The sequence below is a fragment of the Callospermophilus lateralis genome, chromosome 7 (assembly GCF_048772815.1).
Source record: "Callospermophilus lateralis isolate mCalLat2 chromosome 7, mCalLat2.hap1, whole genome shotgun sequence".
In the NCBI taxonomy this organism is placed as follows: Eukaryota; Metazoa; Chordata; class Mammalia; order Rodentia; family Sciuridae; genus Callospermophilus; species Callospermophilus lateralis.
In genome coordinates, this window is record NC_135311.1 from 60810493 (window position 1) to 60882581 (window position 72089).

Sequence of the window (72089 nt, forward strand, 5' to 3'; positions counted from 1 at the left end):
ACAGCCTCCAGAACTATGAGAGAATAAATTTTTCTTCCTTATAAATAACTCAATCTCAGTTATTCTGTTATAGCAGCGCAGAACAAACTAAGATAGTAACTTAACTCAAATATGTGAAATTTATTGTAATCAAAATAAAAAGATAGAATTCTTACTTTTTTTAGGTCAAAAAGAAAATTGGAATGGATTAGAATCCAGTCATCAGCACAGTACCAATCTCCCCTTTCCTTATCAGTGAGCTGCAGATGTTCATGTCACCTAAGCAAGCTAGCTGCATACCTCACGACAGCTTCTTGTGGTACACAGCATATAGGTTGGTAATATTTCTTTAATAGTTCTGAAAATTTCTGTCTTGTAATTGGCAAATTCAATTTATTCATATTAAAGGAATTATTGAGAAAAAAACAATTCCTCCTGCTATTCTGCTATTTATATCATTTTGTTTCACAAATTCTCCAATACTTACTTCTTTTATGTTTGGTTCATTTTTTTTTCCTAGTGTACCATATTGATTCCTTTCTCTTTTTCTTTTCTGTATATTTTTAAAGTTTCCATGAGGATTACCATTAAATGCTAAATCTGCAATAATAGAGTTTTAATTGATTCTAAGCTTCCACAGCATTCAAAATCCCTGTTCTTAAACTTTTTGTACCTCATGTTGTTATTATTCCAAGTTACGTATTTATATATTCTACCCAAATTAACATAGATTTATAATCCATTGTCTTTGTCGGAGATCTTTATTTCTTCATATAGTTTCTAGTTACCTTTATAGTTTCCTTTAATTTTGGCTTAAAGTACACCTTTTGACCTTCCTCATAGTGCATGTTCATTAGCCATGAACTCTCTTAGCTTTTATCTGGGAATGTCTTAAGTCCTCTTTTATTTTTGAAGGATAGTTTCATCAGATATAGAATTCATGGTTAACATTTTTCCTTTTAGCACTAGAAATGTGTCATCCCACTGCTTTCTGATCTCTAAGGTTTCTAATGAAAAATCAGCTGTTAATCTTATTAAGGATTCCTTGTATGAAATGAATCATATTTCTCTTGCTGCTTCAAAAAGATTCTCTTTATCTTTGGCTTTTAATAGTTTTCTGCCATGTGCTTAGTTAAATTTAGATTTGTCTCTATTCCTTCAATGGGGCTAAAAGTAAGACGACTGACTTTCCTTAGCTGGTTTATCACTACATCTGTATGAGTTTCTTCCCATTCTGTTCTTTTCTCAGAATGGGCCTTAATATTTGCTCCTTACAATTTTTTCTCTAGACCTATAGAGTATAAAGGTTGCTGAAATTAGTGTTAGCAAATAAATAGCAACAATAACAAAAAAGTATGATTCCTTTTGGTGTTAATCCTGCAGTGGTTCCCTATGAGGACTAATGAGTTAATTCTTGCAAACCCCTCAAAAGTACTAGGATATTGCATATTACTGAGAAGAAGTAAGAGCCGTATGTTAAAAATTAATTGGAAGAAACCACTTGCAGATTGTAATAACGAAACATCCCAAGTTCCAAGGGCACTGGGGACTTCAAGTAAACAAGCCCTCATTAATTTGGCTAATTAGTCACTTGCTGTATTTGCTGGTTTATAAGCGGCACCCTTTTAAGCAGAAAATTGAGCTGTAAAGTGCTAAGAGCTGTATGTGTGGTAAAGATGGCATTGGATTTCAAAGTATATCTCACACATTTGAAAATACATTTAGGATATTTGGGCACTTCAGATTCATCCACATACCTAGATGGACAGAGGCAAGCCTGGGAAAAAGAGACTTGCTCCGTTAGGTAAGAGGAAAGATTAAGGAGAAAGTGATAGAAATCATTATTAAATGTTCTTCCCTCCAAAGGAAGGATCACAATTCTTTCAGACAAGACCTCACACATAGGTAGTACCTTGTGATTAATCAGTGGAGGACAAGAGAAAGGGAAGAGACAATTTATTCCCATGACAGGAAATATGAAGCTCCACGTATCCCAACATGGGGGAACCTTTTTCATAATGAGAGGGAAGAAATTATATATCTTCCAAAACCTACTGAACTATTCTGCCACCCAGACAGAAACTCAGTATAGTGAGCCCAATGCAATGTCTTCCAGGTAGTCCTTTGCTTCGTTAGAGGCTAAAAAATCATGAGAAAGTCTTATTTTTCATTTCCTGTTTGTATCAATTTATAGTAGCACCATTGCATCCCATGGCTGCCTAATTGGCAGCTGGACACTCCCTGGTTCAAACAGTACCATGTTTATAAGGCAGTTCCCAGGGTGAGTCAAACCTACAGATGGCAAATATTATCCATCATGTGTTCAATTTTATTAATTTCAATTATTGAAATTTTATCTTGACCTTGTTCGAAAACTCTGGTGATCCATTAATTCAAATTCAATTAAAAAATTTATTGAACACACATACAAAAGTACTAAATTACACAGTAATGAGAATAAAGGCATATTAGATTTTTTTTTCTATTTTAAAAGGTTTAAGAGTTTTCCTCTGCAATGACTAATTCATCTTCAAGACAAGAATATGTTATGGGTGGTAGAATCCAATGGTTAAATTCCTGATATCTAAACACCTGAAATAGATTCTGAATTCTGGATTCACTTAGGAGTCTATAATTCCAAATGCACTAATTAAATAAGTTTTCATATGACACTTAACACTTTCCACCACTGTGTTTGTCCTTGAACAGCTCTCTGCCTGCTTTCCAAACACAGTTCAAATGGACCAGAGTTGCAGAGAAATTGTGGGCATAAACAGGGCTTATTTGGTGCAAAGAGGAAATGTAAATATCTTTATTAGCAAGCAAAGAGTTAGAATATATTTTTGACTGTTGCTAATGAGTAGAAGAAGCAAGCTGCTTTTATCATGCAGTGGTGCAAATTAGATATTTATGGGTTTCCTGTGGTGTTCAAGGTGTTGTTCCTTTCCAGTATTTTAGGAAAGAAAGCTTTGTATTCTAAAAATAGCTTCATTGATGATTCTCCCTTGGGCGCAAAATTATTCAGATCTGGACACAGTACATTTTATCTGAAGAGCCTGAATTCCTAGGTAGTGTCAAGGGTACTTCTAGACTTTGCAGGAGTTTTAGTGAGGTTTTAGTTTTTTTTCCCCCTAACAATTTAATTGAAATATAATTCATGCAATATATAATGCACCCATATCAAGTAACCAATTCCATTGTTTTCTGTATAGGAACAGATATGTGCAACCAGTTCCACAATCAATTTTAGGACATTTTTATCACCTCAAAAATAAAGCTTCCATTTTTTGGTTGTCACCCCTTATCTTTCTATCCTCCATTTCCTACGCAACTATAGTAACCAGCATTCAAGGAAGGGATCCTGCCTGGATCCTAGCTGGCCAAATTTGGCCACCAGCAGAAGAAACAAGCAAAGAATTAAAGGAAGACCAGGGAAATTTAAACTGGAGAGACGTTAGATGGCTTCCCTGCAGGTACCACAGAAGAGGTTACAATTTATAGAAACAAAAGCCAGGTGATATACATATGTAGATTTAGCTTGACTGTCCAGAAATATGTCACAGGCCCAGGTTTTTGGCTCAGTGCAGGCTAAAAACTAAATATTTCCCTGTTCTGAATATTTAATATTTGGCCCTTTATGACTGGCTTCTTTCCTTAGCATAATGTTTTCAGGGTTCATCCATATTGTAGCATGTGTCAAAACTTCATTCCTTCTTATGGCTAATTTCTTTGCTGGATATGCCACATTTTGCTTATTCATTTATCAGTTGATGGGCATTTGGATTGTTTTCACATTTTGCTATCAATTTTTGACCCCAAAGGCTGGGTCCTTTTTCCTTCTCGGAATTGTGGAACCAATAACCGAGCACCACTGAGCAGCATAGGAGAACTTCATTCTTGGCCAAGAAGGGAGAAGATCCCCAGCACAGCAAAACAAACAACAACCACCACCAAGAAAAGCTGGAAAGGACAGGCATACAATGTATTTCCAAGTTTCCAAATCCTAAGAACCAAATCCTAAGGCAATAATTCTTAGTGTTGCCAAAAGTCCTTTACTAAGAACTGGTCTAGAACATTCTTCCAATTTCCATGATGCTTCTCTCTGCCCATGCTGCAGATCATCTGCATTCATCTATTCAGTCTGTGCTTCAGAGTTTGTTTCAGAAATTGGTAGTGTTTGCTTATGCATGTTTTTTCAAACCTTATAGTTGTGCAGATTGTGCCTGTAGAAGAAGCACTCAGCAGGAAGAGAGCTTGGCAGGATTGCTAATCTTCCCTGTGCTGACCATGCCAGGAACTAAGAGGTGTCTTTTTGTTCCGTAAACGCAGAAGCAGCACCATTTTGCAGTGCATGGTATATGAGCTAACAACAGCCCTCTTCTCAAGTTACCAATTAAAGAACTCAGTCTTCTTCAATTAATTTCTACAGAGGACTGCTCCCCTCCAAAGCTCTAAATAAAGGAATCAGCTCTAGGAGCTGGCTTTGCCTCTCTAATCTCAGCGCTTCTGGGTCAGGATGCAAGGCATCTGTGTCATGTGTGCTCTCTCCTCTTAATCAGTGTTCAGCATCCTATGGAGGACACATCTTTGAAAACTTTTGGTGAAAAGCTCACTTCTTAATTGGAGTTTAAATTGAGAACTACTCTCCAGGATAACAATTGGGCTGTTACACCATTCACTCACTCCATTGGTAGCAAATGGTATTTATTACAGTTAAATTATGTAATATTCAGACTCCTGTGAATTTTGAATGCTTTATAGCTGAAATTCAGCATCTAAAGAGGAAGCCCATTTGATCTATGAATTTTGCCCCTATTTCCTTTTCTTTGAAATGAACATTATGCATTTCATCATGTTGGGGTAAGGAATAAAATAACTATATAATACCCAACTGAATACTAAGAAGGAAAGAAACCACTTGCTGTTTTAAAAAAATAACTCTCTTAGACTTTAATGAAATTTTAAGTTTAAAGGAACTCCACACTATTTAAGTACATACGAAGTTCTATAAGGAAATTTTCAGAGAAGCCAACAACTCCATTACCATTAAAAGTAAGTTTGTTGTTATAAGAAGATTTCTTTTAAATGCACTGAAATGTAAAAATTTTACTTCAAACTTAAGTCCAAGTCTCCATGAAGGGAGGAGGAGACAGCTGTTGAAAGGATTAATAATGAGAGATGACAGAACTGTTTTATATCTCTCATTCTTTCTGTTTCCCCCTTCTTCTTGAAAGCAAAGATACTATAACAAATAAAAGTTTAATAAGTAAAAAATACATGTTAAATGAAAAACCATGATTAACTTATTAAGAACCATTAAGTATATAATTACAAGGATTCTATTACATTAAGATACCAATTTCTTTAAAGCCAGAAATAATACCTACTGAAACTTTAATTATTTAAATGAGAAGAGAAAGAGGCATGTTATCTTCTCTGACAAAGATTAAAATCAATTTAATTGCTTCTCTGCTGCCTTGACATGATTCTTGCTGTGAGTCAAGCAAGCAAAAAAGGGAAATTAATACCGCAGCTGTTAATCAAGTGATATCCGTGCACTCCATTTGATTACATCAGGGAGAAAGCCATTGCTACTTGGCTGACTCGTGTGTCCCTGCCCCTCTTTCTGTTGTAGCTGGGTTAGCTCTGAGAGATGCTGAGGCTGGGCTTAATTTTTGGAGCCTGAGATGGCGCTAGGTGAGCCCCGGCCTCAGGAAATTGCAGGTTGCTGTGTTTGAGCCCGAGTAAAGGCAGTTCTATCAAGATAGAGTTTTGTTCCAAATTAAATTCACCCTTTGGTGCCTGATTCAACTGTCCATAGGGTAAAGTACAAAGAAACACAAGGGCACTGGCAGGGCTAGAGAATGAGAAAGAAGACCTGAGTGTGGCTAAGATTGATGCTTTTTTGCCCGTAGAGCATAACAATATATTTCTCAGGGTAGACAGCAGTGGTTTCTAGAGGTCAAATACTGACTCCAGCACTGGAATTAAAACACACATTTGAAAGCAAGCTAGAGTAGCAGGCTATGCATACCTGGCCCCCCTCCCCACCCCTCGATTTAAAAGCAGGGCTTTTGTTAAACGTCAGCACTGAGAGAACATCCAGCAGCATCTCCACTTGGCAAACTAATGTATCAGATTGTAAGAAAATGGTACTGTGAAATATTTATGAGTCTGGAAATACAAACCAGTACCTGCCTCATCATCTCTTATCAGCCCTTGTTAACTTTACAGATGATGAGAGACACTGGAATAACTGGGGTTGTCAAAACTAATAGATCTCAGGCACTTTGCACCCACGGAGTTGAGTTTTATCAAGGTCCCTCTTTTTTTTTTTTTTTTTTTGCCTCAGAACTTTTAACCCTCCCTCTTCCTGTTTGCCTTCTCTTGTCAGAGACAGAGATGAATAATAACAATTCACAAGTATATAGATTCTGGAGAAGAAAATTCTCCTGAGAACCCTATCTGTTCCCTAGATAGGAAAAACAAAACAAAAAACCTTGAAGGAAGCGTTGAGAAATTTGGTTCATAGGGGAAAAAAATTGTCTTTGGACTATTTAATATCCCTACCAATGACATGAAGGATCATGGGGGAAAATGCCCACCCAGACCAGTTGGAAAGAAATCCTGAGCATAACAGGATATGGAGAAAGGCAAAATAGACAAAACACACTGCTCTCCAAAGCTAACTCAACATTCTTTTTACATTTCAGAAAAATAGTCGCTGGCTCGGGTTAGCCCACAGGATGGGTTAAGACGACCATCAGATCTTATTTTATCCAAGTCCAGTTCACCTATCCTCAGGACCCGCAGATGACTTTGCCTGGCTCTTTTTCATCAAATACAACTCATCCTACTATATTGGATCACCTTGCTGTTAGCCTGGCACTGTCCCTCCCCATTTCAATTTGACCAAATTGAAACAGATGCCCAGAGGCCGTGGAGATCAAGACTGGTATAACAAAATTTGGAGCCAGTTTCCCAGCTTAAATCAATATTTAACGGTAAGCCTGCTTTTATTTATTTATTTTTTGGCAGGCTTTTACTGGCAAATATCACTTTAAACTGAAAGCCAGAAGCCTTAATTATAAAGGATGCCATTCAGGCTATATTTTGAAAAACAATAACTCATTTGACAAGACAACCTGGTAGTTTAAGGAATTGCACTCCCTCAGAATAAGGCAAGGAGGAGGGTGTTATTGTTTTCTATATCCTTCAAGGATGGATTTAATTATCTCATCTTCAAGCATGCAGAGACAATTCAAATAGGGGAGAGGGAGACAGGAGTGAGATCCATATACTCTCTAGTTAAATCAGGCAGAAGTCCGGGGCCCACCCCCAAGCTCAGAGGCACACTCTAAGCTGGTACAGGACCCTGAACACAGCAGGCAGGAAGGGCAAGTCAAATCTGCCCATACCTCAGTGCAGTGACAAGAATCTTAAAGGTGGAGGAAGATCACTCAAAGAATTTGCACAGATAGACCCCTAGCTAGAACAAGGACCAGCATGGTTGCTATTCCTTGGTGACTATCTTGTCTCACTACTCCCCAACATGTGTGGTATATCTTCTCTTTATGAGTCAAATACACAAACACTGGGGAATAAATGACATCAGGTCAGACATATAAGCCCCATTGCCAGGCTCAGTAAGATCAAACTAGAGATTTTATTTCTTTAGTATAATTTTTGGAAGGATTTGCAGGAACCGAAGTTCATTTTTTTTTTTTTTTTTTTTTTTTGCCTAACCTATGTCGAATAGTCACAGCAAAATGAGAACAGGTGATATATGTAAGTTGTTACTAAAAACAAAACAATCACATAAGCAAATTTACAGAATAAACCCATTCCTAACTTAGTACTATTCCAGAGTTAATAACTGTTCATTCATCGCAAGGAACGGATTTCACAACCAACGTGCACTCAGAAATTAGCAAGCAGTCGCATATGTTCTGTAACCACAAACTCTACCAGCCTGTCTTGTAAGGCTGCCATTCACCTTCAAGAGGACTTTGCAATTTTCAAAAGAGGGAGGCTGTCATTTGCTTGAATCCATAGACTTTAGGGTGGGGGTTGGAGAAGACACACTAATACAGCTAAGCAAGAAACAGAAGGGACTCGAGGCAATCATAACAGAGAAAAGAAAGCAGTCCAGTCCCCACTTGGGCATGGAGCCTGTCCCCTCCCCCGCCCTCACTTGCCAGAACACATAAACAGGAGTGGTGTCCTCTCTATGTGTTGTCCTATTCCACACATTGTTATGCTGTTTTGCAAAACAAGGCTAGCTTCTAGGTGCCATTCTCTTACCTCCATGGAGTAAAAACCCCTTAAGACCTCCCCTTAAAGCCTCACGGCCCCCATCCCTCCCATCACCCCCACCAGGGCCTTCCAAGAGACATAATTTAACTTGCCTTCTGCTTCTCCTCCAGCTTCTGGGCAAAATAAAGTGACTTCCATGGGATCTCTTCCAGACAGTCCTGTGGGATCTCACACCCACCTCTATGAACAAACCGAGGGGGAACCCATCTACTTCCACACAAACATGGTTGTAGGGCTTTAATTTCACTTCGCCTTCTCTTTGCAGCTTGCCCGTCTCTCCCATGTCTGCCACCCGCAGCAGGAGATTAAAAGAACAGAGGAGGTAGGAGCTCTTGTGAGAACCACGGGGATTTTGGCAGAACCTTTATGGGAACCATATGGCAGCAACTTTGCAGTACATGAAACGTTTCTAAAGGGGAAGACACTATTATTCCCAAAGAATGTTTCTCATCCATCTCAAGTGGAGTGAGCCCCACTGCCAAAAAATGGGAATGACATTTTCTGGAAAGCATACAAATTGTAGATTATATCTGACCACAATGTATCTAACAGTAGCAGGTTGGCATTGTACCCCACCATATATTTTAGTAATTCACAAAAGGGAACAGACAACATTGGTATTTGGGAGTTTTCCTTAGCTATTAACAACCTCTCTCTAATACATTTTACCCATGTTTGCAATGAAGGGACTAGACAAAATAAATGGTTTTAATTTTTTTTTTAACTTTGTCATCTTATTCAGAAATCAGTAGTTTAAAAAAAAAAAAAAAGATAACGATAACAATAGAGCAGATCTGGTTGGAACATGCATGGGTAGAAAGTCCGTGTTCTCTTTCTAAGCCTGGTCCTCACTTCTTTCCTCTTCCTTTTCATTCTTTCCTTTCCTTTTCTTTTCCTTTATTTTGTTTGCTTTTCCTTTTAAACCATTCTTTCCAAGACTATTGTTCTTTGTTAATTTTAAACAAGTACAATAAGAAGAGACATCTGTCCCCCACCCCCAGTTCAACCCGAGCTGTGACTCGCCCTGTTGCTCAGAAAGACAAGCTAGGAGTTCATTGGATTAGACAAAGGGAAATGAAGGGAAGGACAGGGAGATGAGACTAGGAAAGAGAGCAGAATGAATCAGACATGACTGTCCTGTCCTATGTTCGTATGTGAATACCTGACCAATGAACTCCACATCATGTACAAGAATGGGATCCTATCATCCCAGCAGCTTGGGAGGCTGAGGCAGGACAATTGTGATTTCAAAGCCAGCCTCAGCAACTTAGGGAGGCACTAAGCAACTCAGTGAGACCCTGTCTTTAAATAAAATACACAAAAAATTCTGAGGATGTGGCTCAGTGGTTGAGTGCCTCTGGGGGTTCAATCCCCAGTACAAAAAAAAAAAAAAAAAACTCTACTCTCATGTATATCTAAAAGAACAATTTTTTAAAAAAATTATTTTTAAAGATAAGCTAGGCAGTTTGCATTGCTTTCAACATGTCCATGACTTTCCAGACAACTGCACAGTTCACACAGACCTCCTACATACCCATCCAGAAGGACTCAGCTAATGACACTGCTGAAGAAGGTCCCATAATACAGCCTCCTGACCAGATAGTGGAGAGTCTGTGGAGGAGAATGAGATGCAGCCAAGGAGCATAGACGTGAGAGGACTGAAGAAGGGGACCTTCAGGCAGGACAGAGTCCTGAGGACAATCTTTTTCTTTCTTCTAGTTCTGGAGCTCTATAAACAAACATGCTTCCCTGCACAATGGGAGTCACAAAGAGAAGCTCCAGGAGAAACATACTCACACCCTGCACAGATTTGCACGGTAAGATTTAGGGGAAAAGAGAGAGAGAGAGAGAGAGAGAGAGAGAGAGAGAGAGAGAGAGAGAGAGAGAGAGATAGCTGTATAGTGGTTAAATTATTGGTGGTTGAGGCAGCAAATCTCTATCTTGAATCCTAACCTTTCAGCCACTCCACAAAAAATAGATGTTAAGGTTTGGCAGGAAGGGGATTGGGGACAAATTAGTTTAAGAAAAAGTGGACAATTGAGTTCAGAAACACTAAACCAGACTGATGGAAGAAGATATCTGAATATGGCTTGGGACATTACCTTTCCCAAACCACTGGTGACTTCAGAATGCCGTGATGAAAGTGGATTGAAACCCTTATAGCACACTGATGCCTACAAATGGTGTGGATTATTTGAATACATTGAAACTTCAGTCCACTTTTGATATAATAAGTATGGATGGTTTATTTCCTTGGTTGTCTTGGTTTTCTCTCTTCTGACTTTTGTAGAACTCAAAAAGTCCTTAGCGAAAGAACCCTTGAGACACTTTTATAAAAATGTTCCAAGAACCCAAATCTTGGTCTCTTGGAGGAATGAGAACAGTCGCCTAAAAGAAAGAACATGAATACATCCTTTAAAAGTGGCCACTGAAGACACCTAAGTGTTTGCTAACAGTCATGGAGAATGCATTCTAGAATAAGAGGCAAGAACTAATATTATTCACTTTCTCTGGACACAAGTCAGAATGCTTTTAAGAAAAAAGCATTCCTCATACACTAGGAGGAGACAAAAAAGTTCATCCGACAGGAAACATATACTGTGGAATGAGTTCCAGTCTCCTACTACCACTGTCTTTTGAAATAGTATTAGTTTCCTTTTTGAAGACCACCATGCTGGGATGGATCTGAAATATCTGAAGCTATCGCTTCTTGCTGGTTGAACGACCTTTTGATACTCCACTTAACTTTTCAGAGATCTTCATCTGAAAATGAAATAATGATGATGAGGAGGATGACAACACTGTATAACCCACTTTGCAAACCCACTTTGCAGGAGTAGGAAGGGACTAATGTTTGTTTAAGTACTAGTCAAAGAGCCTAGTTCTGGCATCTACATAAGTCCTGAGGCTGGTGGTGTTGGGGTCAGATGAAAACATACTTTGTTCTTTGGTTTTAAATATCTGTTTAACATTATCTATGGGACGTGTTTAGGACTAAGCTGGGAAAAAGCACTTTGGGCTATTGGTCACCAAATTTCACTTTCCCTGATCTTTCTTAGTAATTTACCTCTTGCCAGTCATTGTAACTTAAGAATCTACTTGGAGTATCTTGTCACCCTTTCCTCCAAAGCAACTTATTTGTGTTTTCCTTAAAAGAAGTTCTGGAAATACCTCTTTTTTCCATCTTTTCATATTTCTAGATACAGTCAAAACTGGAATTATTGGCTCTCCAGGAATGACCCAGCTGATCTCCCAGTTTCAACTGAGTTTGGTTAGGGTTTCCTTCCTGCCAGGTTCCCAACTGAGCTGGCAATCTTCCACCTTAATTTGGTTCTGGATGTGCTATCCTACCAGATGAGCTAAATAACAGCAGATTGATAGGAAGTCTGTTTGGTGGGATGGATGGAGGAGCAGTTAATAAATCAGAAAGACAAAATTAAGTGTCAGGGTGAAAAACTTTATGTTTTGGTGTTGAAACTAGGTGACTGGAATCAAGCAGAAGCAGGTCACAGATGAAGGATGTGTGTTGTGCTACCTGAGTCTTGGGAGGTTGTAATAAATGTCTCTGCAATGTCTTGGGCTTATCTACACCATATCAGTGATTCTGAAGTGAATCACTGAATTAGGGTGACTAAAAGTTGAAAAACCCGCCTTCTGGGTTGTTGTGAGAACTAAGTCATGCATGTAAAGTTTCTTGTAATTATGAAGCCACTGAGCAATATGTCTCTTAAGCACAGTTTCCTCAACACTCTTAGTCCTCTCCTAGAATACATTTAAGTCCAGAGAAAGGTATTAATCACATCAGTAGGGATAATAGGATTAAGAATCAGACACACTGAGTTCAGATCCTAACTTCATCTCTTATTAAGCTCTATAAGCTCATTCAATTCCTTAATTCTGAGCCTTGGTTTTCTAGTTTTTCATATAGGGATAGTAAGAATAGCTTGACAGAATGTCACAAGGTTGAAGACAGTATTCACAAAGGGCTTGGCCCCTAGTAGAAAATCCATAAGTGGCATTTCTTACTATTATTATTTTTAGTTTTGAATTGTTAAGCGGGTGAAGAGGGGGATGCTCTTTAAAGCAGACTACATTCTTTAAAAGAATTACGTTATCTTTAACATAAAGGATGGAGAATTCATCAGACCAAAGGAAGAGACCTCCAAGTTAAATCCATAGATATATGCATTTTTTAAGTATTCTGGTGATGGCAAGAAAACCCCAGGGCCATAAAGTAGCTTCAGCTTCCTCAAGCCAGTGTTCCCTTGGTGGAGGGGCAGAGGGGGGAAGAGAGGCTAAAATGTTCAGAGAATTCCATCAATTTTTGGAATTTTGTTATTGTTTGTTAGGTTGGTTGGTTGATTGGTTTGCCTGGGCTTTATTTTTATTTTTTCCTAGTAGAAAAAAATCCTATTGACTTGAAATTTTGTATTTTAAAGTTTTAAATTGAGTGTTAGTGTCTTCAAAGATTAGAAAAGAATATTCGAACATTCCAGATTGTGTGAGAAACTGTGGGAGTACTTCACATGTCTGTGGAATGAAAACGAAAAATTTCTCGGCAAAGACTCCCTCCTGAGAGACTGAAACATGCTGACAAGTCTGGTTGAAGTGAACAGACCCTTTCAGTCTAGACACGCAGAAGCGCTGGGGAACAGGTTTAGGTGGCTTTTCAATTGGAGGTAGCCACAGTGTGCTCTGTGGAGATGCTGAAGTGCACATAAGCTCAAGTTCTGAAAATGCACAAATAAACCAGCAATTCAACAGGTTTTGGTGGCATGCAGATCCACTTCTGCCAGGCGCTATGCACCAAGGATTCATAGAGGCCATCAGTACAGATGTGGCTAGGCACAGTTTCCTGATGTGCAGTTCACACTCTGCAAACATTCACGACAGCAGCCTTCCTATCCTCTCAATATTTCACTTGTTCGACATATCTCCATTAAATGTCTATTTGAGTGCCACAGATGTATCACTGTTCTCATACTCCTCATTCAGAACAAATATTTGAGAAAATTAATGTATAATTTTCCTGCCCCATGCAGCCCTGTATGCCTTGTCTACAATAACTGGAAAAATACGCCTCTTAGAGAGATTTCACTTCTCCAGAAAAAGAAAGCACATTGTGCTAAGGAAGATATCTACAGTTTCCTAAGAACTCCCATCATTTTCTATTGCATTTGGGAACCCGTGGTTATTATTCATTCCTCTACTTGCAGCAGTGAGAGAGATGCCTCCCCAAACTCTTGCTCTCAAAACCTAGAGTACTGTATCCCAGGAATGGATTAAAGTAGTAGCTGGAAGCACACCCAAGCTGAGGATTTACAGATGTTCAATAAAACCTGCAGACAGCCCACCAAACTCCCTGCACAGAGCTGAAGGGCACACGTCCAGCTCGGTTGGAAATGGGTCCATCGTGAGGAAAGAAACGAGAATCCTAGCTGCTCCAGATGCACGTTCGTTACAAAGGGTGCTGAAGAGCTCCAGTGCATCTTTCAAGAATAGTAACATTTCAATCCATCGCAGGCTGTTTTTGAACTTCAGAATTCTCACTTCGCCATTAAAAACATTCGGTTTACTCAGAGCACGTAACAAATATCTTACTGCCAAGAAATGGTAAGATGCACAAGCTGAGGCAAGTTTGGTGTGAGGCAGTGAACACAAATATCCCGAAAAGTCACTGAGTAGCCTATAGGAGTGCTCGGCACCAAGCAGGCATCCCGTCTTATTATCCTCCTCTTGATTGCCCTATTTGGACACATTCGTAAAAACCATTACTCACCCCACCCTTTATTCCCCAAATACAGCAGATGGTTTCAGCGCAGTGTTTCAAATCAGATGTTAGGCAGAGAGACCAAGCCGGAGCCTGGAGCATCTGGATTTTCAACAAGCAGAACACAGAGCATGTGAGAGATTTGGAGAGAAGTGAGGGGCGCGATCATTCAGGGATTTACCAGGCCATTTTTCGCCAGAAGGAAAATAGCCCCCCAAATTGTGTGATTATTCTTTCTTGAAACAGTGGGAAGGAAAGGTGCAGGCTCACAGAGCAGAATAAATGTACTAGCTGATTTTTCAGGAGCTAGAAATTTCAGGTACTAATTCCTTGCTTCAACACATACACAGACAAAATTCTATCACCATTTTTCTGCCTAATTTTTTTAAAATAAGGTGTTACAAATAAATTATAAAGTATAATAAAAATTAGGGAAAAGAAGAGTAATTTGGCTCATTGTAATATTACGTTTCTCAAAGACTTAAGTGGGCTAAGGTTCATACAACACAAAAGGACACACTTCTATGTGTTGGAAAATCATACCGTCTTTATTTTTAAGGGTTGTCAAATGCAAAGTTCATTAAACTGTGAGGAAAAGACACAAGGCATGGAGACAACTTGTTTTTGTCAATAACTGAAAAAAGATTGAGGAGCCGGAGTGATTTCATAGTGTCGTGTTGGATATTTGTCAGCCTCATTGCAATGCCAGCTTGTTGGTAAGAATAACTTGCTGTGGGAACTTGGGCAAGCCATCTGATCCCTTCCGTGGCTTCAGACATTATTAGCTCTTAGGCCCCTTCTTGTTCTAATATTCTACAGATAAACAAAATCTTGCCTAATTAAGTAATATATGTAAAATACTTTGCAATGTCCTGCACATAGCTCTGAATAAGTAATGATTGTTATTTATTAATAATATAAACTTCTCAAATCTGGCACCATGGTTACAGCAATCATTCCTTGAACACTGGCTGCTTTAAAGAAAAAGCAGCGCTGCAAGCTGAGACCTAGAACTTGACCCACATGGGGTCTGTAGAGAAGCAGAGGAGACTAACACTCATATCCATGCCTCAGTGCCAGCAAGGAGGGCGACTGACCCATTATTGTACATCTTCTGGCAATGTTTTCTGGTTCCACTAATGGTTTCCCTTAAGGATTGTCTGGAATAGGAACATGAACCCATAAACCTTTACTTTTCCCCATTTCTGAAACCCTTTTTTCTGATTCAACTGAAAATTTTGATTTTCTTGGCTATTAAGGTTATCTTAAAAATACTATGCATTTGATTCCACATTCTGAGAGGTAATGGCTACTTGAAATAAACCAGTGGAAATTATAACCTCAAGCTTGAACATGGAAGTTTCTTCTCCCTGCTCCTTTTACTATATTTCCCTTAGTAAATGGTTCTTGTTTCATGGAGTGTCCGTGTTGGAAAACTAAGAGCCATTTTAGGCTTCCCTTTTCTGATTTTTTCATTATCTTTTCTTCTTCAATCCTTCATACTTTAATCATTAGCTAAACAATTCCTTGCCCATTTATGTATATTTGATGAACTTTTTATTAAATCAACACTAGTAATGTTGAGTATGATTCTTACAATGTACTGTACACTCTTCTAAACATTTCATATATATTCATGATAACTCTATCTTAGTCATTTTGTGCTGCTATCATAGATTGACCAAGAGTGCGTAATTTGTAAAGAATTTTTTTTAAAAATTGGTTTCCTTCTCAGTTGTAAAGGCTGAGAAGTTGAAGTTTAAAGGGCTGGCATTGGACATGTGCCTTCTTGTGTCATCCTCTCACTAGAGAAGAGATATCTCTGGAAGAGTGTCCTGAGGAGTTCCCAAAGAGGAACTCAAATCAGGACCAGTGGGGTTCTTGATGACTCACATGGAAAAGAATTTTGGCTCATGTCAATAGAGGCGTGCAGATTTATTTAGAAAAGCAAGGAACATACATTCAAGGTAGAATGTGGGTCATCTTGAGAGTTGCGAGAATCATTTTTAAGTTTCCTGGCTCTTCTTTTAAAGGAAACTTGGTGAGGGGTGGGTATAGAAAGATACCTGAGGATGACATTGGTCCAGTGATTATGAGATTGTTCATGGTGGTCTGGTTATTCTCAGGATCCTTAGGCTGACGTGGTCTCCATTATCTGATCCAATAGATAATGTTGAAAAGTCCCCTAAATTATAGGTTTCTTAAAATATCATCCCTCTCTTGCCTTAATCTATTTATTGGTGAGCTAATTAATAGGGCACAAGGTAATTATCCTAAGTGACTGAATTTATGGTATCTTTAAGATTTCTGATTTCCAGAAATTTAGGAGTGACAGGCCTAAAAAAGTATGTGAAATTTAAACTAAAATTAGAGTTCCTTTATGTCTCCTTTCTACTTACGTTTAATTTATTCTGCTCTATTTATATCTCATGGTGGAAGGCAAAAGAGCAAGAAAGCAAGAGGATGTTAGCTTGTCCTTTTTGGTGGGGACAACAATCCCACTCCTGCTACAATGGCAACTAAATTCCCACATGAATTTCAAATCACAGCAAATTCCAACATCTCATTTAACAGATTGGGAAAGTGAGGCACAGAGATTAAGTGACTTGCTCAGAGTCATACAGCTAGTTTATGGTATAACTATTTCTCAAACCTAGGCAGTTTGACTTCAGAGTCTATGCACTCAACCAATATCCTTTACTCTCTCTTTCTACCTGGAAACATTTAAGTTTAATCCTATTATGGTTTGCATGTGAGATGTCCCCCAAAAGCTCACATGTGAGACAATGCAAGAAGGTTCAGAGGAAAAATAATTGGGTTATGAGAGTCTTAACCTAATCAGTGAATTAATCCCCTGATAGGGAATAACTGAGTGGAAACGGAAGGCCCACAGGGTGTGTGGCTGGGAGAGGTAGGAATTACAGGTGTGGCTTTGGGATATATATATATATATATTGCTGAGTGAAGTCTCTTCTGCTTCTGATCGTCATGTGAACTGCTTTCTTCCACCACAATCTTCTTGAGATGATGTTCCGCCTCATCTGGAGCCCAGAAGGTTGGAGCCATCTGTCCACAGACTAAGACCTCTGAAACCATGAGTGCCCAAATAAACTCTTTCTCCTCTACAATTGTTCTGGTTGAGTCTTTTAGTCACAATAGTGAAAAAGTTGACTAAAACAAATCCCACCACCAGAGTCAAGCTATACTCATTCCAAGTGGAATAAAGCAGACAGAATATTGCATGTGCTTAGCTATTGTGTTTTTTTTCTTGGTTTGTCCTATAGGTATTGGTTTTTGAACTTGTCTCACTTTCTGGATTTAATAGTGTGCCTGCTTGGTTTAGATGATGGGAACAGAACACTAGAGAAGTAAGAAATGACTCTCCTTATCCTCTCTGCAGTCTCATGGCACCCCAGTTCCCTGCATGTTCATAAGTCAGCCGAATGGGGAACAACCAGAGGGAAGAATTGAGGGGTAAATTGAAAGCAGCATAGCAGGACAGGGCTCCTTTAAAATTGGAAGATTTCAAGAAGCACTCAGTCTTTCCAACCTGTTCTCTTTAAATTGATTATTTCCTTCCCAGCTTTATCTCATGCTGTAAGTAGAAATTGCCCCCCAAGCCCTAGGCCAGTGCACCCACAGAACCAGACTTGCCACGCATACACATTATTCTTGGCCCCCACTTTGGTTCTTCTCTATATATTCCTAATGGTGCTATCAATACCAGGCAATTTTCTGGAATAGCTGTCTTCCTGGAATTGATCAAGAATAAATTCCTCATCTTGCTTCATCAACATACTGTGTGTGTATGTGTGTGTGTGTGTGTGTGTGTGTGAGAGAGAGAGAGAGAGAGAGAGAGAGAGAGAGAGAGAATTAAATTCTTGATGCAGCAGGTAATTGACTCTGATCAGTTGAGACCTCAGAGTCAAACCTCTGTCTGGGGTCCCCAGTGAAAATAGACGGAGAAGAATGTAGAGGTGATTAAGTAACTATCGTGAAGAATTAGAAGTCCATAAGCAGGGTGTTAGGTGTTCGAAGATATGTTTTAGGAAGGATAATTTCATTGTTCATGGGAGGGAATGGGAATAGAGCCCTCCATTTGCCAACTCTGTCCCTAGTCCTTCCGAGCCAACAGGAACAGTGGGAATGGGAAAAGACCAAGCCAACATATATTTTGGAGTAGAATTGGCCTCAGTGCCTAATTAGATGAAAAGAAAGTTGGAGAAAGAAAGATGAAGAGGATCTTGAAATAGTCTGCAATTACAAATTCAAAGGTCTCCTCGGGCCATGTTGACACAGAGACCCAGAGAACAGCAATATCACTGGGGTAGAATGGTAAATGAGGGAAATAGCCTTGCCTTCCTGCAGCTTACAGTGTAGCAAAGAAACAATAAAAAAGCAAGCTGATACAACCTGTCAAGTTCTGCAGAAGAAACCAATACATAGACCACAGCAGACAGGAAGAAAGCAAGTCTCATTAGAGGTAGGAAAAATACAGCAGAGTCTTACATCTCAGAAGCCAAAGAAGCAAAAATTTGCACAAGAAAGGGATGGCAAATATAAGATGAGGGGGTTATATGATTTATTCCTTGGTTCCTGTTAAAAGCTCCTCTGGAGAATCTGTAACGAGGTTGGGATACAAAATCATGGTCAGCTGTTCAGGAGTGAATGAAGCTTGAGGAAGCTGTGCAAAACCATGCAGACTACCATTTCTAAAAGTATGAAAAATGAGAGTAATGGGAGGTTAGCTTGGAAAAGAAGTTTTAAGAAGTCTTTTTCTAATATAGGTAAAGTGTAACTTCCTCTTTGTGGAATAAGAGAAGTCTTTGTAGGCAGAGGTTAAAGAATCAGGAAAGGATCAACATGGCTCAAGAGGAGAGAGGAGAAAGGAATGGCAGAGGTGGAGGAGAAGACCTTGAAGAGAGAAGTAAAGCAGGCTCCATCCAGAAGAGAGAGCATGTGGTTTGGGGCTAGAAAGGGAACATAACTAGGTGCCCTTTCTAAATACTGAACAAAGTCAGAAAGCAGCTCAGGATGAGCTTTCCTCTCCAGGGGACTGCATCAGTGGGCACCACCCTTACCTTCAGAAAGAGCTGTGCACAGGAGAAAATCCTGAAATAGTCTGCGATTACAAATTCAATACACAAACGGTATTTGCAAAGTCACACCAGCATTTATCTCAAGAAATCAATAAAAAGTATTAAGTGGCTCTGATTTTCCTTTTACCATCAGAAAACAGGAAAAATCTAGTAAGCTGTTTGGATAGACATCACTTAAATCAATTACCTACAAATAATTGAATTTATTTCCAAGTACAACAAAATAGGAAAATCATTTTAAGTGCTTCTTTTAAATGGATGTGTTTCCAAAGCATGCAATGCATTAGCAAGAGGGAAAGAAAAGTGAAGACTATAACTTACTATGTTCCAAGTTTCTTAGTATAAGATACCTCCTCTCATTTAATTCTAACACCCTATAAGGTAGATATTACCACCACTTGTTTTGATGGAATCGGATCTCAAATATGTTAAGGAACTGTTCTCCTGAATGTTCACTCTTTGGTATAATTACCTAGAATGGTCATGTTTAGAGACTTGACACTATACTCTAGAGCCTGATATGGCACCTCTGCTACCAAAACAGCTCTAGGCACTAAACAATACCATCTCCAGGATCTATTATCAGAAGGACCTTGGCATTTCATCATTTTGCTCACAGCCATTTACAGTAGACATGGTCTCAGCTATCTTTCTTGCCCACAATTCTCTCTCTGGCAACTGCCTTACTCAGCCCATGCTGAAGAGGTAGACCTAGTAGGTTTGATGGCATCCCTCTGTCTGCTAGTGAAAACTTCATGGATATGTCAGGGTTAAGCAGGTGGGGACTTCTGATCCGAAGCCAAGGACCAATCAGCAATTGTCCAAAAGAATCTAAGACAAAGAGAATGCAACCCTTTGCAATGGAGTATTAACTAAAGACCATGCAGGTATGGGTTTGAAGCTGGTATTGGAAGTATAGGCACAAATAAGCTCTACTGTGGGCTATTACAGCAGGAAGTATAAACAGGGAAGGCACAGGTGCCCTGCAAAGAGGAGACTGGGACAGAACCAAAGTGAGAATCCACATGGTCCTGGGGAAGTTAACCATTCCCATTCCTGACTCCTGTGTTTTGGGGGCTCACCTGTACTTAATCTTGGGTCCTCCTTGTTTATGACATTGTCTAATGTAGCCTTACATTAAACCTTACTTTTCAAGAAGTTATCTGCAGCTTCTAAGAAAACTTGTTGACTAATCATTCATTAAACACAAAATAATGTATTAGCAATATAATAACATTCAGTCCTGTACATTTTAAGTGCTGTGCATTAATTCATTTGATCACACAAGAAGATGTTAATTTTATTCTCATTTCACAGGAAAAGAAATGCTCATACAGAAAAGTTAACACATAAATGTCTTCAAAACCCATTGTAAATTCATTTCTTCGCCTAAGTGAGACCCTACTCTCATCCCATAATAAACTCTACTTTGCCTGTGGTACAACTTAGAGTTAACTCAGGTCTTAAATTCAAGAGAGTTTTCTAGCCCGTTTAATTGGCAGGTTGGGAATAATTCATTTCTTTTTTTCAACTGTAGAAACAAGTTGAAAATAGCTACAGAAAACAAAATTTATTCCTGAACCAAAAATTAAAACTTAATAATGTGCAAGCAAATTGCATTGAGCTTTTATCACATTTTGCCCTTGCTGAACATTTTTGGCTCCAGCAGCTGCTCCATGAAATGTAACTGTCACTACAGTGAATAAATAAGCAACTATTGCTGTAATACAGCTGCCCCTTGTAATAGCATTAGAGTAAAGCCTTTAGTGGAACCACAGCCCGGAAGAGAGCTGTATTCCTGCTGAATACGAATGGAATTTCATGTAATCCACAGCAATCCCCCTGAGATTGCAATACTTGTGGAAGGGCAAATGAGCTTTGTAGTGGACATATACTATTGGGCTTACCTAGCAATCTTGACTCCTTCTGGGAATTTTTCTGAACCTAACTTCACTCTGATTCCTGTGGGGGAAGCTGTCTCCTCTGACAACAGCCAATTGGTTGAAGGCAGACCAATCAGAGACTTCCTTGGGGATTTCACACATGGGACCAACAAAGAGAACCTGTGTCCAGGAATGGAAGATTTAAAATGTACAACTCCAGAGCTGTTAGTGGGCTCTGTTCTCAGAAGACAGTAGCCTGCAAAGAGAGAACATCTCAGAGAAAAAAAAAAATTTAATCCCTCATTACAGTAGCTCTTGGGCTCAGCCCATCATTGTCCTTCCATATTTGATTACTCATTTCTTTCTTGGATTGCTTAGACCAATAAACCTCTTTTGTCTAAGGTTTAAGTTTCTGTCACATTTAAATGTCCTAAAACAATCTTATATTTTACTCTCAATTTTTTTGGTGATTTTAAAGAGAGAAACAGGCATTCCATTTTGCATGGACCTTGTTCTTCTCCTCCCATTGTCTTTCCTTTGACCAACAATCCCTTAGTACCCAGATTAGCCTTCCAACTCCATGATTTTTGCAAATGCCTTAGAATTAGAGCCACCACATTTCAGAACATTGCAAATGCCATTTCTGCATGTGACTCATAATCCCTGGATTTGTACAATACATAGTCATATTTAGCCACCCTGCTTATTAAGGATTTTTGATGGTGAAAAGAACTTGGCTGGCTTCCTTACTTAGCAATGTTCACATACAATGTATGGAAGCCAACATGGTAGGGTTGGCCCCCAAACAAACGAGTGCTATGTATAAGAACAGAAAGGCATGTTCCATGACCATAGAGCCACTGACACTGTAGCAGGGAACAACCCTCTCAAATATGAGGTGCCAGTGTCAAAGAAGAGCTGACAAAGCTTATGTAAGAATGAAGTGCATTGGAGGCTGGAGAAAGTGTTAGCAGAGACTTCAATGGAAGTCTCTTCAATGCAAGTTCTTATCTCTGTGACAGTAATACCAAGGAGAAATAAAGGACTCTTGGTCTTTATTCTATGATTCTGTTCATTAGTAGTAGCCTATAGAATATTCCAGTCACATCCTAATTTCAGGAGCCTCCAACTGCAGCATTCACCATACAAGCATAGTCTGTCCAAGTGGAAGGGAAATGGGCTCAGAACTTCAACCATCACAGGGGTCTTTTGAAGAAGCCTTTGTGTTTTGAAAAACTTAAATTACTCTTTTACCAGAGGGCATCATTGTTGAAATCTGTCATGCCAGGAAATAGAATTGCACTCTCCCTTTCTTTCTTCAGAACTCTTTTTAAAGGAAGATGCCCCATTCCAGTTCCAGTCAATGGTTCTTACGTTGAGAAAGAAAAAAAAAAATATCTCTAGTCTTGTATGCTGTGTATGGCCACTAACCAGCTACATCTTTGCTATCCGAGAGTAGCCAGCAAACACAGAATCTCATCTCTGCCCCAAGCATACTGCCTTGTAACAAAAAGGTCCAGGAATTCACAAGCAAATTACAGCTGATAAGGCACTGTCTTAGCATATTTATTTAAAGTTCAGATTGCTAGGCAATGCCTCTAAAGATTCAGATTCTTCAAGTCTGAAGATGGGCTCAGGAATCTACACTTATACCAGGCACATGTAACAATTTTTATTCAGGAGGTTGCTGCATCATATCTTGAAAAACACTGGGATAGTTGACTATAAAGCTAGTAGATAGTTGATTAAAATTTCTCTTAATACTTATTAAAGCAATTTTTTATTCTTCCGGAGTCTTGAGGTAGTAAGGGAAGAAAACACAGAAAGGGATAATTTTATCTAGATAATTTCATTCTATCATGGGAAGTTAATGGTCAAAGAAAAATAATTAACTTCTCACCTCCTTCTCTCCACCATTGAACATGTTCTCCTTCTGAGTAAAGCAGGAAGAAGAAACAGGGAGCCAGGCATGGGAAGAAGTGATACAGAGGAGGGGCAGCAGAGTGCAGGAAAAAAATGGGAAGCAGAAGAGAAGCAACACAGATCATCACCACAAGCCCCTCATCATGGCTGTCATTGAAGATTACAATTCAATTAATATAAACTAACAGATTCAATTTGAAGGAACCTTAAAACTCTCCTGAGAGAATTAGAGGATGATTTGAATAGGTAGGAAGCATATGTTATTCTTGGTTAAGAAAACAACATTATAACTTATTCTAAAAATATTTTTTAAGTAAACAAAATGATACTTGAGTTCATCTGGAAAAAATAAATATTTGAGAACATTCGAAGGAGATCTAAAAGATAATAATTTTGCCAGATATGGTAATGCAGTATAAAGTTTTAACAATTAAAAATTTGCTACTATATATAATCAAACCCTAAATAAATATGGATATTTGGCATATTATATGGTAACTAATGATGCATTCATTGGTATATTTATTGAGCCACTACTAAATATTTTCTAAATATTTATTGAATAGTGGCTCAATTAGTACAATGAATTGATGCCAACAGAAAAATAAATTGCAGATGGGACAAAAATTAAAAGAAAGCACAAAGATATTAAAATAATACATAGGTGAATTGTATTAATATTATTATTATCCAAGAATGAGAGGGGTCTTTCTAAATATGAAGAGAAACACAGTAAACAGAAAGAAAGAGATTGACAAATTTAATTACATAAAACCTAAAAAGTTCTTCTTGACAAAAGTTAAAATAGAAATCTCAAAACTGGAGAAAAAATGGCAACAGATAAAAATGACTTAAATAAATATGAAAAAGAGAATAACCCAACAGAAAAATGGGGAGAGGACATGAGCTAGCAATTCATAGTAAAAGGAACTATACATGGGGCCTGAGATGTGGTTCAGTGGTAGGGGACTTGCCTAGCATGTGTGAGGTCCTGGGTTTGATCCCCATCACCTTAAAAAAAGAACTATAAATGACTAGAAAATATATGAAAAATTGTTTAATACATAAAAGTCTTTAAATTATATTAATAATGATAAAAATTCATGATCATAAATACAGTTAAGACAAAAATAGCATATCATTTTTTACAAATTGACAATAACTTTAATAGTTCCCTAATACTTCATCTTGAATCCATACATTGCTGGTGAGGTTACAAACTAACCAAAAGAAAAAACTTTGGCCGCGGGGTGGGGGCAGGGGGTGTCAATTTGGCAATATTCACTTAAGTGAGAAATGTTGTGCCCTTTGACGATTGGATTCCACATGTTGGGAATCCTACAAAAGTGCTTATGTGTTTAAAGGTAAATGTAGAAGGATATTTATGAGGCTAAAAATCTGTAGACAACTTTAATAGAGAATTACGTTTTATAGCCCACTCATACCATAGACTATTATGAGAAAGAATAAGGTGGATCTATATGTACCCTAGAAGGATGACTAAGACACATTAAATGGACAGGGGCAGCTAATTTGGGAGCAGGATAATATCATCCTGGATCAAAAGCATGACATTTACTCTCCTACTAACAAACTAGAGGACCTTAAACGGGGTACTTAACCTTTCTCTGCCTCAGTTTCCACATACTTACTATGGGAGTGATCACAGTATATACTACATGGGATTGCTGGGAAGACTGAATAAAGTTGTCTCCTGAAGAACTTGGCACAGCCCCTGACTCATAATAAGCACTGTATGCAGTCACTCTTCACAGTGGTTATCTCTGGGAAGTGGAGCAGAGCCTGGAACTTGCCCAGGACTTTTATCTTCTATGTTGCCATGCTGTTTGATTTTCAACTCAAGCATATTATTCCTTTTATAATAAAAAGTTCTCAGTTTAAACTTAAAAAATCACATACAATTGATTTTAAAAGACTCCTCCATGCGTATTTCAATATTCGACACATTCTCAAAGTTTAATTCCCCTTAAAACAAATAGGATAGTCTTTCCTCAAATAATAAAACTAAGCAGCAGCTTTCCAGCATCTGCAAATCTCACACTACCCACCCAGACAGGAGGCTTGAGTTTGCCTGGTGAAGGATAGCAGCAGTGAGTCAGGAGGCTTTAGTTGACTTATTTGTTGTTATAATAAACCATTATTCATTCATTCTCCAAAGTAGATAAGACAGACTGACCTTGGCAGCATTCTTTGGGAGTGAGAAGACTAGAAGCCAAATATCTAATCATCAGAATCAAAATCTGATTTCTGGATCATCAGAAAAATCGGCCTCTTCTGCTGCCAAATGATCTTCCCGCTGACCACATTTTCAGTCAATCAGAATATAATCCTATCACAGGCAGCGAGCGAGCATGAGGATTGCATTTTGTTTCATAGCTGGTCTGAACATGATTACTGCTTTCATCACACCGCCATATCATCAAGTCAATAAGGATTTTCTATACTGACTTTTCATGTTGCACAGACTGTATAGAGGAACTTGAGTAATTCCAATTTGCTGCACAAAACCCACCTCTGCAGAGAATAGATTAGTACCTGTTCACCTTGGCTTGTTCAGGATAAACCATGGAACTACTCACCAGCCTATGAGTACATTTCTCTTAGAGCAAATAGAAGAAAAACTCATCAACTCTAATTCTACTTAAAAATAGATTCCTCTTTTTCAAATGAACTTTAAAGACACTTCTTTACTCAAGCCATGGATGCTGTGAAAATTACATTATCCCCTGCCATTCTTTGCACATACTATGTAGGGGATTGGCTGGTCCTAAGAATTTCATGAGACTTTAGGAGGCTCCAAGGAAGTTCTCATACATTTTCTGGCTAGGACAGGATCCATTAACAAGCATGTGGCCTAAGGGTAGCTCTGTTTCCTATTCTTTTTAGATTTAAAGAAACACAATTTGAAGGTAGAAGGAGAAGAAGAGAGAGATGAGTAAAACTACAGTTATGTGACATAACAGCATAAGGGACACCAATGTTAGAACAACCTTATGCAAACAACTGGGGTGTTGGGAAAGTGTTTCTTTCTAGAGTTTCAACTGCATCTGTCTCTGGGAATTAAGAGTATCCTTGGAAAGTTTGTGTGTGTATGTGTGTTTCCAAGTTTTTGAATTTTCAGAAAAATATGGAAGTATGTTTATAGCTCACCCTTATGGGACAACATTATAAATGACCTAGACTTTGTGTCCAGGCCCACTCTGGATTACTCTACATGGATCAGAGTGTGCCTCTGGATACAAAGCTAGGAATGACAGATGAGGGGAGCCTTCTGGGGGATGCCAGTTCAGACTAAGTCATATTTAAAAATTGAGGTTGGGGAATAAGATCTACCTCTGTGGATAGAGGATACATAGAGTCACATTTGATGGAGATTAGAAGAAGACACACCATTGTTGAAAGGGCTAAGTTAGAAGCAGAATGCAAAAATAGTAACTAAGGTATCTATAAGAGAATCCCCATTTAAAGTATACCTTCTCAGATGGGTTTTCCATGAAATGTGGGAAAAGTCATAGCTAAAGCAAAGGATAAATACCCCCCCACACACACACACCCTCATTTTCCTTTTAGTTAATGATATGTACAACCATGGGAGAGGATACAATGGAAATAAGAGATGAACAGGCAAGGAAAGTGTGTCTCACTCACTTGATAGTTTTGTGAAGGGACTGTACCCTACGGAGGTATTGTGGGGACCACGAGCAGGAATTCCAAGCAGGAGCAGCTGCAAGGAGGATGGGCAGGAGGGCTGAGAGGAGTACATCATGAAAGGGTGAATAGCTGGGAGCTGGTGAGACAATCCTCTTCTTTCCTAACTCTTCAGAGCAAGAAAACCCTATCCGGGGAAGGGAAGGGAGTGAGCATTCAAGGCTCTGACCCCAGGTCCTCATTTGGAACATAAATTTCAGTTGCTATCTATTTTGGCCCTCTCAGGTCAGTGTGGCTATTCCCTTTGTACATAGTTCTTCTCTGATATGAACCCAAATATGGAAACTCATTACTTCCCAGAGGAGAAAAGCCCTGTGCAGATCTCCAGCATTGGCTGGCCACTGCCAGATGGAGGCCGCCAGGGGAGAAGTTGGGAGTTGGGGTAGCCTGGGGAGGCTTTGTTCTTCAAGTGTGTCTTTTCTTTGGCTTCAAGCAGGAATAGGGCCGATAATTTATGCTTTTATTTGTGGAGTGTGTGTGTATATGTGTGTATAAGGACACATGTGAGTATGAGCTTCCTCTGCTGTTTCTTCCCCTCCTAAGGATAGAAAGAGGGCTGGGGTTATGGCTCAGTGGTAGAGCCCTTGCCTAGCTCATGTGAGGCACTGGGTTCAATTCTCAGCACCATAAAAATAACATAAAGGTATGAACTTAGTCCAGGCGTTTCTGTGGTTTGAGGCCCCTGCGGCTGACTTTAACATACATATATTTCATTATTTACTTTTATGATTTAGATATGAGGCTCCCCCAGAATTTCATGTGTAAGACAATGCAAGGAAGTTTAGAGGTGAAATGATTGGGTTTTGAAAACCTTACCCTAATCAGTGCATTAATCCACTGATAGGGATTATCTGTGGGCAGATAGAGTGTTGCTGGAGAAGGTGGGTCACTGGAGGTGTGCCTTTGGGGGAAATCATGTGCACCAAATAAACTTTTCCTCTTCTAAAATTGTTCTTGTCAGGTCTTTTGGTCACTGCAGTGAAAAGGCTGACTAAAACATTTACTAGTGGTGCAATTAGCCCTGCTGTGACTAAAAAGTCCATATTTCCTATGAATGGGTCCATCACCCCCCACACACCCCACGTATTAACGGAGGGAAAGTAACCATGCATTTAGCTTGTCAACATTTGAATGATCCAGAAGCCAAGCAAATGGAGATGTCTATATACTAGTATTTTTCGTTTTTTCTACAAAAAAATCATATTTGTGTTCTGGCATCATTTTTTCTTAGCCTCCCTTGTTTCAAATCAAACTGTCAAATTCCACCTAAAGCCTCACATTCCTCAGCCTCTGGGCCTCTGTGTTCTCATACGTCCCATACTGAGCCAAGTACTCTGGCGGCACTCAGCAAAAAACATTAAAGTCTTAACAGTAGTTAGATTTTAATTTCATTACTTTGGACTTTAACCTGCCCTCTAATTAGAGGATGAACTGAGGAAAATCTAATTACTTTTCCAATATTCCTTCTCGTGGCATTCTTGATTATTGCCATGTCACATCTGAACAATTCACAGGGACTTCCTGAATGTGGATAAACAATCATCACTCCCTGAACACAATCTGAAGTAATACCCTCAATCAGAAAGAGGAAAGTTGGTTTTGTGTGTTTGCTCATCTGTTATTTCTTTTTTATGAGAATTGGCTCTGTGAGTCTCACCTCTACTGTGGGATTAGTCAGGTTTGGCCACCCAAGCAGCCAAAGGCATCTGGAACCAACCACAGTTGGCCTCAGTCTTGTAACAATTCTCCTTTGTTTCACAAGACAGGCATATGACCTTTCCTTGGGCCAGCAGCAAGTGGGTAAACGGATTACTCGAATAACTGGGCATGACAATGCTGTGTAGAAATGTAGTCTGAATGTAGTTGGCAAGTTGGAAGTGGCAGGGCCCATCAGGACACAATTATGTTAATCAGAGTTGCCATCCAGGTAGGAAAGTGGTTATGCTGCAGTGGTGTGTTATAATCAACTGCCTGGATCCCCCAGAAAGAGACGACTGAACAGAGGCGAGCCCAGCTAGACACATGGACCCAGACACAAAATGATAGGCTGTACTACCTATTCAACTCCTGTGACTGCCTTTTCAAGGAGGGCCAGGAGAAACTGTCCAGAGGGAGGATTACTTTGGATACAAACCCTTTGGCTGGGATGCTAGATAATCCAAGGTACAAGCTGACACAGGACAGCTAATCATCTGTCCAGTCCTCTTTGTGTCTGTAAACGCAAACTCATACAAGTGATGTGCAAGGCTTAAACCACAAGAGCCCGGCAAGACAAAGTCCCCCTTACTGTTTCATTGACTTCTGTTGTCCTTATGAATTCATGCAAATGAGGTAAACAAGTAAATAAATGATCTCCATCTTACCCCACCATGAACTACCCACCACGGAAACTCATCAGCTACCACAACTGTTGGAGTGAAAATGAAGGTCCTTGTGTTTTATTGCATCAGATTTCTGGGACTGATTTCACAAAGAATTAGAGAGACAGTATTGTCAAAGATGAAAGACAGCTGGGCCTAGTGGAGCCTGCCCATCATCTCAACTTCTCAAGGAAGCTGAGGCAGGAGGATAGAAGTTCAAGGGCAGTTTAGCAACTCAGCAAGATCCTGTCCCAAAATAAAAAATAGAAAGGGTTTGGGATATAAAGCACCCCACCCTAGAACTGCAAAGAAAATTTAAAAACAAACAAACAACAACAACAAAAAAAAAACCAAGAGAGAGAGATTAAATTAGGCTCAACCGGGAATTTGAGTGGCCAGTAGGAGAAGAGCAATGGCAATGAACTGTTCACAAACATTTCATAGTCCTTCTACCTCATTGGCATTAAACTAGTTAATACATTAGATTTGCTGTCAGGGTGTTCAAGATGAAATCCCATGAGTCTGAAATCTATGACCCACCAAAAAAGGCTGTGGCCAAGACGTTATCTTGGGCAGAGATGTTATTTTCTCCAGCAATTTAAATATTCCTCCCTTTCTCCTTTTTTACTGAGATGTAAGATGACTTTCCAGTTTTTTTTGGGGGGGAGGGGTACCAGGGATTGAACTCAGGGACACTCAGCCACTGAGCCACATCCCCAGACCTATTTTGTATTTTATTTAGAGATAGGGTCTCACTGAGTTACTTAGGACCTCGCTTTTGCTGAAGCTGGCTTTGAGCTTGCAATCCTCCTGCCTCAGCCTCCCAAGCTGCTGGGATTACAGGCATGTGCCACTGCATCTGGCCGACTTTCCATTTCTGGGTAGGTCAAAGCACATAAAGAAGTAGGTCCATCATACATCATTATACAAAATACATGTATGAAGATGTGAATTTGGTGTCAACAAACCTTATATATAATCAGAGATATGTTAAATTATGGTATAATGGTGTATTAATAATTGTAATGCAAAAATAAATAAATAAATTTTTTAAAAAAAGAATCACATTGTACTCAGAAATAATTCTATTGTAAAGTCAGGCCCTTTAGGTACTGAGAAGGAATTACAATAGAGCCATCTCTATTCCTCCTATAGAGTTCATTCAAGATTCTTCCTAAACACAAATCTCTTACCCCTCACGAAAATTTTCACAAAAATTAAAACATGGCAGTGGGGGCCAGAATCATCATCCTGCCTGAACTGCCCCCTTGGGTGAGAGGCACTTCTTGGATCTGGCCTTGTGAGTATACCTGCAAGCACCCACCACATACTGAACCCTCCACCCTCCAGATGCATTGAATTAGGACTGAGCTTGTCTAAAAAAAATGAGAAAATAGCTGTCATGTATAACATATTAAAATAAATAAATGTTTAAAAAATGACAAAAAAGAAGAAAAGAAAAGAAATAGGTCCAGAGGAAGGATTATCTTGGATACCATCTGTTTTCCTGGGATACTAGATAATTCATGGTGCAAACTGGTACAAGACAGCTAAACATCAGTCCAGTCCTCTTTGTGTCTGTAAATGTGGAATATATAAGTGACTTGGAGAAATTAAATTACCAAATCCCAGCAAGACACGGTGTGGACAATTCACGACCCAGCAACTGCAAAAGAGGAAGGATCTCTGATGAACTCACCTAAGAAATAATTACAAATGAAAGGGCATCTCGGTGGTGAAGATGTTCCTAGCCCCCCAGGGGAAAGCCAGGAAGTTTTTTCACCAAAAAGCAGAGATTTATAAAACCACTTCTTTTACCATCACTGATGGATGCAAAGGCACATTTACAAAATTGGAGAAAAGCACATCTCCAGAATGCACTAGGATCTACATAGTAGAGAAAAGGGAGTAAATTGCCAGACCTAAAAATACCTGGCTGATGAAGTCTCTGTACTATTCCAAGGCCTTGACCAGGAACAGCCTGGTGAGTACAAAGGCCATCGCTTCAAAGTCAGATGAATAAGAATTCAAAGCAGGAGTCCACCCTTTTCTAGCTCAAGAATTAGGGGCAAGTTTTTTTTTTTTTTTTTTTTTTCACTTCTCTGATCCTCAGCTTCCTCCGTTATAAAAAGAAGACAGTAGTGTCAACACCCTGGAAGTATTATGGAACAAGTGCATATCAGATGTTCAAATAATTGCAATCCTTGTCCTCTTTGCACAATTATAGACTAAAAATAGAAATAGTAAAATTTCCTACTTTTTATACCAGGTAATCCATTATGTAAACTAAGCAGAGAGAACATAATGTAGTTGGAAAGACAATATGGGAGGCAGTAGATCTAAATTCAACTCCTGGCTCTATCCATTTCTACCTCTGGGCTCTGCTCTTTCTTCTCTCTGGGCCTCTAACTTCTCATGTGCAAACTGAAGGGATTTGACTAATAGTTTATCCTCAGGCTTCTCTCAGCATTCAAATTCTTTGACTTCACTAATAGCTGTTACTGTTGGTAATGTCTATGCCACTGTCAGATATTTAAAGTCCAATACTTTTGTGTTAAAAGCAGGTGCATATAATTGTAACACGAAAGGACTCAAAGGATGGACTTCTTGGGGATTGAGATCCAGATTTGCCATTTACTAGGTCAGGACCTGGAAATTTAGCCATTCCGTGCATTAGTTAACTATCTGTTAAATGAGAAAAGTCAGTTACCTTCTAACCTTTGTTCATGGAGATTTATTGAGCTCATCATGGAAAGTGCTAAAACAGTATCTGAACAGAATAAGCTCTCAATAAATGACAGTCGCCTTTGCTTGTTGTTGTTGTTATCTACCAAAGAAGATACAATAATCTCTAAGTACAGTGGTTTTACTGACTGTGGTCTTAAAACATCATGGTTTTGTCATTGTAGAAATGAGTGCTCAGTCAGTTACCTTTTTATGTGCCTTGTGGTGCATTCAGACCCCGCTTGCTTCATTATAAACACCCAGAGCAATAACTGGCCCTACTTCTGCAGCCCAAGCCAGCAGAACCAGGGACAGAGCTGAACTGTGATACAAAGCTTTGTATATGGAGGAAAGACCAAACCCAGAAAAATGTACTGTTAAGCACTGCCATAATTTGTGAAAAGGTCAGATGGTTACACAAACATTTTGCTGAGCCTTGAAAAAACCAAACAAAGGAGAACACAAGTGAAAAAGCATATGACTTCAAAGTAAGCTGCACTTTGAAAACTCTTTAGAGTCATTTTCTGTATACTGTAACCACTTGAGAAAAATATATATCAACACATTATAACATGGTGGTAATTATTGCCCAGCTGAAACCAGTGATTGATCCAGAGCCAACTAATCTAATTTTTATTGGCAACAGATGCCATCTATAGGTTTTATTTACACCTAAAATGAATTTAATGGCATTTCATTGTTTAGAGCCAACAACACTCTGACCTCACCAACCGTGATCAACCACAGTCCAATTTGGTAAGGTGAACACCTGGAATTACTACTTCCATGGACACAGCCTCTGCTCTTGGGACACTGACAGTCTAACCCTTGAGTAATTACAACCCAGCACAAGAGAGAACTAGGAGTGACTGTACATTTCAGACACAAAGACATCAATACGGACTTGAGATGATAGGACAGTGTTCTCTGTCAGTGTGTTTCAGGTGCTGATTCTTTCCTTTTAGTTTTTCTTAGACTTCCCCTCTAGTTCTACTTTTTCATTTCTCAACATATTCTTCCAACGTTAGCTGGCTCTGAGTCCACACACAACAACGTTTTGAAACTGATTGAGAGAAATCATTTTAGCTCTCCCACACACTTTCATTGATCACCATCACTCAGAACTTAATTTCCTCAAATCAATTGTTTAGAATCTATAATTTAAAACAATTTCTAATGCAGCCTTTCCCGATCTTCTAATAAAATATTTCTGAAGATACAAAGGGAAACCAAACAGAAATGCAAGAATATATAGAAAATAATCAAGATGAAAAAGTAGCATCTGAGACCCTATGGGAAAAAGTTGAAGTAGAACTCAGAAGGGAAAAAAAGAGCCTAAATTATTCTCTGATTAAAAAAAGAAAGAATAAAATGTTCATACTAGGTATCCAAATTTTTAAAATATTATATAAATCTAAGAAAAAAAACAGAAAGATGGAATTAATAAAGATGAAGAAAAATGAATGGATTAGAGAGAGGGAAAAAGATTGTTGGACAATAAGTTAAAAAAAAAAGAGGCTCAAAAAACACCTAAAAGTAAATAACTCATTACGGACCAATAAAGAAAACAGAGGTAAAGAAAAACACATCCTACATTAGAAATCAGAAGGGTGAATTAACTCATATTCAATGAAAAATTGAAGAATCATAATAGACAATTTTTCAAGTTCACATAATGAATAATTTCCTAGGGAAAAAAATAACTTACTAAGGCTTATTATCAGAGTTACTTTGGTGGCCTGAAAGATTAAGAAGGTGCTTCATGTTTCTCCTTCTATCTGCTACCCTCAAGCTCACAAATGAAGGGTTTATATAAATGCAAAAACCAAGCAACTGATTTTTTAAATCACAGGGACTATTAAATCATGCCAAGTACTATCTCTCTCTCTATCTCCATTTAGACACCACAATTCCAAGAAAATGACATAGCAAAACTAAGGTATTGAGTGGGGAGGGAGGAAGAATTTGGGACTGGTTCATTGCAGTATACCAAGCAAAGTCCTTTAGATATCATGGAGACAAAAAGGATCCTGGAAAAAGTACATGTTTATATTTCTTTTATGCACTACAGTTACTTCAGGATATATGACACCAGTTACAAAAGTATTCCATACCTCCATTCTGCAATGATATATATTCCCATGTTGAAGGAGGTAGGCTACCTAAAATTTTCTACTTCCAGTGATCTGAGAATTTGTCATCAGCACTCAGAAGAAGGATGAACAGGATCACAGACATTCCAGATGTTGTACTGACAAACATGAATCTCATAAGCCTCTGGACTCAAAATCCATGGGTCCTTCACAAACATTGGAGCGAAATGAGTTTCAGTTGAAATTCTGTTTTTTTAATCAAGAGAATCTAGACCAGAGCCTGCTCTTACCTATACATACTTCAAATGTTCATATCTCTTCTAAATTTTTTTTATTGGTGAATTATTAAAATGGAGAGCATCACAAGGGATTTTTATTTTGGTGTCTGGAAAGATCCCACTCCTATTCCTATCGTGCATTTCACTAGGTCAAATGACTGCATACATACACCCTTACAACTTGGGCTTTGAAGTCCAAAGAATTTCATCCTGCAATACTATCACTACAGAAAACTTCTGTGGCATATTAATAAACAGTGGCATCAAATTTACCCAAGCTAGAATGTCCTACTATAATCCAAATGTCTATCAAGATTTGTAGGTTGAAACCAAATACCCAATGTGAAAGTGTTAGAAAGTGGAGCTGAGAGGTGATTAGGTCATGAGATTTGAGCCCACATGGAAGGGAACAGAACCTTTATAAAAGAGGTCCAAAGTAACTCATTTGCATTTTCTACCATGTGAGGACAGACTGAGATGGTGTCACCTATCAGTCAGGAGATGGGCCCTTTCCAGACACAGAATCTGGTAGCATCTTGGTCTTCCATTTCCCAGTCTCCCAATTATAATAAACAAATTTCTATTGCTTATGAGTTACCCAGTCTAGATGGGCACAGTGGCATGCTGTAATTCCAGTGGTTCAGAAGGCTTAGACAGGATGACCACAGGTACAAAGCCAGCCTCAGCAAAAGTGAGGCACTAAGCAACTCAGTGAGACTCTATCACTAAGTAAAATACCAAATAGGGCTGGCATGTGGCTTTGGTTGAGTGCCCCTGAGTTCAATTGCTGGTACCCTGCCTCCCCCACCGAAAAAAAAATGGTATTTTTCTTATAGTAGTCCAGTAAACTAAGAAAAGCCTCTTGATTCATTTCTACCTATAGCAAACCAATGTCTCCAAAGCAAAAGCAGATTCAAGTATCAAGTCTTTTCAAGATATCTGGTATCCACAGATATCTTTTAAACAATGCAGGCTTTTGTGCTGGTTTTTTTTTTTTTTTCATTTTCCCCACCATATTGCTTCTCTGCCCTTCTTCACTCTGTTCAGAGAGGTCATCTGTATGGACCACATCAATTCGTTCCCATGCCCTGTGGCTCTCACTTGGATTGTGCCAACATACAACACTTGTTAGAGACTGAAAGGAGGAGAGTGGTGGCTCCCTCCTCACAAGGTCACGGAAAGAAAGCTGGGTTCATTCACTAAAAGTCACTTATAAATTCAAGGAGGCTGGCTACAAAAGCATTCCCCACTTAATCCCTTTGGCTCTCAGCCTAGCTATAGATCAATCACTACCAAGACACTGAGTTATTGTACTATCTCATATGCATGCCATTTCAAACTGTCCCTTTGTATATAAACCTCCTCTACTTATTTATATTGAGGGTGCTGTCTGTTTTCTGTAAAAATGGAACAAACACACAGTCTTCATTAGGAAGCTTCTAAAACCACACACAAGATAAATTTTGTCCATCAAAATTCAAGTTACCACCTGCCTTTCTAAAGAAGAATGTAGACAGAGAACTTTTACTCCCATAACTAAAATCAACAGATTTTCTCTAAAGAAATTGAACAGATGGGAATAACAAATATAGCATGTTTATAGCATGTTTTCTGGTGTTCCTGGGAAAAGACCTTTGTATTCTGTTATTTATAGACCCACAGCTTGTGAGCCAGTTCCCCCTGGCCCTAAAACATAAATATTGACATATTCTGTCTTGCCCCATCCACTCCATGCAGAACTTCCCTAGAACTTCCCCATCATCCTAGGGGAAATAATTCTACCTCTTCAAAAGCAGAGGAAACCATACCAGTATCCAGTCCTGTTTCTTTAGATATGAAGAAATAACCACTGATGCCCAAAACATGAGGGCATAAGAAGCTTAAAGGACAAATAAAAAAGCTGACCTCAAAATAAGTTAGGGAGAAAGAAATGCTTTTTTAAAAAAAACTCTAGCTAGTGTAGGAAAAAAATAATAAAGTTTTGTACCTTTTTTAAAGAGTATATTCTTTTTTTATATACATTTTAATTTTTTATTTATTTTTATGTGGTACTAAGGATGGAACCCAGGGCCTCACATGTGCAAGGTAAGGGCTCTACCGCTGAGCCACAAACCCAACCCCAAGTTTTGTATTTTTAAAACAAAATCAGGGCTCAACGACAAAGATTCATCAGTGAAAACTGGAAATGAAGATATTGGAAATTTAAAATCACTCCTAAATAAAATACATAGAAGAACTATAAAATAAAGTCAAAGAAGTGTCCTAAAATTAAATCAAAGAAACCAAAGCATGAAAATGTGAAAAAATAAAAGAAATTTACCAACATCCAGTTCATAAAACTTCTAAACCAAAAAGTAAAAAAACTAAATTATCAAAGAAACAATATAAGAAAATTTTCCAGGGATAAAGAAAGATAAATGTCTTCAGGGTAAAAGTGAAAACAAAATGGCTAACATGATAACTTAAAAAAGAGAAGACAAGAAAATTCAAACACATTGTTGTAAAATATCAAAACATGAATAAAAAGTTCCCAAAAGCTTCCAGAGAGAAAGACAAGTGACCCATAGGGGATATCTTCTCACACACACACAGCAGATACTAGAAGCCAATGGATTACTACTTTCAGAGTTCTCAGGGAAAATAATTTTCAACATAGTTTTTTATCCAGCAAAATCATAAATCAAATGTGAGGGTAAAGATATGTTAGGCATGTAAATTTTCAAAAAGTTTTATCTTTTGTTCATAATTCTAATCAGAATCCCAGTTTGAATTTTTATGAGGAACTTAATACATATGCTATAATATTAAGAGGAAAGAATAAATATCCATTAATAACAAATTCAGCCTTAAGAAAAGAAGACATGGTCAGGAGGAATGACTTTATCTACCAGCTATTAAGAGAGACTACGCAAATACAGTATTCCAAATGATGTTGTTTTAGTGCAAGAAAGTTTAATTAAGGAGAAAAGAAAGTATATAGATATCCATTGGCTCAATAGATGGTATTGGGAAAACTGCCTTATTATAGATAAAACTATTTTTGATCCCTAACTAAATCCCCCAGATGAATTAAAGATTTAAAAATGAAAGGTAACATCATAAACTAGAATGGCAAAAATATAAGAGAATATTTTTATAGTCTAGAGGTTAGAAATGAATTTGGGAGTTTTCCTTTAAATTCCCATAAGCATAATTCATAGAACTAAAAACAAATCATAATTTAATTACATAAAAATTATGGGATCAACTTAATATCAACTTGTCACCATCAATAGCCCCTGAAAAATTGACAAACATATGAAGGATTGAGATAATACATTGTATATGTACATATATGTATCTATATTATATGTAATATATATGTGTGTGTGTTTAATCCAGTCACCCCTTAGAATATTTAAGAAACTCTTGAAAAATAAAAAAAGATAATAAACCCAGTGAACAATGGACAAAAGATAGGAAAGGGAAAGTTACAAAAGAGGAAACCTAAAGACCAACAAATTTATGAAGAAGCAGTTTTTAAAATTTTTTTTAGTTGTATATGGACACAATATTTTTTATTGATTTAAAAAAATAAATGACAGCAAAATGCATTACAATTCTTATTACACATATATACCCCAATTTTTCATATCTCTGTGTATATAAAGTATTTTGACACCCAATTCGTGTCTTATGTACTTTGGATAATGATGTCTATCACATTCCACCATCCTTGCTAATCCCCTGTCCCCAACCTTTCCCTCCCACCCCTCTTCCCAATCTAGAATTCAACTATTCCTCCCTTGCTCCCCCTCCCTACCCTACTATGAGTCGGCCTCCTAATATCAGAGAAAACATTCGGCATTTGTTTTTTGGGGGGATTGGCTAACTTCACTTAGCATTACCTTCTCCAGCGCCATCCATTTACCTGCAAATGCCATGATTTTATTCTTTTATTACTGAGTAAAATTCTATTGTATATATATGCCACATTTTTTTATCCATTCATCCACTGAAGGGCATCTAGGTTGGCTCCACAGTCTAGCTATTGTGAATTGTGCTGCTATAAACATTGATGTGGCTGAGTCCCTATAGTATGCTGCTTCTAAGTCCTTTAGGTATAGTTCCAGGAGAGGAATAGCTGGGTCAAATGGTGGTTCCATTCCCAGATTTCCAAGGAATCTCCATACAAGCTTTCTGTATTGGCTGCACCAATATGAAAAATTTTCATTTTTCTTAATATATATGTGTTTGTTTTATATACTCTACTGTCTTCCCACTTATTTGTCTACCCAAAATCACTTCAATGTGGTGCTGAGGATCGATCCCAGGGCCTCACATGTGCGAGGCAAGCTCTCTATCTACTGCTGAGCCACAACCCCAGCCCAGGAAGTTTTTTTGTTTGTTTGCTTTTTGTTTTTTTAAATAATAAGTGATTCAAGGGCTGGGGTTGTGGCTCAGTGGTAGAGCTCTAGCCTAGCATATGTGAGGTCCTGGGTTCGATCCTCAACACCACATAAAAAAAAATAAATAGAATAAAGGTATTGTGTCTGAGTAAAATTAAAAAAAATATAAAAATATCAATGATAAGTGATTCAAAAAAGGACATCAGTGAGTTCTTTACTTTTTACCTATTAAAATGACAAAAATTACCAAATTGGTAGGAATATAGATTGATGCAAACCCTCTGGAGAACATTCTGGCAATCCAAATGATCATATACCTGCCTTAGTAATTCCATTTCTTTATCCATACTCCAAAGTAAGTCTTATACAGGTCCTCAAAGACATATGTATGAGGACCCTCACTGCAGCCTTTTTGTAGAATTGGGATCTAAAATATTTTTAGATATTTCTAATATTTCTAATTCATATTTCTAATTCATAAAAGCCTTGAATCAGATGTACCCATTGCTACATGGATTGATATAATGAATATATTCCTAAGAGAGGGGAAAACTATAAGAAACAACATTAAATATAGAACACTGTCAATAAGGATTCTTTCAAGAAAATATAACTTATGCCAGGGAGTTAAGTAAAGGGAATTTAATACAGAAAATTAACTGAAGATTTTAGAAGAACTAATGACAGACTATCAGGCAATACAGGAGATAAAAACTGCTATAGAATTTCTTTACTACTTTTTTATAATTGTTTTGCCTTTAAGAAGACTTCTTAGATATATTTTTCCTAATTATCCCACCAAATAATCTGTTTATTTATGCATGCACTCTATGTAAATCTTGGTTTCTACATAAGAAGCAGGATTCTCCTCTCCCAAGAACCATTCAGCCCCCTTGGAAGTCTCTATTGCACTGGAGGAACAAAGGAAAAAGGGATTATGAAGACATTACTGGAGATCCAAGATGGCAGGCCAGAGGGAGGCAGCATTCTGTGTTTTTCTGTGACCGGGGACTCAAGTAGTTAAGAATACTGCTTCTCTGTGAGCTTCCTCATGGAAATCATGACCTCTATGCCCGTTCAGGGCTCCAGGATACAGCATCAGACTAGGTCTCCCACTACTCACCCACATCAGGACTACCAGGTACCCAAGCATATAGAACTTTCTGCCACCCACCTGTGCTGAAATCACTGACACCACTCCCATGCATGATGCCTGGCAGCTTCTCACACACAGGAACTCCAGCTGCCACTCCCATGTGGACCCCCGTCTACCAACATGGGGCTTCTCCCATCGCTGCCATCTTGGGACTCTGCAGCAGCAGAGATAGTCCCCTATGCACAGTGGCCTGCCTGCACCCATGAACCTCACGTGGGCTCTGAAGTTGGCCCATAGCCACACACTGCACGCCCCATCTTTCAAAGCCATTGTTCGGCTCCTCCCACATGAGCCGAAAGCCCACTGCTGAAAGCATTTGCTTCCATCGTGGGCCACCTTCATCACCATCTTCAGTGAGGGCAACTCCCAGGCTGGAACTCCAGCTGGCCAGGTACCCAGTTTCTAAGTACCCTCTCTCCCCAGCAGCTGCTACCCTGGCACAGTGACTCGCTGGTTATCTTCACCATTGTGAGAGCAGAGGTACCAAGAGGTACCAGCTAACAACAGACAACCCCACCTATTGGATGAGAAGGGAAGCAAAAAAGATAACGATCTCCAGCCAAAACAATCCTGTTTCTTCCTTCAAGTTTTTTTTTCTCTCCCTCTTTATTCTCCAACCCTCACATCCCCCAACATATGTGAAACCAAGTACCTTGCATGAATTAGAATTTTGAGGACTAGAACGTCAGAATAGTATATTACAGCTGTGTTATATATTATTTTTTTCTTTTATTCCACCAATTTCTACTATTTTAAGATTTTTTTCATTTTTCTTTATATATATATATATATATATATATATATATATATATATATATATGTTTGTTTTGTATACTCTACTGTCTTCCCAGTTACTTGTCTACCCAAAATTACTTCCTCTGCCTTTTCCTATTACTAACCTTCCTATTTAGATTTCTCTCTCACACTTTCTAAAATTTAACAACTCTATTTCCTTACCTCCTACCTCCTCAGAATATCATCCTACCCCTCACACCTGGTTCTTTGTCCACCATCAGAAACTCTTTACAAACCAACTGAGTATATTATAGATAATAATTGAATTCACCATTTCTGAACATTGTGACCAAACTCTAAACATCTTAATAGCCCACATTTGTTTTTAGAGTGTATACTATTTATATTGGTATCTGATAAGATTGTTCTTCACCTCAAAGGAGAGGTATTGGATCCCTATAGGAGCACTATAAGCCTATAGGATAAACAGTAACGTCTTGAATCCACAGTGCTAGAAGGGAAGACACACAAGCAATATGAAAAGATAAGGGAAGAAAGTGCCCCATACATATCAAGACACCGCATCATTAGAATTCATTAAGAAGAAATGACAGAGAAGGAGTTCAGGATGTACATGATTAAAATGTTCTGTGAATTAAAGAATGAGATAAAAGAGCTACAAGGAGCAAAAGATCACTTTGACAAAGAGCTCCATAACAATTACAGGAAGCAAAAGACTACTTAAATAGGGAGATAGAAGTTCGAAAAAAAATAAAAAATAGACAGAAATCCTTGAAATGAAAGAAACAATAAATCAAATTAAAAGTTCAATTGAAAGCATCACCAACAGATTAGACCACTTGGAAGACAGAACCTCAGACAATGAAGACAAAATATATAATCTTGAGACAGACCTGCAACTGACAGACAGAACAGGCCCAGCGGCCCGCGGAGGGGTTGAGCCGGCCCCCCCCCCGCGCCTGCAAGGTAGGTGGTCCTGCAACCCACCTGCAGGTCAGGCCCAGCAACCCGCGGAGGGGCAGAGCCGCCCCACGCGCCTGCAAGGTAGGCTGACCTGCGACCCACCAGTAGAACAGGCCCAGGAACCTGCGGAGCGGCAGATCCACCCCCTGCCCCTAGAGGTAGGCGGACCTGAGACCCACTGGCAGAACTGGCCCAGCAACCTGTGGAGGGGCAGAGCCGCCCCCGCGCCTACAAGGTAGGCGGACCTGCGAGCCACCGGCAGAACAGGCCCAGTGGCCCGCCATCGCCCCAGTTGGGGGAGGGGCAGAGCCACCACCAACGCCTGCTAGGTAGACAGACCTGCAACTGAGAGACAGAACAGGCCTAGCGGCCTGCGGAGGGGCAGAGCCGCTGCCCGCGCCTGCAAGGTAGGTGGACCTGCGACCAAGAAAAGAACAGGCCCAGTGGCCTGCCGGCGTGGTAGGCACATTGCCTCAATTGGAGGAGGGGCAGAGTCAACGCCAGTGCCTGCAAGGGAGACTTTGCAACTATACAAGAGCAATATAAATATATAGGGGGGAAATCAATAACACAACAGTTTCACCAAGCAGAAAGAAACGCGAACAGTATGAAAAGACAAGGAAAGAAAGGACCACAAGCAATGCAGGTCAACTCAACTTTAGAAGAGGTAATATCTGCAGCAGATGGAATGTCAGATAAAGAATTCAGGATATGCATGCTTCAGATGATCTGGAGTCTCATGGAAGACATTAGACAGCAAAATCAGACAATGAAAGACCACTTCAACCACTTCGACAATGAATTACATAAACAAATCCAAGAAGCAAAAGATCAATTATACAGGGAGATAGAGGTATTAAAAAACAAACAAACAGAAATCCTAGAAATGCAGGAAGCAATAAACCAACTTAAAAACTCAATTGAGAATACTACCAGCAGAGTAGAACACTTAGAAGATAGAACATCAGACAATGAAAACAAAGTATTTCAACTTGAAAAGAACATAGACAGCTCAGCAAGACTGTTAAGAAACCATGAGCAGAACATCCAAGAAATATGGGATAACATAAAGAGACCAAACTTAAGAGTCATTGGGTTACAGGAAGGTATAGAGGTCCAAACCAAAGGAATGAGCAATCTATTCAATAAAATAATACGAGAAAACTTCCCAGACTTGAAGAATGAGACAGAATCCCAAATCCTAGAAGCCTACAGGACGCCGAATGTGCAAAATCATAAGAGATCCACACCTAGACACATTATAATGAAGATACCCAACATACAGAATAAGGAGAGAATTTTAAAAGCTACAAGAGAAAGGAAGCAGATTACATTTAGGGGTAAACCAATCAGGATAACAGCTGATCTTTCAACACAGACTCTGAAAGCTAGAAGATCCTGGAATAACATATTTCAAACATTGAAAGAAAATGGGTTCCAACAAAGAATTGTGTATCCAGCGAAACTAAGCTTCAGGATGGAAGATGAAATTAAAACCTTCCACGAAAAACAAAAGTTAAAAGAATTTGCAACTAGAAAACCATCTCTTCAAAACATCCTCGGCAAAATATTACAGGAAGAGGAAATGGAAAATAACAATGAAAACCAACAGTGGGAGGTAGTACAGTAAAGGGGGGGGGATAATAAAAGAGGAAAACAAACCATGTTTAGTAACATAAATAAACAAATATGGCTGGAAGAACAACCCATATCTCAATAATAACCCTAAATGTTAATGGCTTAAACTCACCAATTAAGAGACACAGGCTAGTAGAATGGATCACAAAACAAGACCCAACAATATGCTGCCTTCAGGAGACGCATTTGATAGGAAAAGACATGCATAGACTGAAGATGAAAGGTTGGGAAAAATCATATCACTCATATGGACTTCGGAAACAAGAAAGAGTGTCCATACTCATATCAAATAAAATAGATTTCAAGCCAAAGTTAATCAAAAGGGATAAAGAGGGACACTACATACTGCTCAAGAGAACCATACACCAACAAAACAAAACAATCATAAATATATATGCCCCAAACAATGGTGCAGCTATGTTCATCAAACAAACTCTTCTCAAGTTCAAGAGTCTAATAGACCACCATACAATAATCATGGGAGACTTCAACACACCTCTCTCACCACTGGACAGATCTTCCAAACAAAAGTTGAATAAGGAAACTATAGAACTCAATAACATAATTAATAACCTAGACTTAATTGACATATATAGAATATACCACTCAACATCAAGCAGTTACACTTTTTTCTCAGCAGCACATGGATCCTTCTCAAAAATAGATCATATATTATGTCACATAGCAACTCTTAGACAATATAAAGGAGTACAGATAATACCATGCGTCTTATCTGATCATAATGGAATGAAATTGAAAATCAACGATAAAAGAAGTAAGGAAAAATCATGCATCACTTGGAGAATGAACAATAGGTTACTGAATGATCAATGGGTTATAGAAGACATCAAGGAGGAAATTAAAAAATTCATAGAGATAAATGAAAACACAGACACAACGTATCGGAATCTATATGAAAGCAGTTCTAAGAGGAAAATTCATTGCTTGGAGTTCATTCCTTAAAAAAAGAAAAAAACAACAAATAAATGATCTAATACTTCATCTCAAATCCTAGAAAAAGAAGAGCAAAACAACAGCAAAAGAAGTAGAAGGCAAGAAATAATTAAAATCAGAGCTGAAATTAATGAAATCAAAACAAAAGAAACAATTGAAAAAATTGACAAAACTAAAAGTTGGTTCTTTGAAAAAATAAATAAAATCGACAGACCCTTAGCCACGCTAATGAAGAGAAGAAGAGAGAGAACTCAAATTACTAGCATACGGGATGAAAAAGGCAATATCACAACAGACACTTCAGAAATACAGAAGATCATCAGAAATTATTTTGAATCCTTATACTCCAATAAAATAGAAGATAGTGAAGGCATCGATAAATTTCTTAAGTCATATGATCTGCCCAGATTGAGTCAAGAGGATATTGACAACCTAAACAGACCAATATCAATTGAGGAAATAGAAGAAACCATCAAAAGACTACCAACTAAGAAAAGCCCAGGACCGGATGGGTATACAGCAGAGTTTTACAAAACCTTTAAAGAGGAACTAATACCAATACTTTTCAAGCTATTTCAGGAAATAAAAAAAGAGGGAGAACTTCCAAATTTATTCTATGAGGCCAACATCACCCTGATTCCTAAACCAGACAAAGACACTTCAAAGAAAGAAAACTACAGACCAATATCTCTAATGAACCTAGATGCAAAAATCCTCAATAAAATTCTGGCGAATTGGATACAAAAAATATCAAAAAAATTGTGCACCATGATCAGGTAGGATTTATCCCTGGGATGCAAGGCTGGTTCAATATACGGAAATCAATAAATGTTATTCACCACATCAATAGGCTTAAAAATAAGAACCATATGATCATCTCGATAGATGCAGAAAAAGCATTCAACAAAGTACAGCATCCCTTTATGTTCAAAACTCTAGAAAAACTAGGGATAACAGGAACATACCTCAATATTGTAAAAGCAATCTATGCTAAGCCTCAGGCTAGCATCATTCTGAATGGAGAAAAACTGAAGGCATTCCCTCTAAAATCTGGAACAAGACAGGGATGCCCTCTCTCACCACTTCGGTTCAACATAGTTCTCGAATCACTGGCCAGAGCAATTAGACAGACGAAAGAAATTAAAGGCATAAAAATAGGAAAAGAAGAACTCAAATTATCACTATTTGCAGGTGACATGATTCTATACCTAGCAAACCCAAAAGGGTCTACAAAGAAACTATTAGAGCTAATAAATGAATTCAGCAAAGTGGCAGGATATAAAATCAACACGCATAAATCAAAGGCATTCCTGTATATCAGCGACAAATCCTCTGAAATGGAAATGAGGACAACCACTCCATTCACAATATCCTCAAAAAAAATAAAATACTTGGGAATCAACCTAACAAAAGAGGTGAAAGACTTATACAATGAAAACTACAGAACCCTAAAGAGAGAAATAGAAGAAGATCTTAGAAGATGGAAAAATATACCCTGTTCATGGATAGGTAGAACTAACATCATCAAAATGGCAATATTACCAAAAGTTCTCTATAGGTTTAATGCAATGCCAATCAAAATCCCAATGGCATTTCTTGTAGAAATAGAGAAAGCAATCATGAAATTCATATGGAAAAATAAAAGACCCAGAATAGCAAAAACAATGCTAAGCAGGAAGTGTGAATCAGGCGGTATAGTGGTACCATACTTCAAACTATACTACAGAGCAATAGTAACAAAAACAGCATGGTACTGGTACCAAAACAGGTGGGTGGACCAATGGTACAGAATAGAGGACACAGAAACCAATCCACAAAACTACAACTATCTTATATTTGATAAAGGGGCTAAAAGCATACAATGGAGGAAGGATAGCATCTTCAACAAATGGTGCTGGGAAAACTGGAAATCCATATGCAACAAAATGAAACTGAATCCCTTTCTCTAGCCATGCACAAAAGTTAACTCAAAGTGGATCAAGGAACTTGATATCAAATGAGAGACACGGCATCTGATAGAAGAAAAAGTTGGCTACAATCTACATATTGTGGGGTCGGGCTCCAAATTCCTCAATAGGACACCCATAGCACAAGAGTTAATAACTAGAATCAACAAATGGGACTTACTCAAACTAAAAAGTTTTTTCTCAGCAAAAGAAACAATAAGAGAGGTAAATAGGGAGCCTACATTCTGGGAACAAATCTTTACTCCTCACACTTCAGACAGAGCCCTAATATCCAGAATATAAAAAGAACTCAAAAAATTAGACAATAAGATAACAAATAACCCAATCAACAAATGGGCCAAGGATCTGAACGAACATTTCTCAGAGGAGGACATACAATCAATCAACAAATACATGAAAGTACATCACCATCTCTAGCAGTCAGAGAAATGCAAATCAAAACCACCCTAAGATATCATCTCACTCCAGTAAGATTGGCAGCCATTAGGAAGTCAAACAACAACAAGTGTTGGCGAGGATGTGGGGAAAAGGGTTCACTTGTACATTGCTGGTGGGACTGCAAATTGGTGCGGCCAATTTGGAAAGCAGTATGGAGATTTCTTGGAAAGCTGGGAATGCAACCACCATTTGACCCAGCTATTCCCCTTCTCAGTCTATTCCCTAAAGACCTAAAAATAGCATGCTACAGGGACACTGCTACATCCATGTTGATAGCAGCACAATTCACAATAGCAAGACTGTGGAACCAACCTAGATGCCCTTCAATAGACGAATGGATAAAAAAAAATGTGGCATTTATACACAATGGAGTATTACTCTGCATTAAAAAATGATAAAATCATAGAATTTGCAGGGAAATGGATGGCATTAGAGCAGATTATGCTAAGTGAAGCTAGCCAATCCCTTAAAAACAAATGCCAAATGTCTTCTTTGATATAAGGAGAGTAACTAAGAACAGAGTAGGGACGAAGAGCATGAGAAGAAGATTAACATTAAACAGGGATGAGAGGTGGGAGGGAAAGGGAGAGAGAAGGGAAATTGCATGGAAATGGAAGGAGACCCTCAGGGGTATACAAAATTACATACAAGAGGAAGTTAGGGGAAAGGGAAAAAAAATATAAGGGGGAGAAATGAATTACAGTAGAGGGGGTAGAGAGAGAAGAGGGAGGGAAGGGGGGAAAGTGGGATAGTAGAGGATAGGAAAGGCAGCAGAATACAACAGACACTAGTATGGCAATATGTAAATCAATGGATGTGTAACTGATGTGATTCTGCAATCTGTATACGGGGTAAAAATGGGAGTTCATATCCCACTTGAATCAAAGTGTGAAATATGATATATCAAGAATTATGTAATGTTTTGAACAACCAACAATAAAAATTTAAAAAAAAGAAAAACAACAATAAAATTTAAAAAAGGGAGGTATTACACTAAGGAAAAAACTAATCAAAGAAGATACCAAGTCCAGTTAAATACCAAAAATAAACAAAAATGGCTTGGAATACAAATCATATCTCAATAATAACCCTGAATATTAATGGCCTAAACTCACCAATCAAAAGACATAGAATGGCAGATTGAACTTAAAAAAAAAAGAACCAACAATATGCTGCCTCAAAGAGACTCATCTCTTAAGAAGACATCCACAGATTGAAGGTGAAAGGTTGGGGGAAATTATATCACTCACATGGAGTGTGGAAGCAAGCAAGGGTTTCCATCCTCATATCAAATAAAGTAGACTTCAAGCCAAAGTTAATCAAAAGGGATAAAGAAGGACGTTTCATACTGCTTAAGGGAAACATTCATCAACAAAACATAACAATGATAAATTTATGTGTCTCAAACAATGGAGCGTCTATGCTCATCAAACAAACTCTTCTCAAGTTCAAGAGTCAAATAGACCACAACACAATAATTCTGGATGACTTTAACACACATCTTTCACCACTAGATAGATCATCCAAACAGAAAGATGAAAAAAGAAACTGTAGAACTCAATAATACAATGAATAACTTAGACTTAACTTATATATATATAATATTTCATCCTTCAATGAATGAATACAACTTCCTCTCAGCAACACATGGATCCTTCTCTAAAATAGACCATATTATGCCACAAAGCAACTCATAGCAAATATAAAAAAGTAGAGATACTACCCTTCATTACATCAGATCATAATGGAATGAAATTATAAATCAATGATAAAATAAAAATAAAAGCTACTCCAACATCGGGAGACTAAATAATATGCTACTGAATTGACAATGGGTTGCAAAAGATATCGAGGAGGAGATTAAAACATTCTTGGAGTTGGGGCTGGGGCTGCAGCTCTGTGGTAGAGCATTTGCCTAGCATGATGAGGCACTTGGTTTGATCCTTAGCTCCACATAAAAATAAGTAAATAAAATATAGGTACATCTACAACTAAAAAAATAAAAATAAATTCTTAGAGGTGAATGAGAACACAGATACAACATATCAAAATGTCTGGGACATTATGAAGGCAGTACTAAGAGGAAAGATCACCACATGGAGTTCATATCTTAAAAGAAGAAAAAGCCAGCAAATAAATAACTTAATATTACATCTCAAAGCTCTAGAAAAAGAAGAACAAATCTACACCAAAAGCAGTAGAAGACAGGAAATAATTAAAATCAGACCTGAAATCAATGAAACTGAAGCAAAAGAAACAATTGAAAAAACTGACAAAACAAAAAGTTGGCTCTTTGAAAAACTAAATAAAATTGACAAACCCTTAGCCATGATAACAAAGAGAGAGAGAGAAAACTCAAATTACTAACATACATGATGAAAAAGTAAATATCACAACACACACTACAAAAATATAGAAGATAACTACAAATTATTTTGAAAACTTGTACTCCAATAAAATAAAAAATATCGAAGGCAAATTGACAAATTTCTAGAGTCATATGACTTGCCCAATTGAATCAGGATGACATGTACAATTTAAACAGATCAGTTGCAAGCAATGTAATAGAAGATGCCATCAGAAGCCTATCAACCAAAAAAAAGCCCAAAACCCGATGGATACACAGCCAAGTTCTACAAGACCTTTAAAGAAGAACTAATACCAATGCTCTTCAACTTATTTCAGGAAACAGTAAAAGAGGGAGAACTTCCAAACTCATTCTATGAGGCCAATATCACCCTGATTTCAAAACCATATCAAAGAAAGAAAACTTCAGACCCATATCTCTAATGAACATAGATGCAAAAATTCACAATAAAATTCTGGCAAATCAGATTAAAAAAAACATATCAAAAAGATAGTGCACTATAATCATGTGAGGTTCATCCCAGGGATGCAAGGTTGGTTCAACATATGAAAATCAATAAATGTAATTCATCACATCAATAGACACACATCACATCAATAGATAAGAACCATACAATAATCTCAATACATGCAGAAAAAGCATTCTACAAAATATAGCACCCCTTCATATTCAAAACACTAGAAAAACTAGGGAAAACAGGAACATATCTCAACATTGTAAAAGCTATCTACGCTAAGCCCCAGGCCAATATCATTCTAAATAGAGAAAAATTGAAAGCATTCCAATAACTGGAACAAGACAGGGATGCTTTCTTTCACCACTTCTATTTTGCATAGTTCTTGAAACACTGGCCAGAGCAATTAGACAGATGAAAGAAATTAAAGAATACAGAAGGAAAAGAAGAACTCAAAATAGCACTATTTGCCAACAGTGTGATTCTATACCTTGAAAACCCAAAAAAGTTCCTCCAGAAAACTTCTAGAATTAGTAAATGAATTTAGCAAAGTAGCAGGATACAAAATCAAAACCCATAAATCAAAGGCATTTCTGTATATAAGCAACAAATCTTGTGAAAGGGAAATGAAGGAAACTACTCCATTTACAATAGCCTCAAAAAAATAAACAAATAAATAAAATACTTGAGAATCAACCTAACAAAAAAGTGAATGACTTCTACACAAAAACTACAGAATGCTAAAGAAAGAAATTAAAGAAGACCTAAGAAGATGGAAAGATCTTCCTTTTTATTGGATAGGCAGAATTAATATTGTCAAAATGACCATAATACCAAAAGCATAAAACAGATTTAATGCAATTCCAATCAAAATCCCATTGACATACCTCTTAGAAATAGAAAAAGCAGTCATGAAATTCATCTGGAAAAATAAGACACCCAGAATAGCTAAAGCAGTCTGGAGCAAGAAGAGTGAAGCAGGTGGCATCAGTATACCAGAACTTAAACTATACTACAGAGCAATAGTAACAAAAAAGTATGGTATTGGCACCAAAATAGACTGGTAGACCAATGTTACAGAATAGAGGACACAGAGATTAACCCACAAAATTACAATTATCTTATATTAGACAAAGGCACCAAAAACATACATTGGAGAAAAGATAGCCTCTTCAAGAACCTGTGCTGGGAAAACTGGAAATCCATATGCAACAAAATGAAATTAAACCCCTATCTCTCACCATGCACAAAACTCAACTCAAAGTGGATCAAGGACCTAAACCAGAGATCCTGCATCTAATAGAAGAACAAGTAGGTCCAAATCTCCATCATGTCTAATTAGGTCCCAACTTCCTTAATAGACTCCTGTAGCGCAAGAATTAAAATCAAGAATCAATAAATGGAATGGATTCAAACTAAAAAGCTTCTTAGCAAAAGAAACAATCAGGTGAATAGAGTCTTGAGCTTGTAAGCAAATTTTTACCACTTGTACATCAGATAGATCTCTAGGGTATATAAAGAATTCAAAAAGTTGAACTCCAAAAAAATAAATAACCCAATCAATAAATGGGCTAAGGACCTGAACAGAGACTTCTCAGAAGAGGATACACAGTTAATCAACAAATATTTGAAAAAATGTTCAACATCTCTAGCAATTAGAGAAATGCAAATCAAAACTACTCTAAGATATCATCTCACTCCAGTCAGAATGGCTGCTATTATGAAGATAAACAACAATAAATGTTAGCTAGGAAGTAGGGAAAAAGGCACACTCATACATTGCTGGTGGGACTGCAAAATGGTGCAGCCAATATGAAAAGCAGTATGGAGATTCTTTGGAAAACTGGGAATAAAACCACATTTTGACCCAGGTATCCCACTCCTTGGTCTAAACCCAAGAGACTTAAAATCAGCATACTACAGGGACACATCCACATCAATGTTTATTGCAGCACAATTCACAATAGCTTAAACTGTGGAAACAAACTAGATGCTCTTCAGTAGATGAATGAATAAAGAAAATGTGGTATATATACACAAATGAAAGAGAATCAAATCATGACATTTGCAGGTAAATGGATGGAGTTAGAGAATATAATGCTAAGTGAAGTTAGCCAATCCCAAAAAAACAAATGCCGAATATTTTCTCTGATATAAGGAGGCTGATTCTTAGTGAGGTTGGGAGGGAGAACATGGAAAGATTAGATGAATGCTAGATTGGGCAAAGGGGAGGGAGGGGAAGGAAGGGGGCAGGAAGTTAGAAATAATGGTGGAATGTGATGGACATTATTATCCAAAGTACATGTATGAAGACAGGAATGGTATAAAGATACTTTGTATACAACCAGAGATATGAAAAAGTATGCTCTACATGTGTAATAGGAATTGTAATGCATTCTGCCCCATATATAACAAATTAGAAAAAAAAAGTGTTTAAAAAAAAAAAGAAGATATTACTGGAGCCTGAAAGACAGGGCCACATGGATGGTGCTAGCAGTGCGATGGAGAGGTGGCCTCTGTCTAGGCCAAAACTTGAAGCAAAACTGGGATTGAAGAGATATAGTGACCTCTCCCTTCCTCTTGTCCTTGAAACTCACATCAGGGCCTCCCATTGACCAAGGCTAATCCCAAGTATTCCTGTCTTGGAAATGTAGTTTGCAGGGGTCATCATACTGGTGTGTAGAACAGAACAGGGAGTGGGGGAAGTGCAGGGAATAGATCTGAGAGGAAAGAAGAAAATGGTCAAGCCCAGTAACACATGTCGTTTACTCAAATGAAAAAATAAAAATATATGCAAACTAAAGAATATACATAGGCAAAAAGTATATAAAATGGTTACCTTGGTGAAGGAGAAAAGTGGGATGAAAATAGAGAATAAGAATAAAGGGGGGCAGGGCTAGGGCCCAGTGACAGAATGCTTGCCTAGCATGCATGAGGCACTGGGTTTGATCCTTGGCACCACATACAAAAATAAACAAATAAAATAAGGGCATGAGAAGAAGAAGGAGAAGGAGAAGGAGGAGAAGGGAGCCAGGTGCAGAGGCATGTGCCTGTAAATCCAAGCGGCTCTGGCTGAGGCAGGAGGATAGGGAGTTCAAAGCCAGCCTCAGCAACTTAGCAAGACCTTAAGCAACTCAGCAAGACCCTGTCTCTAAATAAAAAATGGGCTGGAGATGTGGCTCAGTGGTTGAGTGCCTCTGAGTTCAATCCCTGGTATTAAAATAAATAAATAAAATAAAATAAAGGGAGTTTGAGAAAGAAAATAAAGATTACTTTAAGGAGAATTTTCTCAAGGAGCTACTCCAACAAAACAAAGGTATAAACAAAGAAAGAGGTTGATATTGGAACCAGGGGTGAATGCTATAACCTAGGAGATCGGAAATGAGATCCCAGGAGGGCGGCTGTGCAACAAACCAGTCCAGATCTGGGTAGAACATAGGGTTGTAGGAGAAGCAGCAGGACTTGCTCCTTGTGAGTCAAACCATACCCACCTAGAAAGGAATAAATCTGGAGACCTGTTTTGATGATAAAATAATCTATAATATTTAGCTTGTTCATTAACACTTTCACACAAAAAAATTCAACCATGCAATTTAGTTTTGCTCAATAAACTTTTATTGAGAGTCCACCCCTAAAAAGGAAGAATAAAATTCCTCCTAACCCAAGGTCCAGACCCTTCATGTTGGCATAAAGGTCCTTGCACCATCTGACTCTGGAGAACCTGTCCAGCATCAGCTCTCTTCTCTAGCCAGTCTAAGACATCCAATTCTCCAATCGAAGATGCTACTTTCTCCAGCCTGTCATTGTACTTACTCGTTATTTGCTCTGCCTTAAATCTGCCAGGGTCCTGTCAGGGTCTTGCCGGCCACCCTAAGATCCCATCTATCATTCCTCCCCTCTGAGCCCTATCCATCCCAGGGAGGGATGATCCCATGCCTCTAACTTAGTTGCTACAAAATTTACCACACAGCCTGTCATTGTTTACTTTCACGTTTCTTCTTCTTAACATTGGATTTATTCATCTTTGTGCCCACAGCAACAATTATAGCGCACAACATATAGTAGATGTTCCATAAATGCTTATTTAGTGAGCATTTTCATAAATGATTGAATGAGAAGTGAATAAAAAACAATGAAATACTTTAAATAAATTAATTCTGTGGCTTTTTATATCAATTTTGTATTGTATGCATATATACTGTATGTGTATATATATATATATATATATGCATTACTAAGCATGAATACGCCACAAACAAAAATTTTATGTGGTATATTAATTGATTATATTCATGAATATTCATTATACCTCATTTTTCCAAAAGAATAATATAATATAGACAACTATATATAAACAACCTTTGTATTCATATCGATTGTAACGGCAAGTTTTTGCTAACTCAACTTTTCAGTTTACAATCTTCCTTATCTTCTTCTCTGTCAATAAACCCCACATTTCCAAGGTTTTGACTTATTTCAGAAGTAAATAGAATTAAAAAAAATAGGCTGACATAATGAGGTTTCCACTTGTATTAATTCTTATAGGACAAAGGTTCAAATGGGGCCAGAATATTGAAAAGCTCAATGGCTGCTGTCTGGCTGGGCAAAGGAGGGCCACCTTCCTTTCTGGACTCTAATTTTCTCTCTGAGTGGCACATCTTTTCAACCGCACCAAGCGGCTGCAGTGATGGCTTCAGGAGGGGGTTGGGGAACAGATGTCAGTCATTGACTCTGGGTAATGAGATTTCATATTCCGTCAAAATCCTGAATAGGACAGGAGAGGCCTCATTAGTGGCTTCATGACTGAACAGGTGTAGAGGTCCCCTGCGCACAGCAGGTAGAAAGAGGCCATTTCAATTCCATGTGTGGACGTATCTAGGAAATTGGAAAGAGGGAAAAAGTGCCCTACCACAACTGCCACCTCAGGAAAATTGCAGTTTTTAGGAGCCAAAACAGTATTAATTCAGGCCACTGGTACCAGCCTCATCCAGGGGCCAGGAAAATGTCTGAAGGCAGGAGACAGGTGACATGCAGTCCTGAATGATACAGTGCAAAGGAGGTCACCTCCTTATTTCTTCAGTTCCATATGGCATGTCATAAAATTTTAGTGCTCTTTAGCCAACAAAGTAGTAACCCTCTTAAGGCCACAAGTCAGAAACTAGGACTGCAGGATAGAATGAAATCCTGTCTCCAAAACTAATGGCAGAAGCCTCTTTAGAAGATGGGCTACATTGGAAGCAGCATGTGAATAAAATGTTCAGCATGTAGATAAGCCTGGCTCACAATTTGGCAGCTGCCTCCCGGACAAGTGTCCTTCTCTGAAAGTAACAATCAAAATCCGACCCTGCTGCCCGTCTGCTGAAAGAAATGCACACCAGAGCAAGAATCAGTGCCCTTGGAGGTTGCATTCCGACTGGGACCACCAATTGGCAGGCCCCAAATTCCTGAGACATTGACAAATTGCTCAACACGATTAAATGGAGAATATGCTTCCTGGGCTTTCGATATGTTGAAGGCACTAAGACCCTCTTTTCTAAATGCCCAATGTCTTTCTAAGTGGCCATTCACCCTGGCACCACAATCACAGCCTAAGACTCACTGCTTAATTACTCTTCAGTCAACTTCGTAGAACTCAACTCTTCAGTTAGATCTCAGTCAATTGCAGAAAACCCGGAGGGCAGCTTTCACACAGTTACAAAATATTTATTTCCTACATTATTTTGTTATGTTTCTTGTCTTTGTTTTTATTTTTGAGAAAAAGGGTCTTGTTAAGTTTCTGAAAGTCTCATTAATTTGTGGAGGTTGGCCTCAAACTTGCACTTCTCCTATAATCCCAAGTCACTGGGATTACAGGTGAGTACCACCATGCCCAGCTCTCCAACTTTCTTTAAAAAGTTGACACATATTTATGATGATATCGTAAGTGTCAGTCACCTTACTAGGCATTTGTTAGGCCTTGTCTCATCCATCCTCACATCAGCTTGACAAAGTGCTGAGGCTTTGAGAGGTGACATCACTTGATCAGGGTCTCAAGCTAGTGCATGTCAAATGTACAAAGGACAATGCCTGTCTGTATCACCAAGGCCCAGCCTCCTTTCATGGCACCGTGCTTTTGCCATGAAAGCATGATGGTCACAGAGAAGCAGCTGGAAAAATGTTGAGTTAAGATCCAACTATTGTTGAGCAAAGCTTACAATGGATCTTTTTAAATAAATGGCTAAGACTATTTATAGTATTATCAGCACTCTGCTGCCATTTAAGAGGTTGGGAATATGGAAAGCTATTTACTTCCTTAAACAGGCTAAGGGTGGCCTCCATGAACCCATGTCTGCTCTTCTATACCACATTTTATCAGTGAAGTAGTCTAGAAGATCGATGTACTCCATGTTCACATGGTCTCAAAATACATATTGCTGAAGTAGTAAACATGCCTTTTATTGTGTGTTACTTTCTTATTAGTAGTACATTACTCAGGAAAAAAAAAAATTCTTGAGTCATTTTATGTGTGTGTGGTCTGATTTCCCCACAGGGTATAGATTTCTGAAAGCCTACACATTATGCCTTCTCCTTTAACCTCTACCCACTCTCCCCCACCCACTGCAGCACCTGCTACATGGCACCCTAATGACTAGATGCTTTCAATACACTGCAAACTAAATATGAATGCTGTTTTGGAGTTAGTGTATTATTAAAAAAAAGACAAAAAATACAACGTATTCTAGAAAAGGCACCATGGTAGTAAAGGATATCAATAATGGGGAAGGTTATGCATCTTGGGGTCAGGAATTATATGAGAATTGTCAACACATTATATTTAGTTTTGCTGTAAACCTAGACTGTATGTGACCTTACCTGATTGACAGACAATATCTGAGTAAGGGTTTCTAACTCATTGTTCCTCATCCATTCTAGATGGAGTTAGAGTCTTAACCACATTAGAAGAACCAGTCTATGCACCATAAGAAAATCATACATGAACCAAACATCAGGAAAAAGAAACACCTTTCAGGAAGCTGTCAGAAACACTGCCTTATGGGGCTTTCCATTGTTTAATATTCATAAACTTAAATAGTCTTTGTAAAAAGAGAAAAATAGTCCATTAATTTCCAAGACCATCATGAAAGACAGAATTAGTGGGCAGGTCAGTGTTCAGGCTCTAAGATGCAAAGAGCGTGTAGTCTACTGTGTGTAAATGCCTCATTGACAGACAATATCTGAGTAAGGGGTTTTTAACTCTAACAAGCAGTGTCTAAAAACAAGAGGGAGTGTATATCTGTGTGTGTTCATAAATGCATTAAAAAACGAATTCCAGGGCTAACGTTGAAGTTCATTGGTAGTAGAGTGCTCGCCTCACATGTGGAAGGCACTAGGTTTGATTCTCAGCACCATATAAAAATAAAAATAAAGATATTATGTCCATCTATAATTTTAAAAAAACAAATGATTCCAGAAGATGATAAAGAAACTAATAACAAAGCTAAACTGGTTTAGAGAGTTTGAAAGTGGTAGATGGGGCTGGAGGGTGAAAAGAAAAATCCTTATATTTAGGTTTTTGAACCAGTGAATGCAGTATTAACCATTTAAAAATTGACATTATGCCTAATACACAAAATAGCTCAAGGTCTGGATCCAATCTCCCAGAAGTCCAATTACAACTTAAAAACCATGTGATCTAAGAAAGTCATTTAATTTTTTCAAGTCACCATTTCATCTATAAAATGAAAGAATCTATTTTACATAGTAACTTAGAAGGTTAAATTATATAATCCCTGTAGCGTGCATAGCATGTAGAAAGTACTCAATAAACATTAGCTAGTAACATTATCATTATCATTGATATTATTAGCATTTAAGAAACTTATTGTACATCACAGAATCCAGGAAAATTTATACCTGAGAGAATTTCCTTCTATATTCAAGTTATTAATAGATTTTTCTGTTAATCTTCCACCACTGAGATAGTGAATGTTTATTCTTATAATTTCTAGGACCTGACCAATGGGATATATAAACCCCAAAACCATATATACTCTAGTGACAATGTTAATAATATCCAATAACAATCTAAAGAACTTCCAAGATCTCCTTTTACATCCATGAAAAAATTGTACTTTGCTTTTCCTCATGTAAAATTTTGGTGAGAAACAACAGAGAGAATAAAATACTTATTTTGTGTTATACCTCCATTTTACCAAGACACAAAATAAAAGACATATAAAATACCTCTCTGAACTGGTTCAATTAGTAAAGGTCTTCATTAGAGAAAAAGGATAAATAGGAAAGGAGAACAGAAGGGTATGGGGAAGTGCTGGGGAGCTACATCTACCATCTACAATGTCCACATACAAATCTACCCCAATGAATGAATCTCATGTGTTGTATGTGTGTGTGTGTGTGTGTGTGCGTGTGTGTGCGTATATATACGCACACATATATGTACCTACATACATATAATTATGATGTATTAATTAAAATAATAATAATAGAAAGGAGATCAGTAGAGTAGAATAAGTGGATAGGGAGAGGAAGGAAGGGAAGAAAAAGGAAGGTTCTGGGGAATGAGATTGATCAAATTATGTTATATACATGTACAAATATGGCAAAATGTATCCCACTGTTAAGTAGAATTATAGTGAACCAATAAAAATAATTAAAAATTATAAAAGTCTTTATCTCAGGTAAAGGTTTTTTTCTTGAGAAGCACTAACCAAGCAAACAAACAAAAACAATATGGTAAAGAATAAGCAAAACTGGGTGAGTCTGTGAAATCCCATAAGGAAATTGAACATAGCCCATTAGATTAAGTGCTCAAATATATTCTGCAGTAGTTAGAAATTTCCTCATTACTTTTGTAAAGCTCCATATGGCATTTCTTATTTATTTAATAACATGTAATATGCATTTATATATCCCAAATTTAGTAAGATTTTGTGAAAATAGAAGGCAGATTCACAATCATGTCATTTCAGCACAGAGTTGCACAGTGATAAGGGACCAAATCTGCTGGTCAGGGCTATTGGTCCTCTCCCTATTCCATGCCTCATCAAGCCATAGTGAGGTGAGACAAATTTCCTCTGAAACAATTTTCAAACTTCACCGATGGCTGCCTCCAGTGCCATTTTCTCTCAATGCACTCTAAATGAATGGCACCAACTCTAACCTGTAATCTGGCATATGGAGTAGCACATGGAAGAAGTAAAGAACTGGATGATATGCTTTCCCAAATTCTGATAGATGAATGATTCAGTTTTGCACAATGGATTCTATATTCCAGAAAATCTTTTAGGAATGATCCAGGTTATCTCCTTCTGCTTACCATCAAAAATAAATAAAGGGATGCATACACAAAATTGTCAATGAATATTATTCTTGATTGTACCATAGCAATGGCGTTATGTCTAGGCTTGATTTTACTAAACATCACAAATATATTCTGAAGACTTGTGAACAATGGATATGTAAGCCAGGGTTTTCTTGCAAACATGAGAGCTGCAAGAGGTCAGCCCAAGGAACCATTAAGAAGATTTTCACCAGCTCTCTATTTCCTGGAGGCACACTGTGAGAACAATCTTAGACTGCCATGCTCTTCTGGCTGTTTTCCAATTACTTGATCAGATTAGTCTCACTATTTGATGACAATTTTTTTTCTAACCACCCAATTGGCACTCTAATAATCTTTTCTTGAAACAATCAAATTTATAATTTTTAAATATAAAAAGATTCAGTCCAGAGGTTCTGATCAAATGACACAGAATCCTAATTAATGGGTAATAAAATTGTACAGCAGGCAATGTTTAAGTTACAGCATGAGATATTAGTAACACTTTGTAGTAATAGCCTTTCTCCGGGGACTTGGCAAGTCTTGTTGGGGTTATTTACAGCTCTCAGGGTAGGATCAGGAGTTGCTGAAAAGAAACTGAGGCACCAATCTGGGTAAAGGATTTGAAAATGAGGCAAAAGACATGAATATGATTAGTTTAAGTGGAGGTAGGGTGCAGATTTTATAGGAAAAAAGAATGAAGCTAAGGAATAGCTTTATTCCTAAAGAATAGGATTATTGAACCACCCATGGGCTTTTCTTAGCCTCCCTCCTTGTAGAAAACACTGAAATGTAGAATACTTTTTCTTAATTAAACTTTAAAATTATTTAAAGTCTCATTCTCTCTGTAAATCCAACTCAATTTGGTTCAACTAATTACATTGAAAGTTATGTATTTACAAAGCATGGCAAACAATAATTAATAAACAACAATCTCTGGGCACTGATTCATTGAAAATTGTCCAAGGGCACACTTGTCAGTCCTTTCTCTCCTATAAGCTCCTCTTAGGCGCTATTTCATTAAGACCTTGCTGTGACACAGCTACCGTCACCCTCACCTCACTGTTCAGATTTATACTATCTCTAGGCTTAAAACGAAGGTTAAACTTTTAAAGCGTTGATAGGAATTGATGAGAAAATATCTAGTTTCTAAGTACAGAAAAAAAAATGCTGTAATTCATCTGTACAAATCAAATGAAGTCATTACAAATGACCCTGGTCTTCCTCAGATGCTGCACATTAGCAGTAACTAGCACATAAATTTTGACAAATCCAATCTCACAGCTAATCTTTCCCCAAAACTGTGACTAATTAAAAATCAGTCTGTGTTCTTACAACAACAGTCAAAACTAGCCCTAACTGGGGCATCCTAGGCACCCTTGATGTAGTACCAGAGGTCCATCCTCGCACACCCACAGAATGTAACCTCTCTGTCCCTGCACTAAGAGAGTTTCTAGGGCTTTCTGAGGGAACTTGCAGGACACCTCAAACACTCAGGGCATCTGCTGAAATTTGACCTCACTTACTAGACCACATTGTGGGTGACAACTGTAGTCCTCTGTAGCAATTCATCTCTTGTCATCAAAAGAAGAAGAAGAAAGAGACACATCTCTTCTTCCAAAGAGTAAACAAAATAAAACACCAAATGATCCTTTAACCCTATGCTTATGGCAGGAAACACAGGGGGAAAAAAAATAAGTAAAACTTCAAACTCAGAGACCCAGAGCTCTAAACCTCCCTGCAATGCTCATCAGCACAAAACAACAAACTGCGAAAAACTCAGAAATGAACAGCACATTGCAAGGGCATATTGATTTTCAATAAAGCCATTTGCACATTTTTGCTTGAACTACAAGCCCCGTGCTGCTCTCCCAAAGCCTCTGCCACTAAAGTGCGGGCGTGGACGGTGTCCTCAGTCACTACACGACATTGTCTTTGAAAAGACTCTTGATGAGAAGGTTCCAACCTTGATCAGAGAGGAAAGAGAAAAGAAACATGGACAAAATGACATTTGATATTTTTTCCCGACTGACTTAATTACTTAGAAAAGAGAAAAGAATACCCAGTCCTCCAGAACAAAAAAGCGTTTGTTTGAAATACAGCACAGCTCATATTGGCTGTGCACCAGCGAGCCTTCCAACAGCCACGGCACAGGAAATTAAGAATAGACTGCCTTGGGAAAGTATTTAACATCCTTGGTGAATGGGGAATATTTTTATTGCAGTCCTCCAGAGTAATACCTCAGCGTCCATTGAAAAACAAGAGATATTTTTAATGAAGAAACTTAAACTGCAGAAAGAGTCAATATGATTCGCTCTGCTGCTGGCCTGCCTCTGCCTTACAGTGGTGTTAATGGTTTAGATATGGAATGTCCTCAGAAGCTCATGTGTTGAAAACGTGAGCAATGCAGCAAGGTTCAGATGTGGGGCTTTTAGGAAATGATTGGATCATGAGGGCTGTAACCTCATCAGTGGGTTAATCCATTTGATAGATAAATAATTTGAATGGACTATCCAGGTGGTCACTGTAGGCAGGTAGGAAGTGGCTGGAGGAAGTAGGTCACTGGGGACATGTTCTTAGAAACCATATCTGTCCCAGTCCCTTCTTCCCCTTTCTCTCCACTCTCTTTTCCAGCTACTAAGAGCTGAGCTGCCTTCCTCTGCCATGCCCTTCCACTATGATATTTCTGCAATGGAATCGGTCAACCGTGGACTGATACTTCTGAAACCGTGAGGCAAGTTGTTCTTGCCAAGTATTTTGGTCACAGCAACAAAACGTTTACTAACACATATAGTTTTAATGCCACAAATTATTGACCTTCCCAGGTGAAAAAAATAACAATGATGGCTGGGAAAGAAGAAAGAACTTCTGTGACACAATACTGATCTGCTGCTTACAGATTGCTGTGGAACCGGTGCTGATCATTCCTGTTCCATGCAAGAGGCAGTTATTGAGTGAGGGGGTCCAATATGGAATTGTAAGAATGGGCAGAATTATTACAGCCAGTAATGGCAAATCCACCTCCTTTGGTTTAAAAAACAAGCCTATCTATTAACTGCTGAAATGATATGTAAAATGTAATATACACATACCATGGGATATTATCAGTAATAAAAAGAAATGAAATACTGTATGCAATAGCATATAGTATTTATTAATATATAATAGTAATAATAATTAATAATAATGGATAAATATTGCAAATATTATGCAAAATGAAAGAACTCAGTAACTAAGAGCAGCATGTTGTATGAATGTCCAGAATAAACAAACCTAAAGAGACAGAAAACAGAAAAGTTGTCCTAGAACCAGGGGATGAGGAACTTAGAAGACCATGGTGAGATTTTCCTTTTGGAAGTAGTAGAAATAATCTTAAAGGGATCGTGGTGATGGTTGTACAACAGTAAATATACTAAAAGCTATTGAATTGCACACTTTAAAGGGATGAATTGGATGGTATGCAAATCATATTTCAATAAAGCTGTTCAAAAAGAAAAGGCCAAAGCCAGCAGTCCCATGAAATCTGCCTGGCCGCGTTCATGCATTTATTCAATCAATAAATATTTATCAGGTGACTTCTAAGTCAAGTACTCTTCTAGGCATCAGAGATACAGCAGGAAACAAAACATAAAATCCCTGCACTGGTGGAAATGATAAAAAAAGAAAGAATAATAAGCACATGAACAAAAGAAACATCAAGTAAAATAATAGTTAGACAATTATAAGTGAACTAGAGAGAAATAGAAGCCATGGCCTAAGGAAACTTCGATTTGGAGATGAGCATATAACCCCAATCATATTAGACGGGAAAAAAAAAAAAAGGCTTTGTGTTAAATGGTCAGAGTAAAAGGACACCCCCCCCTTCTTTCTTTTTCTCACTCACATACATACACACACACACAACCAGATTTAAAAGATGAAGCACATAGAACCCAAAACTACCTACTACAAACAGAAAAATCCCTGCCATCAGGTGAACCCAGCACAGGACTACAGAGCAGAGATAGAGAAAGAACATGGATATTTACCACATCATAAATTAAGGGCACAAATACATGCTTTCCTTCACCTCCCCACTTCCAGGCATGTGACCCAACAAAGGTTCTTAGTGTTTGAAGCACATTAAATGTGCACACATACCTTCCATAGACAAGATAGCAAGATTTTTTTTTCAAGGGATTTCTCATGTTTTTCTCATCATCCCCTATGGAGAAAGGGTTGTGGGGCCAAGAACAAGGCAAGGCCATGTGTGTGAACTCCAGTTGTCCACTGAACACAGCCACTAAAAGGGAAGAAAGTGGCCGTAAGCAAGAAAAATGTAGTATTTGAACTTCCACAATGCTTTTCCTCTTTAATCAATTAATTGAACCAAAATGCATTATCACCTCTTGCAAAGCAGTGTGTGCTATGTGCAGAGAATACAACAGTTTATGCCTTCCTAGAATGTGCAGTGCAGAAAGAATGATGGGCAGGCAAGCACACAAATAATTGGGCAAAATAGCTACTAAATGTTGTAAGTGGCATGAAGGAAGGAAACTGAGAGCTGAGAAACAGCAAGGAAAGCTACTTTGTAGAACCTGATTAGGAAAGGCCTCTCTGAGGAGGTGGCATTAGCAGCTCTATTAGTGTCCTTGCTCCCAGTGGACTCCTACATCAATGTGAGCAGAGATGAACACCAGAATGAGGAGAGAGAGAGAGAGAGAGGAGGCCCCCTCAGCAATATACCTCCAGGCTCTTAAGGAACATATCAGAGAACAAAATTCTCCCTTTCAACACGTTTTAAGTCATTTATAGTCATGCCGAACACAGACAAATCTCTCATTGCAAAAGCAAGGCTAGTTTCTTCTAAGACATTTTGCCAGATATTAGGACCATAGAGATGTCACACCAGGGTTGGGGACTGGCCTAAGACATCAGGGAGTATGGGATGATGCAATTCACTGAAAGACATAAAAAGTCATTGTTTGTGGACCCAATAAAATAGGTCTGTGACTGCCCTGGCATAAGGAGTTTGTTGGTAACCCAGTTTCTAAGAATTCAACACCTGCAGGCAATTACAACTTTGGGGAAGATTTAAAATAATATGAGTTATTAATTTTGAAAGTGAAAGGCAAAGATAGCTGTTCCAGTGAGAGCTTGTGAGAAAAAGTGAGAAGAGTGAAATCACTGTCCAAAGTTGTAAACAAAATGATAATTTCGCAGGCCTTTATTGGAAATATTACCTTAAAGAAAGGGACAACACAGGAGAGAAAAAGAAGGATTACGTGTCATAATTACAGCAAGGGTGGGGTGGTGATCTGTTCAATTGCTAAGCTCATTCTTGGAGAGGACGAGTCCAACAGGTGGCAATGGACAGCTACCCAGGCTCACCTGTCCCCTGTGGAGCACACTGGCATCTATTCTATTCCCCCCCCCACACCCCGCTGTTCAACATTTAGGCCCTACAGCCTGAGAACTCCACAGAATGCAGAACTATGTGCCCAGTCCAGGTTTTTAACTATACTATCAATGTCAGCATTCCATTTTTTTTTCCATTTCAATGAAAAATTGTGGACTTTTTAAGCACTAAAGAAAAATGGAACAGGAATTAATGTAAAATGGAAATTTTCTGATGGAAGAATCGCAAAATGCATCTAAGTTAGCCCATATATTTTAATGAGACCTGAATCAACAACTAAATATTTGTGGATTTATTAAAACTACAAGTGACTTAGCCTAGTTGACTCTTCAGGGGCTCATTCTGAGTTCATCTTCCAAAGAAGTTACCTAGCCTCAAACTGTAACAGTAGGAATCCAAGGATTCTAAAAGAAGAAGATAAACTCATTAACCAAAGCTACTATTTTTACATTTCATCTCAACAGGTATTTCTATGAACCTCTTATTCTTGGATTATGAGATAATCTAGAAAAAAAGGGATAGGGTAAAAAATTTTATAAAAAGCTGAAGGGAGAGGAAATACAGGAAGAGAATACGAAAGCTGCCTTAGTTCAGGCAGCTATAACAAAGTACCATGCAGAGGGCGGCTCATGGACAGCAGACATGTATTTTCTGAGTTTGGAGGCTCTCAGTCAGAGGTGAGAGTATCCACATAGTTGCCTTCTCCTGAGGGCTTCCTGCTGATTGAAGACTGCTGACTATTCATTGTGCTCTTACTTGGTGGAAACAGAGCCAACTGGCTCTCTGGTCTCTTTATAAGGACACCAATCCCATTCCTGAGGGCTTCCCCCTCTTGACCTGATTACCCATCAAAGGGCCTACCTCCTAAAATGATCACATTTCAATTAAAGTGTCATCCTATGAATTTGGGGGTTACACAAGCATTCAGTCCACTGCAAGCACCCAAAAGTCTGGTAAGATATGATCTGTACCTGCCTTCAAACAATTAATGTTTGTGAAGAATATGAAACTAAGATGTATGAAACTATTAAACTACAACAAATAATTAAGAGCCTCAATATTAACAGAATACCACTCCCTTTACTACATGTATCAAAGATAAGTATTCCCTTCATGAACTGAAGTCAACTTCTAATCATCTCAGATCCTGAAACTCAGTGTCAAAGATTCAAGATTATTAGTTTCCTAGATTCTACAAAAACTAAATGCTCAGTGATGGAGAATATCAGCCAGGATCTCAACTGATCTCATATTTATTCTAAATGATGTTCAGCATTCAATCAAAAACACTAATATATACGTATGTGTGTGAGAGTATATGTGTGTAAATATGTTATATATATCATACAAATGTACAAATGAAAAAAATTAATTATTGGCTTAAACTCAACATATTAGAATGACATCATGTATGAAGGGATTAAGTGCAAAGGTTTTAGGCTATAAAAGTTTTTAAAGTATATGCTGTTTAAAAGAGATAGTCATAAGTTTAATTAACCAGATTAATTAAATAAAATCACAAGATTGCTTGAATAAATGTAGGAAAATCATTTATAAAACTAAAGATCCACTCACCATATTTTACAAAAGTTCTCAGTCAAAACCAGGAATAGAAGGGAATTTTCTATCCAAAAGGAACAAAGATGATACTTAAATATTAAGAGTTGAAAGTGTCCTTTGATATCAAAAACAAGGTCTCACTTCTTTTCCATATTGCTCTGGAGGTTCTAGATAGTACCTTATAGCAAGGAAAAAAAAAACTGTGTAAGACTTGAAAATAAAAATTATTTTATCGTTTTTTAAATGATATAATTGCTTATTTTGAAAAAATGCATAAATTATTGTAAATAATAGATAAATTTTTCAAATTCAAAAATGAGCAAAGCTAAATCTCACTAGAAGGATGGTGAGCTCTCCTGGGGAGCTGGAAGAGCAGCCAGTGCAAGGGCTGGAGCTGGGACCTCTCGCTCAGGTTCTCACGGTATTTTGCGCCTTGACTGTCACAGTTGCTCACTTGGTGATCATTCACTGAACATTTTCAGCACATGTGTTAAAATCCACAACTCAGAAAGAGAGAGGGAAGGAAGGAAAAAAACTACAGCTAATTATCAAATAGATACCAGAATTTAAGAGAAAACTAAAATCGCAGAAGGAGATTTAAATAATCATAGCAAGAAGTGACTAAGCAGAGAGCCAGGGTAACTGGCTTACTAGACGAAGGCGCAACAGGAATGAGGTTCTGAAGGCCCAAAAGAGCAGAACTCAGAAAAGGATCAGTTACAGGTTCCAGTAGAGAATGTCAAAAAACAGAGATCCAAATGGTTAAAAATGTTGTTTCAAGTTATAAAGTAGTAAAAAGTAAGAGAAATATCAAGTTAACCCCCATGGGCAGAATCTTGTCCTACAATTTTTTATTCAAAAGAGGAAAAAAAAACTGACCCAACATTTAAGATGGGGCAGGGTCCAGATTCTCTCCCAGAGGATAGCAGGAGTTCTCACAGGCCAGCACTTTTCCTTCAGGGACACTCATTTACTTTCCCTGTGTCATCCCAGTTTAGATATCAGCTCAAGTCTGAGTTTAAAGCCCTTTCTTCTTTCAAAGCATTATCCTGCTTCCAGAAAATATTATGAATGATAGAGCTAGAAAGACTACAGGCTGGGTAGACTGAGACAGGAGGATTGCAAGTTCAAAGCCAGCTCCGACTACTGCAAGGCACTAAGCAACTCAGTGAGACCTGTTTCTAAATAAAATACAAAATAGGGCTGGAGATGTGGCTCAGTGGTTGAGTGCCCCTGAGTTCAATCCCAGGTACCAAAAAAATAAATAAAATAAAAAGACTACCAAGTCAGAGCTTACGGTTAAGACATATTGCTGTTCCCTTCCTCTAAATCTGACAATTATTTCCCCACGTAGAGGAAAGGATGCTTTAATTTTCACATTTTATTGATGCTCTCCTCCAATAGGTATGTCTAGAAGTTGCTTGTTATCCTATATAACAGAACGGCCCCAAAATTACCCTGGATAGGGACCACTTGAGGTAGCAGTCTTAATGATTCAATCAAGAGCACAAACCCATTTCCCAGGACATTTTATGTCAAAGCCCTTGAACAAGAGATTTAAGTGCATTATCACAAAGAAACAGGAATTTTCAGGAATACTGTTGGATATAAACACAGCAACATGGACAGCTAAATCATATGAGATTCAGTGAGGAAATGTATGCAAATATATACATTGAGAAGTATAGCCTACTGAATTAAATGTGAGAGTTTCTTAATTTAAGTAACCTGGAAATTCAATGAAGAGCCAGGACACTGTTTCTGAAGTAACATTCAACTTGTATTCAGCAAATCAACATGATATAGCACACCATGATTAAAGAATGATTAAATTTATTCTGTTTAATCACTTGAAAAGCTCATACCCCTCATCCTTGTTTGCCCTAGGCCCCAGGACAAACATCTCCCTGCTAATGGCTAGGCAATGATTCAGAGAAAGAGAAAAGAAAAAGAAATCTTCGGGCTCTCCTGAAACACAACAGAGACTCTTCCAAAAACAAGCAATTGAGCCCTAAGTCCAACAGCTTCAAGCAAATGTTAGAGTATCACCCTGGCTACCTTGGGTCATTATTTTGCATAATTCACCTCTGGGTCTATCCTTGATTAATCTGCTGCTTTCTTTCCTGATGGAATATTCCAAAGCATGTTTGGTATCCAAAGTTGGAGACCAAAGGGAGCTATGAGATTTATAAATACCTAAGTGGTTAACCTAACATGCTTACCTGCAATAAATAAATTAAAAACAATAACACTTTTACAGAAAACAAATTTACTGTCTCCGCAATCTATGGTATTTGTCATGTGCTCATCGAATTCATTTTAAAATAATAGCACTGACAACAATCAAGCATTATCAGCTTATGAATTTATGTGGAATTTAAGTACCTGGTTTTTAGTTTTGACAGTCTTGAGATAAGTCACATCATTGTTCAGTGCTATAGTTCACCTCACTAGAAGTTGGTTTGTTTATCTTCCATACCTTGCACACAAATGACTATTGTTAACCCAAGCCTTTAACCACAGAGAGAAATAAACAATTTATCAAAGGGTATTGATGCTAGCTAGCCCTAGCATATACAGCTGTGAATCCCAAAAGACGCCAGGCTGTGAGAACTATATGTGACACCCATGGACACATGTCTCCTCCTGCTTACCAGGTCGATCTCTCCCACTGGCCAACTAAGTAGGTGTCTCTTTCCTCTCCTGCAAGTCCTGGAGCTACAAAGTAGAGCCAAGAAGACCTTCCCAAAAGAGCAGGAGCATCTCTCTGATAAATATTTGAAAGTAGCTACACATTTTCCTTCTTCAAGAGAAGAAAATCAATACTATATAACCACTGTGTTTCAAATATATACTGATAGCTCACACTAAAGTGAATTAAAATAAAGTACAAAAAGGTCCAACAAACAGCTTTCTTCTCTTACTAAAAAACAAATTTTGATTCACTCCCTTAACTTTATTCAAGACTCTTATCTCTTCTGCAGCCTGACCCTGTCTCCATGTCCCCCCAAAGTAGAAAAATTCTTCAAAAAAGAAAAGGAATAATTGCAAAAGTTTAGTTCCAAAGCATCCTTACTGTACTCAGTGTTTGCACTCAGACTTATTTAATCCAATGTCTAGGACACATCAAGACAGGGGCTTAACAAACAGTATTTGGTAAGTTAGATGATGTCCCTGCACCAGAACTAGTGGTAAGGCCGTGAGAAAGACAGAGAGAGTGTTTGCTAAATGGAGATGTAGACACCCAGGCATATCTGAACAATGGCACTGGCAAAAGTCTCAGTGTTAAATGGCTCTATTAGCTATTTCTAGATCAGAGAGAATAGTCAACTGGCCACCTCCAGAGTGATGATAACAATAATAGCCCAATCATTGAACACCTTACTCTGTGACATTTATAAATTCTATTTTAGTGTCTTCATAGGTACTTGTCTTACTCCATTCAGCCTGCTAAAACAAAATACACCAAACTCGGTAGCTTATAAAGAACAGAAATATATTTCTCATAATTCTTAAGGCTTGGAAGCCTAAAATCAATGTGCCAGCAGGATCAGATTCTGGTGATAGCTCTCTCCTGGGTTACAGACTGCCAACTTTTTGCTATATTCTCACAAGGATGAAGGAACTAGCCAACTCTCCAGTCTCTTTTATAAGGACACTCATTCCGTTCATGAAGGCAAAGCCTCAAAGTTTTATCTCCCATAGCCCCCCCGCCCCTTGTTAATACTACCACCTTAGGGGATAGGATTTCAACATGATTTTGGGGAAACATAAGCATTAAAAACAGAGCAATACTATTGTTATTACTCTCATTCTACCAAAAGAAAATCATATTGGTTATCTATTACTGCATAAGAAATGAACCCCAAAATTCAGCAGTTTAAAACAGCAAATGTACTATTTTACACAGTTTCTTGAGGGTTTGAAATCCAGCTTATTCAGGTGGCTCTGGCCTAAGGTCTCATGTAACTGATGTCACTTGGTTGGGGCTGCAGTCATGTGAGGTTTGACAGGCCAGAGGATCCACTTCCAGGTTCACTCATGTGGCTTTTAGCAGGAGACCTCAGGTCTTTGTCACATACGTCTCTCTGTAGATGTAACATATTGCTAGCTTCCCCTAAATTATGTGATCTAGAAACTACCATGATGGAAGACTCAGTCTTTCATAACCAAATTTCAGAAATGATATATCATCATGTCTGCATATATTATTCGTCCCACAGGGACCAAGCCACAAATTGGGAAAGGTGACTTCATAAAGAACAACAAATCAGAAGGCAGGGACCACTGGGATCTATATTGGAAGCTGGCTACCACAAAAATGTATGAAGGAAGGGATACCAACTTGACAAATAGAGTTAGTCCTGGAGAAATCAAGACTGAGGCGGTTGTGATCCTACTCAAAGCCTTCAGAACCACCGAGCCAAGAGGCCAGGATAAAGCTAGATATGCAGATCCAGTGCCTACACCACCATGGCTCTAACCTGAGAGTTTCCATTCCCTCTGACTCTGGTAGGACTGGAAGTCTCATCAGGACACTAGAGTATGCTAGTGAAGGAACCTGTGCCCATTGGCTTAATCTCCTTCCTTCCAATACAGTCAAAATATTAGAAGTTCTGTCAACATCCAAGTTTTTCCTCAAAACCCCAAATTTAGGAGGGAGCATAAGACACAACTCAGAGATTGTATTCACTTAGCAGATTTGAATAGTAAAATTCCCTTGCCCTTCCTTAAGAATAAATCTCACACTCACTTCAGATAACACTGGAAAGAAATAAGTTCTGCTAAACAAAGGGAATTTTTTGGTGACTTTTTAATAAAAAAATTAGTAACCATACTTCTTTAATAGACACTCAGTTCCTGTATTAGACACTATGGAACTTACACTATCCTTCTATTTTATTTATTCTAGGCATCTGTGGATTATAGAGTAGATCATGTTGTGTATAATACTTTGAAATGACCCTTCAGAGAAAGAACTAAATGAATTTTCCTGTCTATTCTTAATATTCCCCCTACTGAATGCAGACAGCAACAGGAAAATTCAAAGCCATTATTTTTAATGTCAAATGCCTTACTAGTCCAATAAAAGGGGGAAGATATTAAACTTTTTATACAACAAGAAACAGCACATATCTTCGAGAAACACATCTTAATCAAATTGAACATAGGAAATTAAAAAGAGAATGGATGAGTGAAGGTATCCATCCTCACTTAATTAAAAAAAAAAAAGGCACCAGCAATTCTTCTGAACAAGAGAGCATGTCTTTTTTTGTCTTTTGTTTCTTTCAGAGAAATAGTGTGGATTAATTTTGGTTCAGAAGGTTCCAAAAAGCTCACCTGAGAAATTGCTCTACTCATAGTCTTCTGATAAAAGGAAACATACCCTCTTTCAGGCAAACCTATCTTAGATTGGGAAACAATATCAATGAAGAGATTTAGGTTTCGCAGTCATTCTGTAACCCTTTACCAAGGGGATTCTAAATGCCTTCTTGATTACCTTACAGAGTGTTTGTAAATATTAGATGGCATAACTCCTTTAATGTCTACTAAGATGAATAAATAATAAAAGTTCCATAGTATAGTAGTATGTTTATAAAAGGCATCTACACAAAGTACTTTAAAGTTGGGCTTGAAACAAATTCAGTGATATGACCATAACCCATAAAAAATCATAAGATAAACATTTGAGCAGTTACCAGCAAGGCATTGTGTATTACTATATTAAATCTTTTCAACAAACTCAAACACTATATTTAGTCCCATTTTATAGACGAGCCAACAGGTTCAAAAAAGTTGAACAGATTTTCTAAAGTAATGCATATCTATAGAACCAACATGTGGATTGGAATGTAAGCTTATTGATGTTCAGCCCAGGAAGTACTCTGGACCATACCACCCCATAATTTGGCAGAGACCTTGTTCTCCAAAGTTAATAATTACCCAGCTCACCGTCAGTGCCTGAAAGAAATTTACCCTGATAGGATGTACACAAATAGAGACCCACAACATACACATTACTTTCTGCAAGTCAGAAATACTCCTCAACACTACATGTAGCTTAATTACGTTCATTATAAAGCCAAACTAATTTGAATACAAATGGAATTATACATACATTTTCACTTCACACGTGTGCATCAGTAGAAAAGAAATCAAACAAGGTTGTCACTAGTTTGACCTGCTAGATGGAGGTGGGGAAATACCAGATTCTACAATCGTGTGTCAAAAGAGGAAGAAAACTTCCCCCCCAAAAAAGTATTTAATGACAGAAAATGGCATGATTTTTCTTTAACATTTTTTAAAAATTTTTAATTGATTTTTAAAAATGACAACAGAATGCATTATAATTCTTTTTAACAATTTTCTTAAATAGTATTATTATTATTTTTTGAGAGAGAGAGAGAATTTTTTAATATTTATTTTTTAGTTTTCGGCAAACACAACACCTTTGTTTGTATGTGGTGCTGAGGATCCAACCCGGGCCGCACGCATGCCAGGCGAGCGCGCTACCGCTTGAGCCACATCCCCAGCCCGCATTATAATTCTTATTACACATATACAGCAAATTTTTTT